General features: G+C 31.6%; 7 protein-coding genes across 7 annotated transcripts; 4 read left to right on the forward strand and 3 right to left on the reverse strand.

Moving 5' to 3' along the window:
- The first annotated feature begins 1,900 nt into the window (after positions 1-1,900).
- Positions 1,901-7,279, forward strand: LOC111280517 (linoleate 13S-lipoxygenase 3-1, chloroplastic-like). Its single transcript, XM_022867991.2, has 8 exons — positions 1,901-2,438; positions 2,653-2,933; positions 3,832-4,069; positions 4,605-4,937; positions 5,128-5,321; positions 5,418-5,719; positions 5,806-6,072; positions 6,307-7,279. The coding sequence occupies exons 1-8, from the start codon at positions 2,039-2,041 to the stop codon at positions 7,061-7,063; spliced, it is 2,772 nt and encodes a 923-aa protein (XP_022723726.2). The 5' UTR covers positions 1,901-2,038; the 3' UTR covers positions 7,064-7,279.
- A 3,026-nt stretch (positions 7,280-10,305) lies between these two features.
- Positions 10,306-12,677, forward strand: LOC111280786 (multiple organellar RNA editing factor 7, mitochondrial-like). Its single transcript, XM_022868254.2, has 4 exons — positions 10,306-10,632; positions 10,717-10,814; positions 10,911-10,976; positions 11,923-12,677. The coding sequence occupies exons 1-4, from the start codon at positions 10,370-10,372 to the stop codon at positions 12,057-12,059; spliced, it is 564 nt and encodes a 187-aa protein (XP_022723989.2). The 5' UTR covers positions 10,306-10,369; the 3' UTR covers positions 12,060-12,677.
- Positions 12,678-14,344: 1,667 nt separating this feature from the next.
- Positions 14,345-16,452, reverse strand: LOC111281304 (EPD1-interacting receptor-like cytoplasmic serine/threonine-protein kinase). Its single transcript, XM_022869027.2, has 5 exons — positions 15,858-16,452; positions 15,632-15,767; positions 15,387-15,523; positions 15,162-15,285; positions 14,345-15,076 (listed from the first exon to the last, which is right to left on the reverse strand). Exons 1-5 carry the CDS (start codon positions 16,236-16,238, stop codon positions 14,499-14,501), a joined length of 1,356 nt encoding a protein of 451 aa, XP_022724762.2. The 5' UTR covers positions 16,239-16,452; the 3' UTR covers positions 14,345-14,498.
- An 11,194-nt stretch (positions 16,453-27,646) lies between these two features.
- On the reverse strand, positions 27,647-28,226 carry LOC149510675 (uncharacterized). Its single transcript, XM_089757469.1, has one exon. The coding sequence runs from the start codon at positions 28,176-28,178 to the stop codon at positions 27,798-27,800; it is 381 nt and encodes a 126-aa protein (XP_089613595.1). The 5' UTR covers positions 28,179-28,226; the 3' UTR covers positions 27,647-27,797.
- A 1,782-nt stretch (positions 28,227-30,008) lies between these two features.
- Positions 30,009-31,382, forward strand: LOC111280734 (uncharacterized). Its single transcript, XM_022868177.2, has 4 exons — positions 30,009-30,742; positions 30,830-30,922; positions 31,024-31,091; positions 31,186-31,382. Exons 1-4 carry the CDS (start codon positions 30,029-30,031, stop codon positions 31,304-31,306), a joined length of 996 nt encoding a protein of 331 aa, XP_022723912.2. The 5' UTR covers positions 30,009-30,028; the 3' UTR covers positions 31,307-31,382.
- A 138-nt stretch (positions 31,383-31,520) lies between these two features.
- LOC111281107 (growth-regulating factor 4-like) lies at positions 31,521-36,162 on the forward strand. Its single transcript, XM_089757104.1, has 4 exons — positions 31,521-34,680; positions 34,841-35,339; positions 35,431-35,777; positions 35,863-36,162. The coding sequence occupies exons 1-4, from the start codon at positions 34,503-34,505 to the stop codon at positions 35,868-35,870; spliced, it is 1,032 nt and encodes a 343-aa protein (XP_089613230.1). The 5' UTR covers positions 31,521-34,502; the 3' UTR covers positions 35,871-36,162.
- An 11,666-nt stretch (positions 36,163-47,828) lies between these two features.
- On the reverse strand, positions 47,829-49,701 carry LOC111281264 (uncharacterized). Its single transcript, XM_022868965.2, has one exon. The coding sequence runs from the start codon at positions 48,584-48,586 to the stop codon at positions 48,113-48,115; it is 474 nt and encodes a 157-aa protein (XP_022724700.2). The 5' UTR covers positions 48,587-49,701; the 3' UTR covers positions 47,829-48,112.
- Positions 49,702-53,808: the final 4,107 nt, after the last annotated feature.

A 53,808-nucleotide genomic window follows, 5' to 3' on the forward strand; every position in this document is an offset into this window, starting at 1 on the left:
ACGATTTATAATTATTATTTTAAGTGTCAAATATGATACATTTTACTTTGATTTAAAAAACTGAATAACTTATCTATCTCTAAATTTTTCTTTTAAAAAAATAATAATAAAGAAAAATGGATTTGCCTGCCTTTATGGAAATTGGTTGGGATCTTATCCACGGAAATAATGTGAGCATTAGAGCTAATAATTATATAATTTATTAATAGAGTTTAAATTTTTAATTTTAATTATTAATATTTAAATCTTAATAATGTAAAATATAAAAAAAGTACGAGCACATGTAGTAAAAAAATAGTTGAGGGAGAAAACATAGCACTGACTAACTTATAATTTTGTCTCAATTATCTATTTCAATTGATGCAATAAAAATTTATAAATTTATAAAAAAAAATGAAAAATAAGAGTATTAAGTGTTAAAAAATAGGTTTGATACATTAAATAAATAAACAAAAACATATTTTTGGACAATATTTTTTTTTTTTGAAAATTTTAATTTACTTTTAAATCTTCCTATCTTACTATTTATCTAATTAAAAAAATATTATATGTATAAATTATTTCAAACCTATAATGATTTAAAAAATAATCGGATTTTGACAATTATTTAATGTTAATAATGTATAGGTGTCACAGACCTAAGGGGGAGTATTGAATCTCACATTAAACATAATAGGAGGGTCACTGGAGTATAAAAGGGTTTACATCATCTCCGTCTTGTGAGACAACTTTTGTAGGACAAAACCGTGAGGCCAAGGGGACTAAAGCGGACAATACCTCACAAGGGTGTGAACCGTGGCGAAAGGCTGATCTGGGATGCCGGAAGGGTGAATGCTCGGGTCCCGGAGCTGCGCGGGTTCGGAGCTTAAGTCTCGACCCGTGACAAATGGTATCAGAGCCAGCTCTAAACCGTTCGATCCACGCCAAGCACCTCGAGGGAGGTAGGCAGGGTGGTCGGCCTCCGTGACGAGGGCGTCACGAGGTTGGGTGCGGGAGAATGTCACGGACCTAAAGGGGAGTCCTGAATCTCACATCGAACATAATAAGAGGGTCACTGGGGTATAAAAGAGTTCACACCAACCGTGAGGTCAAGGAGGCCAGAACGGACAATACTTCACAAGGGTGTGAACCGTGACGGAAGGCTGATCTGGGACGCCGGAAGGAAGGGTGAATGCTCGGGTCCTGGAGCCGCGTGGGTTCGGAGCTTAAGTCTCGACCCGTGACAAGTGGTATGAGAGCTAGCCCTAAACCGTTCAATCCACGCCAAGCACCTCGAGGGAGGTAGGTAGGGTGGTCGACCTCCGTGACGAGGGCGTCACGAGGTTGGATGCGAGAGAATGTCACGGACCTAAAGAAAGTCCTGAATTCTACATCGAATATAATAAGAGAGTGACTAGGATATAAAAAGGTTCACACCAATCGTGAGGTCAAGGAGGCCAGAACGGACAATACCTCATAAGGATGTGAACCGTAATGAAAGGTTGATCTAAAATACCGAAAGGATGAATGCTCGGATCTCGAAACCGCACGAATTCGAAACTTAAATTTCGATTCGTGACATAAGAACGTTGCAAGACAAGGAGATAAGTGTCTTTTCAGCAACTCCTCCCCCACTTTCTCTTTGCTTTCCCCAAACCGCGTCGTTTACTAGGCATTGGAAGGCTGAAACTCGTTTTGACTCAGTAACCTATTTTCTTTGATTTCCTCTATTTAAAAACAATCAGCAACAAAAATAGTGTAAAAAAAAAAGCAGCAGCCAATGTTAAAGGCACAACATAAAGATCGAAAAAAACGTGTGGACGGTGAGAATTGAGAAACCATAGTTCAAATAAAAACTCTGCAAAGACTTGTTCCTTTACGTTTTGTGTATAAATAAGAGACCGCCCACAGTTGGTGACTCAACTCTTCAAAGCAAAAAGAGAAAAATCATTACTCTCTTTTCAAAACTCCCATTTCTCTTCTCTGCAAAAACAAGAACCCTGACAAAAGAAAGAGAACGTTTTAGGCAGAGGAAAAGAGAGAGGAACTTGATAGAAACATGGCACTTGCTAAAGAAATTATGGGTTGTTCTTTGATTGACAGATCATCATTTGTATCTTCATCAAAAGTGTTTCTGAATTGTACTAGTAATAATAATAGGTTCCAACAGAAGCAGAAACGCTTCCTGGTTAACCCTGTCTTGGTTCCATTGAAGCAAAGGAGGGTGCATTTGAGGAAAGTTGCCAAGCCTCCTGTAGCTGCTCTTAGTGAAGAAGTGATAAAGCCTGTACCGGATCAAAAGGAAAAAGCGGTTAAATTTAAGGTCAGAGCTGCTGTAACGGTCAGGAATAAGAACAAGGAAGACTTCAAAGAAACTTTAGTGAAGCATTTGGATGCTTTTACTGACAAGATTGGGAGGAATGTTGTTTTGGAACTCATTAGCACTGACGAAGATCCTAGTAAGTCCTGTTTCTTCTGAATTTGTCTTTAATTGTTCACAGTTTTTTGCTAAAATGATGATCATTTGTACCAATCTCTGGTTTTTCTCCATTTGGGTGACTTCTTTTTTCACCTTTCTGATGCTAAATTTTACTAAAAAAACCGTCCCTTAAAAAATAACTTTCGTTTAATTCTGGGTTTTCTTTTTTTTTCTTTTTGATCTCTATATTGCAGAAACCAAGGGTCCAAAGAAAAGCAGTGAAGCGGTGCTGAAGGATTGGTCCAAGAAAGCAAACGTTAAAGCTGAGAGGGTCCATTACACAGCTGAGTTTACTGTGGACTCAAGCTTCGGGGTGCCAGGGGCAATCACGGTGACAAACAAACACCAAAGGGAGTTTTTCCTGGAGAGCATCACCATTGAAGGATTTGCTTGTGGTCCAGTGCATTTTCCTTGCAATTCCTGGATACAATCCAAGAAAGATTATCCTGGAAAAAGGATATTCTTCTCTAATCAGGTAAAACACAATTTAGTTTTACCATTCATTAAAAAGTATATTATATTTATTGTTTCCAATTTGAATCATATCTCTGTTCATCTTTTTTCAAACGTCTATACTTTTTCCTACAATGCCAGTTAGATTTTCCTTGTTGTGTTCTTGACCATTGACATCTGTTCAATGACAAAGTTTACAGAAAGGTCAAAACCATATATTTGAGCTTTTGAATCTTTATCAAAGGACAAAGTTGAACCAGTCAGAGCTAGCTGATATTGAAATTTCATCTCATTCCTTTTCTTACTTGGATTTTCAATTATTTTTATAAGTCAAAACAAATCACTTTTTGAACAAGTACTTGCTTGCAAGCTAGATTATATTGTTAATAATTTATTAGTAAGTTAATATGACCAAGAAAATGAACTTGTAACTCTTTAATAGGTAGAAATGGAAGTTGAATATATTAAATATATGTGTAAATCTGGACCAGTAAGTGAAATAAGAAAAGAACATTTTAACTAATTTCCTTTAAAATACATGGGTCAGCTAGATTCAGACTTTGTGTCTGTATTTGTTTCGTATCAAATTCGAAAATTATTGATACATCAAATGTGAAATACAATATTTTGTTTTTGTCAAATTTACGGTAAGTTTTGTCAAAATTTTAAACTTTATTCATATTATATTATGGCATCATATCTAAAATTGTCAGGTCAACACCTAAAAGGTGTCATCGTCCGAAGCCATCTACGATAAAAATTAGTCAGATTGATGGGTTTTATGGGCATGACCGGTTTGCTAAATGAGCGAAAACAACCTCTCCGTAGCTGCATAGTAGAACATCCTATTTAACGTTATACTATGTGCAATGATTAGTTCTTAAATATGATTTCTGATATTTGTTTGCTGTTTTGAACAGCCCTACTTGCCGAGCGAGACACCAAAAGGTCTTAGAGCATTAAGAGAGAAGGAGCTGAGGGATCAGAGGGGCAATGGCAAAGGAGTCCGAAAACTCTCTGACAGGGTTTACGACTTCGATGTATACAATGACTTGGGAAATCCAGACAGGGGAATTGATTTTGCTAGGCCAACGCTTGGAGGTGAAAAAATTCCTTACCCGAGACGGTGTCGCACAGGGCGTCTTCCTACCGAAACCGGTAAATATATGTAGAAACCATTTCCATTTTCTAATGCCAACTCTAGAATCAACATAGCTTGTATGCTTTAAAAGTTGTTATAAAAAAATCAAAAAAATAAAAAAAGCACGTGGTAAACAAGGCTGCTATTTAGAAAGATCCTTTGAAATTCTTTAATTACAGTGAAAAACAAGTGGTATCATTGTGTGAAATTTCTTTATCAATTATAAATGGGAATGGAGCACCATTTTGTGATTGTCTGTTTCTGAAAATTGTTGGCGACCAGAATTAGTGGTCCAGACCCACATTCTTTTTTACTTTTTCTAAAGTTATATATATATATATATATATGTATATATTTAAGATTATTAAAAATTAAATTCTAATTACTAAAATTAAAAATTTATCACACTATCAACTAATAACTTGACAGGCAATTTTTTTGCTTTGACTTTTTAATCTCCCTTATCTTATTTTCAACTATGAAAATAAAATTAAAAATTTGGGATTTGCTGGGATTTTTTAATAAACTCTAATTCTTCTTTGTAAATGGCAGACATACAAGCAGAGAGTCGAGTTGAGAAGCCAATGCCAACGTATGTGCCTAGAGATGAACAGTTTGAGGAGTCAAAGCAGAACACTTTCTCTGCTGGGAGGCTTAGAGCAGTGCTTCACAACTTGCTGCCACAGTTAAAAGCAAGTATTTCAGCCTATAACCGTGACATAAACTCCTTTGCTGACATTGATGGGCTTTACAAAGAAGGGCTCCTCCTCAAATTAGGTTTACATGAAGAAATCATGAATAACCTTGGACTGCCAAAATTGGTCAGCAAAATACAAGACTCTAGTGAAGGACTTCTCAAATTTGAAACCCCCAAAATTGTTTCCAGTGAGTACAATTTCGTTTACCTTTCAAAAAGAGTTTTCCATATTCACATTATCTTTCTATGATAGCCAAATGCACTATAATATGAACGTTTGTCAGTATTTGATCTCTGATAATAATAGGCATTTTTTCATGGGGTCAAAAAGTTTTTTAAATTTGCTTTGCTGAAGCAACATGTGATCCACATATGCAGAGGACAAGTTTGCATGGTTGCGAGATGACGAATTTGCCCGTCAAGCATTGGCAGGTGTCAACCCTGTCAACGTCGAGAGAGTTGCAACTTTTCCACCAGTAAGCAAGCTTGATCCTGAAATCTATGGTCCACAGGAATCTGCCCTCAAAGAAGAGCATATAGTGGGCCAGCTTAATGGCATGACTGTTCGACAGGTAAATTTTATTAAATTTATCAAATCATAGTGTTCTTAACCACCATATATAATTCGAAAGATGTTAATTTTCTTGTATTTGTTTAATTGAATTCAGGCTTTGGAAGAAAACAAGCTGTTTATGGTGGATTATCATGACATTTATCTACCATTTCTTGATCGGATCAATGCACTTGATGGGCGAAAATCATATGCTACTCGTACCATATTTTTCTTGACTCCTATTGGGACTCTTAAGCCAATTGCCATTGAGCTAAGCCTCCCACACACCGCACAGCGTTCGCAATCCAAGCGTGTTGTCACACCTCCTGTTGATGCAACTACGAATTGGATATGGCAGCTTGCTAAGGCTCACGTTTGCTCCAATGATGTTGGAGTTCACCAATTGGTTAACCACTGGTAAGCAAAGCTTAAATTTTTAACATCAAATTATATTTGTTTTGTTCTCGTATGTCAAAATAACTGAATTGTTTTTATGACAATAGGTTACGTACACATGCAGGCGTGGAGCCCTTTATACTGGCGTCATATAGGCAATTGAGCGCAATGCACCCAATTTTTAAGCTTTTGGATCCACATATGAGATATACACTAGAAATTAATGCTATTGCTCGCCAAACCTTGATCAGCGCTGATGGTGTTATTGAGTCTTGCTTCACTCCTGGTCGCTACTGCATGGAGTTGAGTGCTGCAGCTTATCGGAGCCATTGGCGCTTTGACAAGGAAGGCCTACCTGCTGATCTTATCCGAAGGTAAATACCGAGTAATTTTTAATTTTATGAACATTGAAAGTAGGGAAAAGAATTTGGATCCAGAGGATAACAAAACAAATCATTCAACTCTAACAGGAGATCGATTGGAACATATGGACATATTTGTATAAAACCCTGAGTTCTTTCTTGACATGGAATTTATGTTTTGCTACATTTGGCGGAAGAAAATCTTTCAAGTGAATCTAACAGAAGAATTGTCCTTTCATTGTGCAGGGGAATTGCGGTACCTGACCCAACACAGCCACATGGTCTAAAGCTCCTAATTGAAGACTATCCTTATGCCTCGGACGGGCTACTAATATGGAATGCGATTGAGAATTGGGTTCGAACCTACGTGAACCATTACTACCCAAATTCAAGCCTAATTTGCAATGACAGAGAGCTACAAAGCTGGTACCATGAGTCCGTCCACGTAGGCCACGCTGATATCAGCCACGAGGACTGGTGGCCAACATTGAAGACCGCTGATGATCTAGTCTCCATCCTCACCACCATCATTTGGCTTGCATCCGCCCAACATGCTGCACTTAATTTCGGACAGTACCCTTATGGTGGTTACGTGCCTAGCCGTCCACCTCTAATGAGAAGATTAATACCCGAAGAAAATGACCCTGAGTATGCTAATTTCCTAGCTGACCCACAAAAATATTTCCTATCAGCATTGCCAAGTTTACTACAAGCTACAAAATTCATGGCCGTGGTGGACACCTTGTCAACGCACTCGCCTGATGAGGAGTACTTAGGGGAACGACAGCAACCATCGATATGGTCAGGTGATGCTGAGATAATTGAGGCATTTTACGGATTTTCTGCAGAGATCAGACGGATAGAAAAGGAGATAGAGAAAAGGAACGCTGATTCTAGCCTCAGGAACCGTTGTGGAGCTGGGGTGATACCATATGAGCTGCTTGCACCTAGCTCAGACCCTGGAGTAACGTGCAGGGGGGTTCCTAACAGTGTTTCAATATGATCCAAAATTATAATCATGTTGCTTAAATTTATTTATTTGTAATCAAAACTTAGGTAATAGTTTTCATTAGACCTTTGAGGCTGGCTTCCAATTGCGGTCGGCAATAGGCATAACTATTTTTAAATTAGTGGTGTATATGATATAGAGCTTTTAAGCATGCTGTTGTATCATAGTATTATTATTATTATTAAGCAATCAAAAATAAATTTATATAAATAGTGACGGATTTATAATTTTTTTCAGAATGTTCACTTATAAAATATATAAAAAATTAGTGATAAATTTATTAATTTTATCGATGTTAAAAAAAATTTTAAATTACTTTTTATTTTTTGGAGTGCCTGCGGACACTCTAATATTACATGTGGATCTGCATATAAAAAATGAAAATTGACATAAAACAATGTTAAAAATAAAAAAAAATGATGCCATTATTTTCCGTCACATTAAAGATGGTTGGTTGAAAACAATTGTAGCATAGTTATTTCCAATGATTCACAATAATTTCTCACGAAGTCAAATATAGCATTTAATTAAAACTATATTCAATAAATAAATTGGAATAATTTAAAACAATACAAATCATTAATATGGAAAAGTTTTTAATAGCACATGAGAATATAAATATCTTCTTAAGTTAAATTCTTAATTTAATTCCTTTATTATTTAATTCTTTTCACATACAAATAAAAAAAAATTATTACACTAATGTTCTTTTTGTAGTGGTAATATTGGGCATCACATTAATCAATGTGTTTGGATTGAGGGGAGGGGAAAGAAAGAAAAAAAAAATAAAGAAAAGTAAAGGAAAAAAAAATTATTTTTAGTTTGGATTAACTTTTAATTTTAAAAAATGTAAAAATTCAATAATTTTTAATTTTTTTTTGTAAATCAACCTTTTTTTACCTTAATTTAGAGAAAAAATTACGAAAGGAAAGTTTGAAAATTTTTTTTATGAAAAAATTATTATATTTATATTTTTATTAACATTAAAAATTTAATCGCATTACAATTATATTATAAATTTTTTAAAATTATTTTTAAAAAATAAATTTCACGCATCTTTTTTAATATAAAAATATTTTATTTCTTGTTTTACGAATAAATAAATAAATATACCACAAAAAGAAAAAGCAAGTTAATGACAATGGCTCTTTTGCTTATACTTCTTTCATTCATTTGTTAATTCAATGTAATAGAGATAGCATCGGTCATGCTACTTTTCTAGATTAATCATCGTATTTATGAACGTATGACTAACAAAAGGTATAATAAAAAATATAAACAAGTGTAAAAAAAATAGATAATAGATATAAGCATTGAAAATGTATTTTTATATTATATCTTATTTTATAAAAAAAATTATAATTAAAAATTTTTTATAATAAATTATTTTTTTACTTTTTATCCAAAAAAATTTATTAGGATTTTTTTATATTTTTTTATTAATTTTAATTATTCATATAAGAGGTATATATGTTATTTAAAAAAAATTATTAATATTTATTTAAGTATAACGTTTAAGAGAGAAAATCTTCTCTCATTCTCCTAATTTTCATCAGATTCCTCCCATAAATAAATTAAAAAAATAGAATAAAAGAGGTAGTATCATGAATAAAAAGAATTTCTCGAGAGGTGAAATTTGTGGACTCTTGTAATTTAGGGGTTTTAATCATATAGAAAATTGAAAAATAAGTATGGAAACATTGGCTGAATTGACTCAGCTCAACTCAAGTGCCCTTTAATGCTTTAGTCTCACTCATCGTGATAAATGATTATTATTATTATTATTTTTTTTTTAACTTCCACGATGTTGAGGAGACGACAGAAGGAATCAATGGGCGCCATGGGGACTACTTGGAATCCACTTGAACTAAAGAATCTAACCAAGAAGCACATCACATCACATCCCATCCCATCACCGTCACTATAACAAATGGAAACTCCATCTTGGGCTTCCTACTTGACGGCATGTCTAGCCACTCTGGCCCTCAGCCTCCTGTCCCTCTGTCTCCGCCACTGTCGAAAACTTAACTTGCCTCCCAGCCCAAAACCCTGGCCCATAATTAGCAACCTCAACCTCATCGTCTAAGTTCCCCACCTCTCGATCCATGCCCTCTCCCAAAAATATGGTCCCATCATGCAAACTCAAATTGGAATCATTCCCTATTGTCGTGGGCTAAGCCATTGAAAATGGCCGAAGTCATCCTTAAAACCCATGATGTTACCTTCGCTTGTCGACCCAAGATTGCCTCCGGCAAATACACTACTTTCAATTACTCTGACATTACATGGTTACCCTACGGTCCGTACTGGCGTCAAGCACGAAAAATGTGTCTGACGGAACGTTTTAGTGCAAAACGCCTAGAGTCATTCGAGTATAACTGAAGAGAAGAAATGAAGTTGTTGCTAAAAGAGTTGTTCGAAGCATCCGATACCCCAATTCTTTTGAAAGATCATGTTTCAAATTTGAGTAACGTGATCAATGGGATGGTGCTAGGGAGAAAAATACACGGCATGGCTGGTGAAAATGAGATTGTCACCCCCCACAAAAGTTCAGGGAGATGCTTGATGAGTTGTTCCTGCTTAAAGCGATGTTAGATATCGGCGGCTCGATTTCCTTGCTCAGTTTCCTGGATTTGCAAGGCTAATTATGAGAATGAAGGCCTTCAGCAACAAGTTCAACAAGTTTTTGAAGATTTTTTTTAAACGAAAAAGGATTTAAGATATGTTTGTCGGTACAATTAATGTTTGAATTAGTTGGTATAAAATTTTTGTTAGCATTTGAAAATTATAAATTTAAAAAAATTCATGCGTATAATATTTTTTTCAAACATAAAAAATAAATTATTAAGAATAAATTAAAAAAATTAAATATATATATATATGTTTGTTGGTGGAATGAGTTACCTTCTCATTTAATTTTTTTAAAAATCACTGCTAATGATATAAAATATGTTTTAAAATGAATTTAGAGATTTGTAACAATATGAGGACTATAGTAATTTTATTTTGATTGAATTTACATGATGTGTTATAATTTTATTAGACGTTAATGTTAATGTTAATGTTAAATTAGTTTTCAGACTAATGGTGATTGTCAAATGAGGTAAATTACTGACCAAATGAAATTTTAAATAATTAATTATATATTTTTATTCACAAAATGCTAAAAATGATAAAAACGATATAATTCGACCCAAATAATATTTAACCTTATTTATTTTTAAATCATGCCTTCTTTAAACAAATAAAAGAGAAAGTCATTAACAATCAAGCAAAACTAACTTCAACAGGAGCAATAAAATGTTGTCAAGAGTCGTTCGAAGGCTAAACCCTCGCAGTTGCTCAACCAATCCGTCTAGTATATTCTCAAGATACTTCTCCAGCGATTGGGGATCTACTAAGTCAGCGTTTCCTGAAAGGCCCGAGTTGACTCGGACACCAGTTGTGGTGGAGGGATGTGACTATGAACACTGGTTCGTGGTTATGGAGGCTCCCAAGGGATACCCACTTCGACATGAGATTGTCAACACCTACATTAAGACCTTAGCAATGGCGTTGGGAAGGTAAAAATCGTTGATTTTTTTTCCTTTTTGCATTTTGAAAAATGGGTTCCTTGTTTTGGTTTATATTTTGGTGTTTATGCGCAGTGAAGAGGAAGCCAAGAAGTCTATATACTCTGTTTCGACCAAGTACTACTATGCATTTGGTTGCAAAGTTTCGGAAGAGTTGGCTTTTAAAATTAAATGTAAGCATTCCCAATTCTATTTTTGTGTTTCCCTTTCCAAATATATTCCTTTTTCAAGATTATAAAATGATGCAGTATTGTGTTGGTTGCTTGCAGCTCTGCCTAATGTGAAATGGGTTTTACCAGATTCTTATTCTGGCCACGGTGATAATAGCTATGGAGGTAAAGTTTTTGCTTTGAATTGTCTTACTTTCTTTCTCAAAATGCATTATTATTCTGTGATTAAGATATTGAATTATGTGCAGTTTATCAAGATAGATTTTTGATCAGGCTTATGCTTGTTTGCTGGATAAAGGACTAATAATTTTACTTTGTTTCTTTTGAGATTGATAGAAAATACATTGGAGGATAAATGGGAATGAATTGGAGAGAATTCAATTAAGCATTAATGATGATGCATCCATAGTCATTACTTGTGAACTGCTTTCCTAGATTACTCCACCTTTAGGCATTTATCTCCCAACGGCAATGGAATTGCTCTGTTCTGTTGTTCACATTATCATTAGAACTTGTTGGTGCTGCTGTTGTTATTAAACAAGAAGTTGGAATACTTGAGATATTGAAGTGAGGTACTTCATGTGTCCTGAAGTGTCCATTTCACAATTTGGAAGTCAATCATTGATGCTTATTATGTCTTTATTTAGCAAAATGAAGCTCCTATTTGTTGTAATCCTCACTCTTCTTAGTTGTTAAGCTCTGTTGCACTGCAATCAATAACAGTTAATATGGTGGCAGGAGAAGAATTTTTCATGCACTGCACTTGATAGAGTTGAATGGCATTGAAATCATTTATCTTATGAACCTTGATAGATTGAAATGTATTATACACGAGTAATTCTTTCTACCTTTTTAATAATTGCAGCAAATCCTTTCTACAGTTGGGTAGTTTTTTTAACCAACTAGTATGTATGAGGTTTACTTGTTCTGCTATGCTAATATGCCTGCATTTCTTCCTCCATTTCATGTTAATATCACACAAAAGCAATTCTTCCTCCCTTCATAACAATTGAGTGTCAAGCAGCGATGTGGTTTTTTCTACAATTAGATGCTTTTCTTAGCCACTTATGAGTTTTCATTTTTTTGCCAACATCGTGTGGTTGTTTTCCAGGAGAGCCGTTTCTTGATGGGAAGGTTGTTGCATATGATGACAAGTATCATTCTGACTGGATTCGGATTCAAAATGATGATGAAAGTAAAGGAGCAACTCATCCAAAAGAAGCAAAAGGAAAACAAAAGAAACAGTAGTATTATTGCAGGCATGCTGCTGCTCTTCAGCTTCTTCATATTTGGGTTTTAGAGCTTACTCAATATTTTAGGAGGATTAAATGAAAAGAAGAAAATGCACCCGAGTCAGATGTTACTTGGACTGTCTCGTCAATGGATCCTTGGATATTTGTTTCACTTATCCGCTGTATAGATTAGTGCTTTTGGGTGAAATTCATGGTCAAAATGAATCTTTGCACTGCTAAACAAAGCTTTGTAGCTAGGCTTACAATTTGGGTTTGGACACTGCAACTAAAAGGACCAGAGGTTCCAATCACCAACCATTGGCCTAATACTGCTATGTTGAAAGGTAGGGAAAAGATGGCCAGGCAAGCATTGGTTTCTGTAATTAATATTCAGGATTATCCATCCAGTTGATAAATATTTAGAAATAAAAAAGACGTTCAGTTGTCTTTAATCTGAAGAAAAACCCTTTGAGGTAAGGCTGCAAGTATTTTTCTTTGCAAGATTGTAAGGAGAGAAAGAGCTTAATTTTCAGGCTACTATAATTTTTTCCTTTTAACTTCATGCCAGCTATGAATTGGACAACTATGTTTGATTAGATGATCAATGTTTTTTTGTTATTAAGCTCCCTTTCTATTTGACATTCTTTTTCTATAAGTCATTCTCAATACTTGCTCCCTATGTATCAAGATGATCCGATAATAGAATTTACTTACAAAAAATGAATGAAAAAAATAAGCCTAGCATAGAATCTGCTTGAGTCAAATACGATCTCATAAGACAATTTAAGCGGGTAAAGTTCATTTTTCTTGGGACAAGATTGATGTTAACTGGTTTCCTGAAGTTCCAGTATGCAAAGCTACAGGCTTGGTCTGCCCGCAAGGCTGTTCTATCATGCAGATTCGTAAGCCTTGGGTATAGGCAAAATTTCATATTTCCTTTTTTCTACTCATTTAATAATAAGTTTTAGGACATTGTTAGATCGAGTTCTTTCAAAAAATTACGAGTTAATCTGTCCATAAATTGACTGCTTCAATGGTCTTCATTTGTCAGCTACAGCAAATGCGAAAGTTCATCAGTTGGGAATCCAATAAGAAAATTGAGAAATAAAAGAAAATCAACTAGATATTGAGAAATAATTTTGAAATCCCTGCTGAAATTGGTTGTAAGAACGTCAGCTATACCTCGGAATTACGTCTGCTCTGTAGAAGTTTCTAAAAGAAACAGTTCTTAATTTCAAAATGTTTTGAATAATGAATCATAGTTGTCCCACGTATCTGGTATTAGGTAATGTGATTATTGAAGCCTCCAGCATTAGTTTTGCAGTATGAATGGCCTTGGAGTTTTATGAGTTGAAGCAGAGCAATGGTTTTTACTAATTCAACACCATTAACAACGAGTTCCTTGAGGGATTTTTATTTCATTTCATGTTTTGAACATTGCTGCATAGCTTTCCCACATATATGCAAGTTGTGGTATGAACATTATTAAGCATCTAATGGTTGAATATATCTAGATTTTTGCTGTTTGTCCTTTGTATTGATTTCACACTAATGGTGGGTAACAACTGGCGAGTCATGCTACTAATGCTCATTTCTTGCCTCATTTGTCTACTTGATGCCTGGAAATTCTTTTACAATTTCTTATGTTGCCTAACTTCTAAACCAGAGATGGAACGTTCAAAAATGGGAAATTCTAAAAACTTGGCTAGAATAAGAGGATGGGGTTGATGGGAGTGGTGGAATTGCAAAGTCTTGTGCGGTAGTCTAGCACGGAAAATTTTGTAGCTTAGCTTTTGAAACTCTGCATCAGACTCGTGAAAGGATTCACCAACTCTGGTTTTGCTAATAAGACTTTGAACATACCAAACGCTAGATTTTTTTAGTTAATCTGATTATGGAACCTTGACCACTTACAGTTTCACAGCAGAAGCCAATGAACATTTCACATACAATCCAGAAGAGTTGGGTATGTTTGCACTAATTGCAGTCAATTGCTTTTAAGAAGTTTAGCAAAAGTCGGAATATGTCGTGTTGAATATAATTACTTCAGAAAAAAAAAAAAAGGATAGAAACCCTGCTGAAGTTATTGTGGAAAATTATACAACGTTGTACTCCATATTTAATAAGTCGTCAAACCTCATCCTTCGCCCACAGCTTAGGCTAATCGGTGTTTCTGGTATAGGGGTTGAAAACAAACAAATTGCATGTGTTTTAGAAGAAACAAACATGTATTTCATGGGAAAAAACTTCTATTTTCATACGAAAAAACTCCTATGGTAAAATGCAATAAGTCCGACAACAAACAAAATCGAAACTTATTTTATTCCATCAATTTTCCCGACTCTCTAAAGAGACAGATAATGAAAGAAAGGGAAAAACAAACGTAAAAAAAAAATAAAAAAAGAAACCTCAATGTACAATCTGATTAAAAGTATGCTTGTTTGCCTGATTGTCTCTACTGCTTGGGAGAGTACAAACTAGATCCTAGAGTTTTATACAAATCAGTGTCCGAATACACAGCCCGAGACCTTGATGGCTTAACTCGACGTCTATGCCTTCGACCTTTTTGACGCGGCAATCGACTTTTCTCCTTCTTTTCTTCCTTTCCCCCACCATTTTTTTCAATTTTTAACTCTTTTTCCTCTCTTTCTTCAATCTTCTGAACAATAGGCTGGTTATTCCCTTGAGTTGGAACTATATATACAAAGGGTCCAACTGGGATGTCTGTCAAGGACAGGAGAGGCTCTAAGGCCTTGACGACATTGCTCATAGTTGGTCTAAATTTGGGGTGGTTGCTCAGACACTGATAAGCTAATGCAGCAGTCTTCCTAGCCCCCTCAGTTGAATACTGTCCTTCAAGTCTTGGGTCCATAATTCCATCAAGTTTATAAGGGTCCTTCAAAAGAGGCCGTGCCCATTCCACAAGGTTCTTCTCTCGACCAGGTCGGGTCTTGTCCACGGATCGCCTGCCTGTCAGGAGTTCTAGAAGTACAACACCAAAGCTGAACACATCGCTCATAGTCGTCAAATGCCCTGGAAAATCAGAAACCGTATTAATTCTTGTCAACTGTTATTAAATTATGAATGATATCAGCAAAACTGAGAATAGTTCTAGTACCAGTCGTTATGTATTCAGGAGCCGCGTAGCCTTCCGTGCCCATGACGCAAGTAGTAACATGTGTTTCTTCCCCTTCTGGACCGTCTGTTGCCAATCCAAAATCAGAGACCTTCGCTTTGTAAGCCTGACAATAAGATAAACCTTATTCCTTTCAGTTTCTCTTCTGTCTTTACTGATACATGAAAGTATTCCTTTTATAGTATTAACACACAATGATGTTTTTACCAAGTCTAATAAGATGTTTGAAGTTTTGAAATCCCGGTATATGACTGGCTTCTCTTCTTCATGGAGGAAAGCTAGGCCTTTTGCAGTTCCAATAGCAATTTTCAATCTTGTTAGCCAAGGCAATGATGGACCATATCCTGCATTGAAGGCAAGAATTACATATATTTCAGTCATGAATATCAAAACTATATGTTGATTCCAATGTTAAAAGCTGATCGCAAATTTGAAAGGAAGAGCAAACGAACTTTTAAATAGTTGATTTTCTAAGTTGCCACGTTCCATGTATTCATACACCAGAAGCCTGTGATCCTCCTCATAGCAATACCCAATTAAGTTCACCAGGTGAGGGTGCTTTAATTGGCCCAGAAAAATAACTTCAGCCTATACAAAGTCGGAATTACTGGTCATTCTGCTATTTTCAACTCAACTTCATCAGGAACAGAATTGAAATGGTAACCTGTAAATGCTTACCAGCCACTCCCTATGCCCCTGAGTGCCATCCAAATCAAGGACCTTCACAGCAACAGGTTGAGCCTTCAGGCCAGGCCTGAGATTGTCATCAATGAATCCCTTGTACACTGGTCCAAACCCACCCTCACCGAGAAAATTACTCTTGGAGAACTTGTGTGTTATCACTTCTAGCTCCTTCAGGGCAAAGATATGAAGGCTTATAAGAGAATTTGAAAGATCGCTCAGTGAAAGTGAAGAGCCAGGGTGGCTAATATCAGAAAGTGATAGCCTTTGGCTAGGACTTTGTTTGGTAGCATGAACTTTAGGCCCTGAAGATGAGTACTTGGTTTTGATGCAGTTGGGGAGGATATTTTTCCATGACAAATACTTTTTGAGGGCCATTTTTTATTGAAAGTTTTTGTGTTAGGCTTCCAATTGAAGCTCAAAGGTGGTTTAAATAAGAATGAGCGGAAGCAAGAAGTAGAAGAATATCTGATTGGATTAAGAAACTAACATAAAAACAAGTCTATGACCTGACTATAGCTCATGGATAGTGAATTAGTGATCTTCCAATCCAATTCTTTTTCGTTCTCCAGCAAGAAAAATCTTAATAACTCATGTGATAACAAAGTTGCAGTTAAATAATGAATTTTGGAAACCAGAAGTCTCTGTGTTACTGGCCAGAAAGTAATTGAATTTGGGCCACCTCAAGACTTGCACAAAAAGCTTTATCAGCAGAAAAAGTTTGGACGGTTCATATTATTAAAAAAAAAAAAAAGAAGGTCGTTGGCTCTATTTTTTTAGTCATAGTCATAATTTGAGCTTTGATGTAGTTCATCGCTAGTTTCTTGGGACTGTCTGATATGAACACTTTTTTTCGTTATGCATATTATATTTGTTAGAATATGACCTACACTTATTTTTAATGGGATTGAGGTAAATGTTATATAAATACTAAATAGACATGTATAATTATCAAAATTAATAAAAAAATATTTATTTTAATTATCCTAATAAAAAAATTCTTTTTTTTTTAATTTTTTTCTTGCCAAATCTTTGATATTCATCCAAAAATTTAGGACTGTCAAAATTTGTGAATAACGTTAATAGTTATTCCCTAGATAAAAACAAAAATCAAAGAATCTATTTAAACTTTAAAGTGTCAAATGAGAAATAGAGTTTTAGGAGTTTATAAAATAAGTATAAATAAATTGATTTTGAAAATTCAAATTATTATCTAAGTAGGTAATCTTAAATCTATTAAAATTCCTACAATATTGGTATATTTTCCCAAAGAATAAAAAAAAAATTGATGACTGTTGTCATAATATATAGATCCGTAAATCTATAACTAGATTCAGCCAATGGAATCGTCACCAATCTTTTTTATTAGGTGTGATTGATCACCTGAAGAATCTATCCTCTTAAGGAGCTCCTAAGCTTGATTAAGAGTCCTTAAAAGAATAAGTTCGGATATACTAATTAGAATAAGGTTCGAGAGTTTGGTTATATGTAGGAAATGTTATAACACCCCCACATGTCCATCCAAAGGATAGTACCATATTATTTTAAATTTATCTTTAGGTCTTAAGTCTAATGGTTTCAAATTTTTATGTTGAAATATTGAAAATAATTTATAAAATTCTTCCATCAATTTGGTAGATTCTTAAAAATATTTTCTCATCTCAAGAGTATTCAAAGGATTCCATTCATTTCTTTGAAAAGATTTCGTCGTTGAAAAAATATTTATTTATTATTTTTTTTGTTAAAAATATATCTAATTATTCCACTATTTAGGTCAAATTAGAAATATCTTTTTTTTTTATTTCTAAATTTTTCACAATTTGGGTCCATTTAGAAATATTTTGTCTTTACTTATTTTTTTGTCTTTAGAAGAAAAATAATAGGATAATTATTTTTTATTGAAATTTCATTTAAATTCTTTCACTATTTAAGACAAATTTAAAGAAATTTCTCACTTAGAGATTTCTTAGGAATTTATCATTTGAAATTTTTAAGAATCTCATAATTGGATAGTTATCAAATATTTTCAACCAAATTAGGAAAAGAATACAATTAATTTTATTGAAATTTCATCTAAATTATTCTTCAATTTGGGACAAATTTTTTAAAAATTTCTCATATAAGAATCTTATAAAAATTTACTATTTGAAATTTCTATAAATTTCATCATTGAATAATTAATATTTATTCCCAAAATTTATTTTATTTTTTACCTTTTTTATTTTTATTTTTCTAAAATTTAATCATGCAAAAATACTTAAAAAAATAAATAAAGAAAGAAAAAAAATCCAAAACAGGAGGTGACTCAACTCTAATGGCTACAGCGCTGTTCGACTACAGGAAGAAAAGTTAGAATGGCTTAAAAAGTGGCTTCGCTTGGCTCAACTTGAGACAAAGAACTGAAAAAAGTCATCGAAATCTGAGAATTTTTTATATTTTAAAAAAAAAATTTTTTTAAAACCTCAAAAATTTTTTGAAAAGTTTTCTTGACTGTTTTTTTTTTTTATTTCTGCTTCTCTCCTTAATTTTTTTTGTATGTGTTTGTGTGATTTATGTATGCATGTATTTATAAGGTTCTGAATATGAGAACTCCAATCTAGAAAGGAATCCCAATTTCTTTTAAATTCAACCTTAAACCCAATTTCAACTTTACAAACCACTTACAACAATTTCACTCAAATTCAACTACCTATTTTTTATTTTTTTATTTTTTATTAGCAAAATTAACTCAAGTAGAACTCCAGATAGATTAGGATGTCTACAGCTGTAATCAGTTACTGTACGGAAGGCCATTTTGAAATTTGCACAGTTTACTATGAGACTTTTGAAATAAAAAAAGTCACCAAAAAATAGCTAAGTTAGTAGGCTATTAAAAGGATATAATTGAGTTTTAGGTTAAGTTTTGAGTAAAGAGTTTTTGATGACTTTTTTCATTCCAAAAGTCTCACAGTTGTAAAGATTTATTTGTTAGTGGATTGGATTTAGAATAAGTTATTTTGAGTTTGATCGAAACAAATATATTTATGTGTTTTTATTCTTGTTTTAAGCTTGCTATTTTATTTGTGGATGTTACGTATGCGTGTTAATTTTTTAACAAGTGGTATCAAAACATGATACGAGCTATGGACAGAGGCAAGTCTAGAGGAGCTCGATTCAAGGAAAAATATCGAGTTCATGCTTTGATAGATTAGTTTGCGTGAAGTGTGAAGATACACAAAGAAGATTGTCATGAGACTTCTATTGCATTAGAAGCCAAGCATGTCTAGCATGAAAATAAATGATTTAATGAAATTTGAGTTAAGGTGAAGATTATTAGAAACAGTGATAAAAATTTTATAAGAGATTTTTTTAGGATTGATTAAATATTACTTGATAGACAAAAAGACTTGCAAAAAAAAAATTTTAAGATGAAAGAGATTCTTAATAGATAAGTTTGTATGCTCATAAATAGATGAAGTCTTTATAAGATTAGGTATGAAAAAAAGATGTAAGAGAGTTGTAAAGTTTTGTGGGATAGATATCTCATAAAACTACTATAGATTTACATCTTATGAGTATTTATGTTTAAATGTTTATGAGTGGACTAGAGAGACTAAAAAAGTTCATATATGTATGGTGCATGTGAATGGACTAGAAGAGACTGAGATGATCTTCATAGGTATGATGTATGGGTGCATATGGGTATGTGTTTGTTTATGTTAAAAAGGTGCACACGAGTATCTGTTTGTTTGGATTGAAAAAATTTCATAAGACTAAAAGAGATTAAGAGAGTCTATGGATATTAAGAGGATCTATGGATATTAATTATTGAGTGCTTGATATGGATTATTTGTTTGTAATTCTCTACAACTGTGGATCTTTTTTTCTCATCCATGATCGTAGGTCGGTTAGACTAAACCACATTAAATTATTATCTCTTGTGTAATTGATAAATTGTTTGATTATGTTTCTGCTAGTTTTATTGATTGAGGCTTGTTTAACCCTAGTAAGTAGTATCAAAGCTGTCGTGATCCTAACAAATGGTATTAGAGCGAGGTTCGAAAATAGGAGAGGTAGGCTCAAAAGATCGTAAAGCAAGTATTTCAAGATGTTTGAAGAATGTATGTTAGTATGCCTATGTCGAAGTTTGAAATTCTTTTATTTGACAGGAAGAGTAATTTTATGTTATGACAAAATATGATTCAAGATCTATTGGTATAAAAAAAGGTTGACCAGGCATTAAAGAGTAATAAGCTTGAAGGAATGTCTGATAATAATTGAAATAAAATTTAGAAGAAAGCTGTTAGTATTATTATATTGGCACTAGCTCTAGAGATAGATAATAGTGTGTTGACTGAAAGTACTTTAAAGAGTTTATAGGATAAACTTAAGAGTATTTACGTTTCGAAGTCATTGACTAACAAATTATGTTTGAAGATGGATCTACATTCTTTAAAGATGAAAGAAAGTACAAGTCTTCATAATTACCTGAATGAGTTTAATAGATTAGTTTCTCAATTATCGATTATTTCTATTGATAAGTTAAAAGATGAAGAGAACACTTTAATTTTATTGTCATTTTTTATCAAGTCCTATAAATGTTTAGTTTAGACTTTGTTGGTAGGTAGGTCTACTTTGAAGTTAGCTGATGTGATTGCCATGTTGTATGAGAACAAAAGGTTTATGAAAACTAGAAGGAGTACACTAGCTGTTAAGGATTTTGATCGAGGAAAGACTCAAAAGATTATTGATGAATCAAAAGGGAAATCCTAATCAAGAGAAAGATATTACAATGATATATAATGTTATTATTGTAATAAAAAAAGATATATCCAAGTATGTTGTAAGAAGCTGATAAGATATATGGCTACTTTCAAAAGGGTGAATGACAAGAAAAAATCAGATAAATGAAAGAATGATAATGTTGCTATTGTGTTCGATGATGATGAGTCATTTTAACGACTTTTGTAGATGAATCTCAAACTTTGAAAAATGATAAAGGTTAGGATTTAGATTTAGTTGCTACAATATGAGTTGTTTTGTGGAGTTGAAAGAGAATGAGAAGTATAAGGATATTGTGGTTACCAATAATGAAAATATGCAGATTCAAAACATTGAGAATGTTCTCCTTAGATCTCACAATGGTATTGTTATGATACTTTATCATGTAAGGTATGTACCAAGTTGTAGCTATACTTTAATTACTTTGGGTGAGTTAGCTTCTGGGGGGTACATATACTATGGTAGTAATGATTGGTTGAAAGTGTACAAAAATAGTAGTGTGATTCTATCAGGGAATAGGGTCAAAAATCACTTATACATATTTGATAAAAGCTCAGTTGCTAAGATTCCTATGGCGAAGGAAAAAAAGAAAGGCAAGCGTGTTAGCTTTGCAGATACTATTGAAGTGTTTAGAGATTCAAGTCAATGGAAGATTTGTTGGGGTTTGTCTTGAATTTCATAATCTCAGATAGTTAGATACCAAGAGATAACTAAATAAGTAGGCTATTAAAAGGGTGTAAATGAGTTTTAGATTAAATTTTAAGTAAGATGACTTTTTTTATTCCAAGAGTTTCACAATTATAAAGATTTATTTGTTAGTAAATTAAGTTTGGATTAGGGTATTTTGAGTTAGGTCGAAACAAATATATTTGTGTATTTTTATTCTTATTTTAAGCTTACTATTTTTTGTGTGGATGTTGCGTGTGCATGTTGATTTTCTAATAGATTTGAGATAAAAATCGAGTTATTCAAATTCGTTCTATTAGACTTGCATAAACTCGATTTCAAGTTTAATTATGTGTTTGAACTTGATTTCAGACTCAAATTGATATATATATATATATATATAAAGATAAAACAATAATTTTTTTATTATAATAATAAAATATGTTAAAATTCAAAAATTCAATTAAGTTTGTGAGTTACTCGAGTTAAGCATTAAAATACTCGAACTAGATTCATTCGATAAGTCAAGCTGTTTGAACTCAAGTTCGACTTAATAATGACCAAGTCGAATTTGAGATTTATTCAAGTCTAAATAATTTACAACTATTGATATATCATTTACTCTCTATATGTGTGTGTCTATATATATATATATATATATATATATATATGCTATAATTGAAATTGAACTACAAAATAAATAAAAACAAAAGTCAAAACTTCTAGGATTTCCCAAAGTTTTGAATACTAGTAATATGCATATCAAAATTATCAGCATCGTTATTTTAACTGATATATCAAAATTGTGGAAGACTTTTAAATCCTGCAATCCAATGGTTATTAGACATTATTAATTAAATTTATGAGGAAGCCAGCATGACAGCAGAAGCAAAGGTTGTTTCTAAAACTAGATAGATGCATACAAACATGTCTTGATCAACTACCTAATAATCTTACCTAAACACTCAGAATTTTCTGTGTAAACCGTCAACAAGCACCTTGTAATATTTGATGTAACAATACCCTCAAAATCCAACTCATGCTCAAACTAAACCAAGGCTGCAGTTTTCATTGAGCTGCTTATTAGCTGGCTATAAATATATATTGAATCGAATTCTCTGATTAATTTATAGCCCCCTCTCTCTTGCATTGCACTGCTTAGATAATGAAGCTGATCAACTTCAGTCATTTGGCTATTAACAACATAATGATAAGAATTTGGAGTTCAATTGGCGCATACATTCACCTTAAAGAGGTACGTCATATTTAACAAATTTATAATTCAAATATTATAACTTCTTTTCCTATCATCAAATGGTAGCTTCTTATGTACAGAAAATAATGATAAGTTCCAACCCCCACCCCTAAAGTCCACCTTCTTCATTGTTTTTGCTTTGCAAATTGCTGATAATTACATGTTGTACTTTCTCAGTTGGTCAGGTTATTGAGGATATTTATGGAGGATATTTTCAAAGGTCCCCACCATTTATTCGTCAATACCTCATCGATGCATGGCCACTATATTTCAATTCAATGACTTGACAATATGTAATCGAGTTGATCACCACCACCAGTTCCTCTAACGTCACTATATCTTGGGCGGGGAAAGTCTCCCTACTCGTTTTTTATGGGTTGAATGATCAATTGGCACAACTATAACGATGTATACAATTCAAGCACACCAGCCTTTTTGGTTTTTCACAAGGTGAGACGATAGCACTAAGGGGGGAATGACCATTGACTGCTTTTTGGTCTCTTTAGATATTATCTTTATCTTTTCTTCCATTGTTTTTCCTTTTTCACCAACCTTTTCTACTATGTTATTATGCTGTAATAAAAGTGCAGTTACGTAATAACGTTTTTCATACCATTTCATCAAAATTCCACATAGTTATAGTAATATATACATTTCCAAATTCTCATAAATCGGTAATCTTAAGAAATTGAATTTTCTTGTTTTTTTTTTTTTTAATTTGAGGAAGGAGAATTCGAATTCGACTCTTTAAATTGGAGAAATATGCACTTATATATTACTATGTTTGATACTCGAAAAGTGCATCTAAGATTAAATTTTAGTTGACTTGTTTAATTTATTTGAGTTAATTTGTTGCTTAATTTATAAGAAAATTTGGTTTCCTAGCAGTACCAAAGTGAAAATTCTAAATTACTAATTCCAACCTAACTTCTCATAAAGACTTTTGTTTGGTGCATTTTCGTCCCTAATTGAATCGTTGAGTCATTTTTCAAACTTAATAGGGCCAACTTGAAACTCCATAATAGATTTTGTAAGGAACATCAAAATGACTGTAATCCAAAAAGCATGGTTTCCAACCATTGCTATAATTATTGGGAGTTTGTATGTTCTTGACTCTGAATTCCCCACAAGATAATTTAGTTTAGTCAATCAAAGAAACAATTAAACCCTTAGAATGTTATAAAATTTTAATAAAGCTCTTTTGCCTTTTACACTTACCCACTAAATTAATTAGATAATCAATTGATTAATTATCATTATTTATATTTTTCGCATATATATGAGATAATATTTTCTTATTTCATAAATCTCAACATATTTTTTCAAAAGATTGCAAGTCTAAATTTTTAAATTAAAGAAGATTTGAGTTCTTAACCACTTTTTTCTTCAAACTTTTTTATGCAATACATTCAGCTGAACAACCTTGAAATATAATAGTGGTAATATAATATATTTATGGGTCAATTGATTCATACTTGAAGCATAAAGGAGAGCTAAAAATGAAAAAAAAAAAAAAAACCTTATATTTAAGTGTGGTCCAAAAAAGGTGAGCAAGTTGTTGATAGGTTGAGTCCTAGACAGAAATTACGGCTGTTGTTGAGTCAACCTAAATTTTGTGGAATTCAAAATTTCTTGCTTGACGGGGTATTAATGAAAAAACGAAAAATATATATATATAAATTATATAATTAATTATTATTAAAATTTTTAAATTAAATAAAATTGAGAAAATAATACATATTTTTAAAATATATTAAAAAATAAAAACATATGGCAATGTTTCAAATTTATTTATACAATTAAAAAAATTCTATTGTCGGTATATAAAAATAAACTTTTATATATTTAAATTCCGAAAGCTTTTTGTAAATGATGTGAATGAAAGTGGTTGAAAAGACGTCACGATTGGTGACAATGCACGCTGATGACTGAAATGAGTCGTTTGTAGGTTTGTTTTGGCTGTTTTTAAGGAACATTCGCTGGCATTATCCTGGAGGAAGTTTCCTACATTTATTTCAGTGCTGCACCAGGAAATGCGATGGGTCCTTTAGAGGTCGGCAGTGCCTAACCTTTTGAGCTCGAGGCTCATTTCTATCATTAAACATCACCACCAATGGGGCATTATCCAAAGCCATTTATTGCATTATGATTCAAACTATCCAAAAGAGCCAACAATCGTGTGATTTATTTAATGGAATATTAAAATTTTATTTTAAGAATTAAATTTAATTTTTAATAATTTTAAATATCAAAAATAAAAATATACAAAAAATTAACAAATAAAAAAAATACATCAAACATAATCGGTTTATTAATTTTTAATAAATTTCAAATTTTCAATAGATGAAAGACTCAACATAAATATATCCATAATTTTTTTTATTACTTGAAAACAAATTTTTAAATATATTATTTTACTAACATAAATTTTTATATTTTTTATTGTATCAAATAAATTTTTAATTTTTAATTTATATCCAAATAAATTTTAACATTTAACTTGTATTTAAATACGTTCTTAATATAAATTAATTTTTCAAAAGTAAACATTTATTTAAATATAAATCAAAAAAGAAAAATTTATTTTGATACAATAAATATATAAAATTTATTTAAAAAAATAATTTAAAAAATTTTTAAATATTTTAATTGGTTTTTTTTTTCAAAGAATGTATGTCTTTGTCATCTTCTCTCATATCACCCTAATATCAGCATCAATCTTACAGTCCACAAAGAACGCGCACTTAAAATTAAATCAAATTTAGGTGATCAAAGACCGATATTTAATGTACATAAAAATCTTGTCATTTTTTTTTTTTGGTTTTTTATAAATTTTTTGGAACTTTGGGATTATAGTTAATATGTATCCGACAAATCAAAATCATGTTACTCAAATATTCTCAATGAAACTAAGATTAAAAAAAAATAGTTCAATTATTTTATACAATTACTCTTAAAAAAAATATTTAATTAATTTAAAATTTAAATTTTAACACTTACAATCATTTTACCTATTTTTAATCCATGTTTCTTTTGTATTAAAAAAAAAACACATCAGCACGATTAAAATGCAAGTTTCTTGTCAATTTGGAAACGAATTTTGAAATTTTAATTAAATGAAGTGGTGACATTGAGTCATGGTATTTAGCATTTATAGTATAGATGCCTATAATTGACATTATTAGAGACAAAATGCACAAAACCCAGAATTCTCTTAGTGTTCATAGATTTTGTCATGATGAACCAAAAAGAAATGTGGTCCAATGTTTACCATAAATTTGTTTAGACTTTAACAACATTTTTCAATAGGTCAATAATCATGCTCTTGTGTTCAAAAAAACCCAACTTGAAAGTCTAAAAATTGTTTATCGACGACTATTTAATAACCACAAGAATAATTATTTCAAGATTTTCAATTGTTTTTACTTATTCGGATTGCCAAAATCTTTGAAGGACGCACTAAGCCTCAAATATCCTAAACGAGGAAAATGAAAATCATTTTGTTGATTGCTGTTTGACAATTCATATTGCATGATGATTTCGTATCAAGAAAAAAAGTATATACAAATTATAAGGCATTATTGCGAATGAGAAGCAATTTCTGCATGGAAAATCTCCAATGAAAACAATTTCTTTAAAATATATATATATTTTTTACCGATTTATCGACATTTTAATTTTAGGACTTTTCACACCTGATAAAAAAACAGATGATTGATTTTTGGTTTCTTTAAAAATATCTGAAAAGATCAAATATATTAAATAATATCATATATTAATAACGAAAATTATTCTATCTATTAAAAATGGATGTTGTGGTATAGCTAACAAGAAGAGATTAAATTTGGTTATTTGTGTATAAATATTGTATAAAATATTGATAATTTATATATTTATATTATATTTTATATAAAAATTATATTGTGTCAACGAAAAATATTAAATATATTTTTTATCTTTATTAAACCCATATAAAATTTTTTAATTAAAATTTTAAATTGTAAATATTATTTTAATTCATATTTTTTATATTATTTTCGTATCTTATCGTTGCATGTATAACAAAGGTCACCATGCTTCCGGTGATGGGCCTCCAGCTAGTAGTATGGTATGGTTGCCTCAAGAATTTGACCCTGTTTTGATTGTTTCTTTAAGCATGCTAAACCCAATAAAGAAAAAAAAATGCAATGGGCTTTCCCTGATATAAATCATAAATATTTATACAGAACAAGCTAATATGGTTCTGTTACTGCAAAAAATTGACCAACTTGGATTCAACAAAGAAACGATTGATTTCTCAGTAGTTTCCTCCATGAATGTAATTGCATGTTAGATTTTCGTAATCCCAAAACAGATTTTATTTCGTCCCTGTTAAACCAACTAAAAATCTAATTCTTCTGATGGTTATTTTTGGATTTGGGCTTGAATCTCACGACAAGAAACAACAGGAACAAGACCGAGATATGTTGTCTGGCAAAGACCGAGATATGTTGTCTGTTCTTTAAGATAATTGGTGTCGTTTTGAAGTGCATCACAGCCTTAAAAGCCACATTCAGTTTATATGCATACAGTGCTTCGATTGCCAAAGAGGAATCGAACTAGGAATGAACAACATTAACACAAACATTCGAAGCGGAATTTTGATATGATTACTTGGCCTGCCAACTGCCTCCCGATGCCTTTGTTCAGTTCCCTGTCATGCCACTGGACAAACAAATGTACAAGTGCTTGGTGCTGATAGCACATTGCTATTGTTGCTAGTGGTTAGTTAGACGTCGTTGTCATGACAGTGACGAGATATATATATATATATATATATACATATATATTATATTTTAAGAAGAAGAAGATGAATGTGACGACACTAATTCACATTTATGTCATATTAACGTGATGCACGGTTGAGAAGTGAAAGATTTTACTATAATAACAGTGAATCGGCACCCACGTTCTTTTTTAAAAATTCACCTTAACTTTTTATCTTTATCCCTTGAATTGATCCGGGAATATATTAGATGTTTAAATCTTTTTAAATTTGTAATTTTAAAAAATCTGATCATTGTACATATCATATAAGCAAATATTCAATTTAGAATTAAGAGGCATAATTTTTGTTTTGCTAATATGAAAGTAGTTTGAATAAAAGGATTTGGCTAGTTACCTTTAACTATGCCTTTTTTTTTTCTTGTCATATTAAATAAGCTTGGATTATTAGTTAGAAACTAGCAAATACAATCAAAACAATGAGTAATGATCTATCTCCAAAAGAATTCTTGAACAGATTCTCGCCATGACAGCGCAAGCATAAGCACCACCAAAATACCAGCTAGTCCCCATGACGATCCCCCAATTCTGAGCACCCAGGATGGATCTGAAGATGGAATTACCGAAGCTCTACCTCCACTTTGCGTAGATGATGACGATGAAGAAGAAGATGTAGTCCTAATGGCGACAATAAGCCCTGCTACAACCATTGGAAGAACAAATCCAAAACTCAATTTCATCTCATAACACCGCTTCTCGTTTTTCCTTCTAACGTACAACGGAGATAGAATTACTGCTGTAATCAGAGCCAATACCATGGCCACACCTCTTTGTGATGTGTTGTTTCGGCTTGCATAAGTGTATGTAGCCATTGGTAGCTAGTAGCAAAAGAAATGAACCAACTAATTATAATCCCTCTGCAATAAGATTAATGGGAGGTTGGTGTTGAATTTAATGGAGGTAGAAGATAAAACAAGTGAAGGAATCTAGTTGGAAAGCTGGTAATTCGATGACAAAAGTGATAAACAGCCCGTCCAAAAGGTGAAAAAGGTGAAAGGAATAAAAATATTTAACAAAACTTGAAGAAAAGGTGAAAAAGTATGGGGAAAGGAAAGAAAGGGATTTCAAAGACTTGGAAGTTAAGGTGTCTTAATATCTTTTCATCTAAATTTAACTGCCTTTATACATGAACATAAGCATTGCTAGCTATGTTTAAGATTCACCTTCCTTTCTTATAAAAAATTTACATTCAATTAAAAAATCTCATGATTTTATCTTATATATAAAAAGCTTCACCAAATATTGATTTAAATTTATATATATATATATATATATAAATATTATATCATCTCTTAACATAAAATTTATCTATCTTTTTATATGCTGACAAAGAATACTCTGATAATGCTCCCAAATACAGCCTACATACTATCTAAATCATTGGTTACACAAACAATTGCTGGTGCCTTTGAGCCGATATCAATATCATGAAGAAATTTTGCATTATTTCACTAAAATTTTTAATTTTTCTAGGATGATAATTATAAAGTATTCTTTTCCACTCCCTTTGAGCTTTGGTTTTAAGGAAGATAAAAATATTTATGTACCAAATAGAAAAAACGGATAAAAAATCGTTGCCCAGTTATTATTTTCTTTCAAATCATTTCCCTTTTTTCTTCCCATTGCTTCTGCTTTACAAGTTTCCCCACAATCTCTGTTTTCAAGAAAAATGTTGTTCCTTTCTAAATTAAATGATGCTTGAATTGTCGTTTTTGATGTGAAGTTCCTGATAATAATTAAAGAAAGAAGATTTATACATAGGCATAGTTGTCAAAGGGAGCAATTGATATGGATGATTGTCATCTCAATGATATGACTATATTATCTTTTACTTTGTCAACTTGTCACCTCTTTGGGTTTTTTTTTTTTGGACCAATCAGCCTGTCTTCATGGCCTAGCTTCCAGGATTCTACCTCCTTCAATTTCTTGGGCCACCTCAGCCTGCAATATTTTCCTAATTGTTTATTGCAATTTGCAACTCCTTGTAATGGGCTGGCATTGACAATTTTTTTGGCTATTGCGTGTAAAACAAAGATGAAGTTACTTGACAAAATTCTTTGGAAATTAAGTTTTCTTCCAAGGAGTTCTTAAAACATTTTGGTAATCCCATTTTAAGAAAATTTGATATCAACATTTTCCTAATTTTTTTTAAAAAAATTAAGATTGGCGTTAAGTTGGAAATTCGAAATAAAATTCTTAAATTCAAGTTTACAATTGAAAAAAAAATGTAAGTAAAATTTAAAAACATACTAAAAAACTCAACTAGATTTTTAAGTTCGTTCAATTTTAAATCGATAACCTTTAAAAAGTAACTTTCAACGGATTTAAAATTTATATATAATCTATTTCTTTATTATCAAAGGCTACTATATTCTTTGTATAAAAAAATTAAACAAAGAGATTTAAAATTCAAACTTTTTTTTATGTCGTTTTCAATGACCAAAATCATCCATATCTGAACCCATTTGCGCAGACAAGTGCACATGCAGGTGATTAGAAATGTATAAATGCATAAAATAATTTCTTAAAAAAATTACGAAATTTAATCTATTTATAACTGTTATACTATAACTTGTTTGAAATATTTGATACGATTTAGTACTACTAGTATTTAAAACGTTGAAATTTTGTTTCTGAAATCTGATTCCGAAGCAAATTATCAATGGAATCCACAAAGCTCTGGCATGTCATCTCCTTGTATCTCTCAACCGCCCTCGTCATTTTCCGCAACTTACTTCTTTACATTCTCAACTTAAACCAGTCACCTCTCCTGACCAAATTCATGGATGCAATCTTATCTTTTTATTTTCGTTTATGTGATCTGTCTCCCTGCGCCATTGATTTGGATGAGCAGACCACCATCCATTTCTGGGTCGCCAACCACCGGTGTTTTGACAAGCAATCTCTTGTCATGGTCCATGGCTATGGTGGCAATTCACTCTGGCAGTTTCTTTATCAAGTTGGTCCTCTGACTAGAAAATTCAATGTATACATCCCGGATTTGTTGTTCTTTGGAAAATCGTACTCGAAAAGCCTGGACAGATCTGATTTATTCCAGGCTAAGTGCTTATCAGATGGGTTGAAGAGGCTGGGAGTTGATAAGTTCTCTGTCTATGCGATCAGTTATGGAGGATTCGTGGCGTATCGGATGGCTGAGATGTACGCTGATGCGGTGGAGAAGGTTGTGATCGTGAGCAGTGGGATATTGTATACTGATGATCAAAGGGTAGAGCAGTTGAGGAAAATTGGAAGGCATCCCTCTGAGATTCTTGTTCCGAAGAACCCAGATGATTTAAGGTTACTCGTGAATCTGTCAATGTACAAGCAGAATTCTCTCTACTGGCTTCCTGATTTTTTACTCCGAGAGTTCATAACTGTGAGTTTATGCTTGTTCTCCATGACTCAATTAATCTAACGTTGTATGTCATATCAGAGAATGACAAATCAAGCTTAAGTCTTTCAGATGATGTATGATCATTGTCGGAAGGAAAAGATTGAGCTGGCAAAGCACTTGGTGGAGAAGAAAGCAGATACCAACCTTCCTGTTCTAACTCAGGTTGCTTGACTGAAACCATGTTTTGGGTATATCTTTGTTTCTTATTTCTAGTAAAATTACCAGTTCTGAATCTAACTTAAAGGGATTATGTTTGGATGAAGGAAACACTACTGATTTGGGGGGATCAGGACAAGATTTTCCCATTAGAACTTGCACATCAGTTGCAAGGGTAAAAAATAGTTCTGTTCATAATCTTTTTACTAACTATACTTCTAAGATTTATTTCCAATTTGAAGATTTTGGAGGCAATTTCATGGATACAGGCACTTGGGTTCAAAATCAAGGTTGGAGATAATCAAGGATACAGGGCATGCTGCAAATATGGAGTCACCTGATAAGATCAATAAGTTGGTAATATCATTTGTTTCAGGTTGCTCATCCTAGCATGATCATCAAAGAACTATGATAAGCTTGCACTTCAAACATATTGAATCAGTGATCAGTATCTTTTGCTTCTTTATCTTTTTGAGCAAATTGACAATCAGATGAAATGTTGATACTTGTAAAAAGGAAAAGTCCCCAAGCAAAGCACGTTAGTCTAATCATACAGCTTCAAGTCATTTATAACTCGCACATGAGCAGGCGAGAATGGCCTCAAATTAAAGATTGGTAAGGGCCTAAGGATTGGAATTGATGTGTTTTGGTCTTAAACATGAATTTAAATCTCAATTTGCTAACATAATTGCAGTGTTGTCCATATGAAAATTGATCGAACACTAGGACAATAACCGTCCTTTACACAGTTTTTTACTTTACGAATTCGCATAGCAGGGATTATTAGAGAACAAGAAAATCTAGAACTGATTTGAACTCTCTATATAGCTTCCACAACGAGCAAAAAGATACCGGCTGGCATTTCCACCACATCCAACACACCGTAATTGTCTTCAACTCTCATCTCCCAATTGCAATGCTTGAGCTTCATCTCTGGTATCCTCTACTAACACTTCTCCCACAAACGCATCTTCTCGCACCTTTCCTCTTTCCCTTCATTCATCTTTCCTTGTTTTGTTAAAGATTTTGCTGCCTCTCCTTCCATCACTCTTCTTTCTTTGCTCTCTCGCCTTTTAAATGCTGCGTTTGTTGAGTCCAAAAACCTCCATATGTACTCCACTCTCCATGGGAATCCTGCAGCTAAATCTCCACAGTTGCTGCAACTACAGTCCTTGTTGTTGTCCCTTACAATCACCCCTTTTGGCTCTGAACTTCTCAGTACTTTCAAGAACTCCGTTCTTTGATCAGGCCTGTTGTGATTTAGATGAAGTCTAAATTATTACGCACAAAAAATTAAGGTCTCTCCATGTGAGTTGTGAATAATTTGTGCATTCAGGTTTTGTAATGGATGGTTCTCGAGTCTATTGTAAATTGATGTTCATGGAGTTGGCAAAACCTGGAAGTCGAGAATAGAATTTGTGACTTGGTGGACAAACACAAAAAATGGGGTCTATGATTTTATTATTTACAGCAGTGGCTGGCTGCAACAACTGTGATGCGAACCAGAAAGGAGGCTCTCCAGAACGGCTAGTCAAGACCTCAAGAAGATACCCCAATATCAAGAATATGAAGATTAGACTTCTTCTCCGGCTCTTGAGCAAGAATTTGGAGTATGGAAGCGTTTGCTATGTTTGATACAAGAAATAACAGAAAGGGATAGCCACCAAAGATCAGAAAGTTTTACATTAAGTTATAATAATGTGTATCAACGAAGAACTCTTCATTAAAAGTCTGAAAATAGAGAAATCAACAATGACATCCCAGAACACTAGTTGTAATAATACCATAGGAAGTTTTATGAGTTTGTTGAGTAATTATAGCAATGATATGAAGGCAATTGTTAGAAGGATTAAAGCAATAGTTAAAATGATTTGCTGTGATTGGGATCACACTGCTTATCGCTGACTCATAATTTTCATAAGAAGACTGATTTCCCAGTCAAAACCCCAAAGGCCCAAACTTTCTCAGGTAAGCCTTTATATTTAGACCAATTATGTCTTGAGTCAGAGAAGCAGCTGCATCCAACTGTCAAGAAAAAGCTTCACAACAAAAGAGATGACACAGTGACTGATATAGAAAAAGGTGTGTTTCAAGGAAATATGTTGGGTTAACGAGTGGAAAGGCTGAGTTAGTTGAGACTGAAACATCACTCAAAAAAGGAGAGAGAGAGAAGAGGCATGTGTTTTTGGGGCAGAGAAACAGAGAGTGAACAGTCCTCTCCTCTCCCTCAGAGTGCACTTTCCTGACACACCTGCTCAATTTCAACATAAGGAAAAAGATTTTTGCTTTTAAATTGCAAGCAAACAAACCAAAACTTGTTTTTAACCAATAGACTATCACTTGTTCTTCGACATAAATAATGGGACGAGGTCAGATGGTTTTCTTGCTCGCCTCATAAGTCGATTTGATTTTAATGAAGTTCATAAAAGGTTACTAGGAATTTAATACTTCCAGGAACAAGGGAAACTAAACACCAACAAACATTAATAAATGACCGGGAAGGGAAAAATAAAATTATTAAAGAATCAAAAGAAGGTAGCAAGGGAATTAAACCAGTGTCCGAGAAATTTTTTGAAAAAAGAAAAGAAAAGCAAGCCTCAGCAGTCAGCACTCATCAGCCTCAGGTTGCGGTTTCCTCTGCGCATCAGTATCCTGACACAAAAATAACTTCTCCTTTTCTTATGCAAACTTTGCTATGTCCACCAATCATATTAATATTGGCACTTCTTCATTGTTCTACTATTTCTCTTCATAATTATGCATGGTATTTGACTCTCTGTATGTATATATACATGCATTAATATAAATGTCGTTTTATGATTGGACTGTTACAATAAATGATAAAAAATTGAAAATATAGCAGTTAAGGTAAGAAATTTCTGGACTGTTCACATGATCATTGAACCTGATCAAAATAAAGCTGAAAAAGCATGTATTATTATTCTTATGATAGAAAAGGAGATTGTAGAAAAATGATGAAAATGTAAATGAAAACAGCATCATCCATCCACTATATTATTTGAGTACTACAATGGCATCTTCACATAATGACATGGCACTCATTTCAAAGAGAAATGACGTGGAGACAGCAAAAGAGAAAGGTGTGCGCATGTAATCAGACAAGTCAGTAGTACTCACCTGGTTTCTCTACGTATATATATACTATAATAATACTGGTAGAAGTAGTATTACAGTATTTGTTCTTCTGCTTTTTCTTTACACATTTGATTCGTTTATGGATTTTTGTAAAGATGTCAGAGACAAAAGCAACAACGAAGGCAGCGGCAGCAGCAGCAGCAGCATAGCAGAAGCAACAGAGTTTGCAGTCATAATATAAGAGCAGAGTTACTCAGTGGGAAGAGAGGAAATAAAAAATTAGGTGATGGCAGCAATATAATCAGAGTCATTAGTTTGTTTTTATCCATGCATAGAAGAAGATTCAGCTACCCAATTGACTGAATAAAGCTACAAGCCCCAAAGCAACTCCTCTTTCTGAGAGCTTATTAGATTGGTTCTTGTTCTACTTCTTGTTCCTTCTGAAGATTATATATAAATATTTGAGTTTCTTTGTATTCTACTTTCAAAGATGATTAGTGCCAGAAATAGGTGTCCTTTTACTCCAACTCAGTGGCAAGAGCTTGAACACCAAGCTCTCATCTTCAAATACATGGTTTCAGGAGTTCCAATCCCGCCTGAACTCATTTTTTCTGTCAAAACAAGTTTGGATTCTTCTTTGGCTTCAGGTCTCTTCTCTCATCAACCGAGTAAGTATATGTAAAACAAGTTGGACTCTTCTATTCCTTTGCTTTTGTGCTTATTAGCTCAAATTTTCTTTTATTTTTGAGGTCTTTTCCTTTGTGTGTATTTGTGTTATTTTCCAATTATCTCGGTCAAGCGCAAATTTTGATTTCTGGGTGGTTGCAGTTGGATGGGGTTGTTTTCAGGTGGGTTTTGGCAGAAAAGCAGACCCAGAGCCAGGGAGGTGCAGAAGAACAGACGGTAAAAAATGGAGGTGCTCAAAGGAAGCATACCCTGACTCCAAGTACTGTGAGAGGCACATGCACAGAGGCAGGAATCGTTCAAGAAAGCCTGTGGAAGTTAATTCAACAGCAGCTGCTTGTACAACAACACCAACTGCAACCCCAATCCTTTCACCATCCTTCTCATCAATCTCCATTTCCACTTCCAGCAATTGTAGTCTACCCTCCAGTTCTTCTTTCTCTTTTTCGCCACTCTCTTCTTCTCCTATAGCTCCTGAAATCTACAACCATCACAATTCTAACCAAACCACCCCTCTTAACCCCTTCTTTTATTCTCATTCTTCCACTTCCACAAGACCTCCTGGTTCAGGCTTATCAGTTCAAAGTGACACTTCACCTCACCATTTCTTGGACTCTGGAACAGGAATTCCTCACCGTTACAGGTTTTGTTTATAGCTTGAAGCAGATTAAATTACCTATTTTACTTTTGCCATCTTATAATCGCCTGTGAAAGTTGTTATTCTTTATTAATAGGTTTGTTCATGGAACAAGGGAGGGTGTGGACGAGAGATCTTTCTTCCCTGAAGCTTCAGGGAGTGTAAGAGTTGTACCTGATTCTTATCAGCCTTTGACAGTGAGTTCTTACAAAAGCTATCTTCAGTCCGAGTTCCAGGGCATTCATGACATTGGTTCAAAGCAGCGGCAGCAACAACAAGAGCAGCATTGCTTTGTTTTAGGTACTGATATCAAGTCAGATAGGCCAATCAAGTTAGAAAAAGATGATGAAACTCAAAAACCAGTGCACCAATTTTTTGGGGATTGGCCACCAAGGAACACTGAATCTTGGCTTGATCTTGCATCCAATCCCGGGGTCCATTCAGGCAAATTCAATTTCACTATCATATTTTCTCCCTTTTCGTACAAATTTTTGTCCACTTCTCACACCTGATATTTTTGCTTCTGCAGATGGTTGAGGTCTCAATAATGGATCTGTAAATTATGGCCAATACAGCGCTTGTTTGATGGGTCAATTCCTTGGCTCTTGAAATTGTGGCTAGGACTGTTTTGTTCTGATAAAGGTTTGAAACAATGTAGGGCCATGGGAAGATATCTATTTGGTGTCACCTTGATAATAAACCTACTTTATCTTCTTCCCTTGAGGAAACATGTTTGAAATTTGTAGACTTGCTTGTTTGACTGGAATCCTCCTGATATGCTTCAAGATCTGAAAACTTTTATTATTTGTAAGATTTCTCCTTTTTGGTTTTTGCTTTGTAATACAACAATCCATTGCCTTGGGGCCCAAAAGGCATGTGAAATCAGAACTTTGTTTTCCATGCCAAGCTCTGCTGGCTTATTAGTTTCTTGCCACCGAGATATAAGCCAGTAAACCACCATTCAATGTCAGATGTTTATCGATCCAGAGGTTAGCAGCTGTTAAGTAAATTTTTAAGCTTGCATTAAATTGTAGGGTTGTTTTTGAAATTTTATGCTTTCCTTGTATCTCCAATTTTTTCCCTTTTCTTTTTGTTGGGATCATTCAAGTCAATTTGGGTCGAAGTTCTATATCTCTTTCCAAATTCCCAAGGTTTTTTCGGAAACAGATTAATCAACAAAATCCAGGGACATTGGACTAACATCAGCCCTAGGAAAAAGAACAAAAGCCAAATGTCCAAAAGAAGGAAAGCCAGCATTGAAAGTCGCTAAGCACCATTGGTTTTTGGTACAAAAGAGGAATAGGGTCTCCCATCTGCTACTAGCCTACAGCCCGCATAGATCTCGTTTTGAGCCTCTCAGCATTGTTTCAGGGGACTGGACTGCACTGCCAGCCATTAATTACCTCAAATTATCAACAGCCATTACAAAATAAATTATAACTAGCCAAATTAAGTTGAAAGAAAACAGAAAAAGGTTTGAATTTAAAACTATACTACTCTGCAAATCTAGTTCAATCTCAATGCATACACCTTTGAAAGGTTGGCCATATCAAAAAAAGGAAGCTCACATCTACCTCAAAAGTTTAGATGTGGAAAGGCAATTTCCCATTGTTCTGTCAAACAGTGAATGTGATTGACACCTGATGACCATGACTCCAGTGGTGTGAATGTGTGACAATAACGTTCTTATCATGGCCTGAGAAGCAACTGGCAAATTATAGAATTGAATTACTTGTTGTCTTCAACAAGGCATACTAGGCTATTCTTCTCGCAACACTCCAGCTCATCCTAGCTAACGTTAAACCCCGTTTGGTATTAAAGTAGGATGCTAAAACTAATGTCAAAGAAAGATCTTTTGGTCTTTCAGGAAAGTTCAGCTGCTTGTCTTTTTAACGAGATTGTTCTCCAAATTTGAAACTATATGAGGTTTTTGATTTGCGAAATATAGATTCTGAAAAAAAATAAAAAAAATACGATATTTGAAGTTTTTTTTTTAATTTTTAGAACATCTAATTTTCATATTTATTCGTTTGGTTAGAAAAATTTACATATATTAAATTTTAAATAATTACAATAATTTTTTTGAAATAATAATTATAATCTCTTATTTTTATGAGAGAATTATTGAAGGTATTTTTAGTAAAAAAATACCTTTAATAATTTTTTCAATTTTTTAGAATGAATTATTTAAGATGTTTTTGCTAAAAATATCTTAAATAACCCCCTCACATTTTTATGAAGGGATTATTCAAGGTATTTTTGATCAAAAAATACTTTCAATAATCTCTTCCAATTTTTTAGAAGGGATTCTCTTAAAATGGATTATTCAAGATGTTTTTAGCCAAAAACGTCTTCAATACTCTCTTCTAATTTTTTTGATCGGGATTATTCAAGGTGTTTTTTTTTTACCAAAAATGCCTTTAATATTTTTCTCTCATTTTTTGAAGGAATTATTGAAAGTTTTGTTGGTCAAAACCGTATTAGATAATCCCCTTCAATTTTTTAGAGGAAGTTATTAAAGCATTTTTGGCCAAAAATATCTTGAATAATCCAAAAAAAAAATACAACGATGAGATTATTCAAGGTATTTTTTTAGCAAAAACTCCTTCAATAATCCCCAATACAAAATTAAAGTGAATTATTCAAGGCATTTTTTCGCCAAAATCGTCTTGAATAATCTCCTAGTAAAAAAATTGAAGAGATTATTAAAGGTGTTTGTTGGGCAAAAATACCTTGAATAATCAATTTCCTTCAATTTTTTATGGGATTATTCAAGACGTTTTTACCTAGCAAACGCCTTAAATAATACCTTACGACAAATTTAATAGGATTACTTAAAGCATTTTTTTTTTTGTAAAACACCTTAAGTGATCATTTTTAAAAATCATTCTCCTTTCTTGAACTTTGAAAACCCAAACAACTAATACAATAAGCGATAAACCCAAAGCTGCACTGCAACCAACCCCTAAACGATCAACCTATTTAGTTTGCATTTTGGTTTCTTCATCTTTCTCATGTCTATCGACCATCAACAACTCAACACCATTGCATCTCTCTTTTTATAGATATGTGCATACTTCATCTGTGTGTTGTATTATTTATATTCTTCAATATAGGTTTTTTTTATTCATTCTTTACTGTATATATATATATATATATATATAATTTTTTGTTTGTTTTTTATTCATTCTATCGTCAACTTAGTAGCCCAACCTCCTTTTATTGCATGTATGATGTTTCTTTGTAATTTAGTTTAAATATTGTGGTTTACTGAATAGTATTGTGAAAATTTTGTGTATATTTTTTACTCATCATTTGTTTTGCATGAAATTTTTATTTAAGGTGGGATTCACAGTATGATTTACACCCGTAAAATATTATTAGTTTGAGGATGTTTTACTCGTATTAGTTTAGTAACTATAATATGATATTAGTTGTATTTTATTACTGTGTAAAATTTAGAGAGACAGTTTAGTATATTTTGTATAATTATATAAAAATCGCAGGTATTATGGAATTAGAAGAACATATGTCTTTTACTACTAAATATGAAAAAGACACACCTGTAGTGAAAAAAAAAAAAAGCAAGAAGACGAAATAAACAAATTTAAGGGACTAACACAAAAAATCATGTCACTTCAATCAAAGTGGGCAATCTGTATATGATAGAGTTGCCAAATTGGTTAGTCATATTGGGGCGATCGTCCGTAGTAGCTTTTTTATTATGTACCATAATTGGTGAAGAGTTTCTGATGATCTAAAAGATCATATATGGGAGTATGTTGTGGTATGTTTATTCAACTATTTCATAATATTTGTTAAATGATCATTTAATTGAAATTCAATATGTTCATATTAATTGTTTTAAATTTATTAGGAATGGTTTGACTTCCCAAATAAGTATAAAATGCTTGTGTTGCAATCGATTAAGAAAGAATTTAGAGACTTTAAAAGCATATTGACAACCCAATATATTTTACCGTTTGCTTATAATAGTGATATGTTGGCTGATTCTCTTTCATCATATGCAAATGTTATCAGTTATCAAGATTGGACCAATTTTATATAATATATTATGTTAATTGTTTATAAGATTTAATATAATATATTCGATATCTTAATATGTGATTTACCTTATTTTTTTTAAAAAAAAAAATAAAAAAACAACAAAAGAACATCCGGGTCAAACAAGTATATCACCATCAGACATAAAAAAAGAGTATGCAAATGTCAAGTATGATCTTGTGAGTATTCACACACTTATTTTATACTCATAAATGAATATTTATGAACATTTGTTTAATAGATTTTGATTTTTATATATCAAACCTTTTATTAGGAATCATCTAGCTCTAGAATCGAAGTTTCTAGATGTGATGTGTGGAAACAAAGACATATGCAAAAGGATGGATCGTTTACAGATAAAGCAACTGAAGAAATGGCTAAAAAGATTATATGTATAACTACTCATTTTATCACATATGATTGGCTTTGAGCTTCTATGTATGACTATATACTTGTATAACTTTACAATTATGCCCCATCTTATTATTATATTTTAAGATGACTTTGCTACTAAATTTAAATCCGATGAACTCCCAATCGATTATGGCGAAGATCCATTGTCTTTAGCATTAAGAGCTAAAGAAAGAAATGGTCAAGTTTATAAGGTTGATAAATTTGTGTTGCCATCAAAGTTCTTTAGTAATCAACCTAAAATCCTTTCACTGATGAATGCACAATATAAAGCAATCATTCAGCAATAACAGCAAAGGCTTGATGATCAAGAGCAATGCTTGAATATTCAATAGCAACGACTCACAGTTTTTGAGGTGATGTTGGCAACAACGTAGCCTAACATGTCTAGAGGGCAGTCGGATAGCAACATTCAGCAAAAACAAGCTTATATTTCAAGTCAGCCAGTAAATTTTTCCTCTAGTATCAACCATTTAGTATGATTTTGTTTATTCACTTAATATCTATTTGTATATTATATTTATTAATTTAGTTTTAATACTTATATTTTATTATATATTATAGCAGGATGTTGAAACTCATAGGATGACCCTTGCTGGATTTGCCATTGATACGTTATCTAATTATGCACTTAATCATTTATTCAGAGAAAACCTCATTACCGTTGAGTCTAAGGATGGATTATTTGATCATCCATCAGTTTTTTATATTGGGAGGCCTAAGATTGAGGTATTTTGTATTTTAGATGAAATATCAGCTGCTAATATTGTTGCCTATATAAGGTTAGCTTACAAATTTAAATATGCAAAGTCAATATTTATTAATCAATATTATGGTATATTACTAACTAGTATTGTTGATTGTTATCATGCAACTTTCTATATAGAGAGATCAAAGTGAGACAAATTACCTATAGATTCAGATTCTTTGACCCAAATTTGATTAGTGAGTAGAGTGGCATTGTTGTTATTCATGGTCTTTAAGCCATACTTAATTAACTCTACTTAACCAACGACAAAGCCTACCCAGATATTCATAATTTTATAAAGAGGTATTACATGTTATTATATTATATTGTGTTTCTTTATAATTACTTTTATTTTTGTATTAACAATTTTTTTGTTCAATTTAGGAAAATATCTGCAGTTGATAAGAAAGCAAAGATAAAATAGGTGTCATTACCAATAAATGTAAAATTTATTCTTTTATACTAAGTTTGTTTAGAAAAATATTCCTTAAACCCACTTTATTTTTTAGATATCTCGTCAACCAGGATATACTGAATATGAATAATATGTTCTTCGTTTTATAAGGGAGATAATTTTATATGATTTTATGACCATACTATTCAAGGTTAGTTTTAATTCCATACAATATTAATATCTTTCAATAAAAAAAGCTAAATTATGTTATCATCTATTAACATTTACTTCTGATTTTTTTATAGTGGAAAAGTAAATGAAACTTCACGAAAAACGAACTTGATAAAATCCATAAAGAGTAGTTTGATTATGTATTATCGTTTGCTATATCTTGCGATTAGAAAATGTTGATTAGGTGTAAATATATGCATTACAATATTTTTAATATTTTTAACATGTTATGTTGAATGGATAATTTTTAATTTTTGATTGAGGTATTATTTTAATATTATTAGTATATATTTGTTTTATATCAATTGGTAACTTATATGAATACACATATATTGAGTACAATTATTTAAAAAAAGTATTTTTATATGACAACGTTATCAATTATAAATTTGGATGTGTGGCATAATATTGAAGTATTACAATGTTCATAATTTAAATTCAAAAATGTAATTCGTAGTTGCCAAATATCTATTTGATTCACATAAGTACGAATTTGATATAAATAAACCCATGTTTAACAACGAAGCAGTTATTTGCATATCTACAACCTTTTATTTTTTGTTTTAATTAAATAAAAAAGGTTTCCAAAATTATACAATGGATCTATAAACAACATGTAGTGCGATCTACATGTGTCCAAGAAGAGAAAAGTCAAACGATGGGCAATATACACTACATTCATTTAATTGTTTACTTCTAAATACAGCCAGCATTGTAAAGAAAAACTCAACTTTGTGATGTTTTTTCATCATAAATGACTTTCTTCTATTTATATGTTTCATTTTTGTCTTAAAGTAAACTAAAATGACCCCCATAATATTCATAACCCAATCCTATGAAGCACCAATATTGTCAATCTGATGCACCAACCCAACAATTGCTCCATCATTGCTCTTAGCACACTTTTTATTTGACAAGGTCATCCAGCGTTGTTCGGAGCAGCAGATACAATGTTGTCTTCATCGTCTCCTCTTTCTTTATTTCTTTCGACATTGATATCAAAATCAAGAGAGAAATAAGCATCCTCATTAGCATTTAATGATTCAACTGCATCAACTATTGTTTCAGCTCGTTGACCAGTTACTCTATCATATTTGAATATTACTTTAAAATCATCAAAAAATGAGAAAATTTTGTTACATAACCTTCTAACATGTGGGTGTCACTAGCAAAGTTCAAACAAAGACGAATATAATAAAAGCCGTTGAAAAAAAAACATAAAAAAGATAAATAAGCCATAATATCATCTAAAAAAATTACCTGAACCCACTCATCAAATACTTCTTTCTCAGCTGTGATACATTTTTCTTAATCATTCCATCCAAATCTACTAAAATTTTTCATATCACAAATTGCATGATATTATCTCTTAAGTAGCTTAACTTTGGATTCGATGTAAGGGTGGCTTTAAATTATGAAGTAGGAATGACTTGATCAAGAATTCGTTCAATATAACCTAAATATCTGATGCGAAATGTCTCATTATCCACTCTCTATCTAAAATCATCAGTCAAAGAATGTAGGCATTAAACCAAATACGAATCTTCATTCTAGTCCATGAGTGGTTACCAAAGCCAAAACTATCCAATCGTTTTTTGAATGCATGTTGAACTGATTGCGATGGATTGTCACACAATAAAAATATTTCAATTCCTAATCACATGGTTAGACATTTTGAAACAATATCAATATAGTACGTCAAAAACAATCAAGGAAACGAAATAAACAAATACACATGAAAAGAAAACAATGTGTTTTCCAAATTGTAATATTCATTCGACAACATCAACCATATGGTACATAAAATAAAAACCATTTGGACAAACAAATAATAAAATACAAAACATATCTATAATGTTATTATCACCCGAATTGTAACCAATATATGAACATATCATTAACCAGATTATCTCTAAATTGAGTCCAATAATCAGATGACTCAACATGCATAATCAAATATTGATGATCAGATTCATCTGGTTGAAAAATACTTTCTTCAACAACATCCTCTTTAATAAGATCAAAAATCATCTTAGATCTAATAAAATTATGAAGAAGGTAACAAGAAAAAATGATTCTATATTATGTCTTAATTGAATAAAATAATTTCTCCCTTAAAATTGTTCATCTAACTTTCAATATACAAAAACATCTCTCAATACAATTTTTTTGCTTGAAAGTGTTTTATGTTAAACTATTTCTATGTGGTCGTCAGTTGGAGTTCTGTCCTCCAATCACTAAGATGGTATCATTAACATTTATAAAATACGAAAAAAAAAATTTTATTTGTATATCCAACATCACACAAATAGTAATTACCTGTTAAAACGATCAATAACATTACTAATATATAAATAAGCAACATCGTTATTAACATTACAAAAACATAATACAAATAATACCTTGTGAAATCCTCAACCCATTCCTACATGTAATGACATCCTTTAACACTGTCATATGCTACAGAACCTTCTCATCTTGATAAAACATATATGAATTGCATATCTGAAGTGCAAACACCAAGGATATTGGAAGCAATTTCATTTTTTCTTATCCTATATCTAAGTCGATCATCTGCATCAACATTGACGTTAATGTATGTCCAATCTAAGGCATTCAAACAACCCTTGAACTATTTTCATCTTATATCCATCGAATTTTTTTATATGGGTTCAAGTTTTTTAAATAACATATGCAATCTTAATACAAAATTCAACACAAAATGAAATTATCTATTAATTATCTCTTCGGATTTGACCATTTAATGCTTGATAATCTTATTTTTTGTATGATGAGTAATAATGTGAAGGAAGCTAATTTTACAAAAACTCTCTTGTCCATTCTAATATGATCTACACATTGTATATCACTCTCAAAGATCATTGCATTTAACTTTTTAATACGTAATTTATCATAAAATATTCTATCATAAGATAATCTACGTCATTTTCTTACGTTAATATTTAATAAAGTTACAGCAACAAAATATAACAAATGTAACAAAATCTCTATCTGGTTCAATTGTATCATAAGCAATATAACCAATCACATCTTCTTTAGTGAAAAACCAACCATAACTATTTAGAAGAAAGAATTTCGTTATAGTTGAAAACATAAGGGAAAGCAAATCTTAATATATGATGGATAGAATCCCCCCACCTCATCAAATAAAATATAAATCACAAATAAAACATTGAAAGATTGGAAAAAGCTAAAATAATTTAACCACAAAACATATAATATAAATCGAAAACATCTTTAATCCAGAGCTAAGCGACATATAAAAAAGGAAAAAATAAGTTCATTAGAAGGCAACATGGATTACACACTATCAATCAAAAAGTATACAAACCGTTTTGTGTAAAAACCAACGATGAACTGAACAAGACGAAGATTAAATGACGAATGAAAAAGTTGAAATTTTTTCAAAAAGAAAAGTAAATGCTATGAGCTAAGATCTATTGAAATATAAATTTCAATTGTATTTGTAATTGAAACATGAAGAAGACATTTGATAGTTATATTCTCTTTTGCTTCATGATTAGAAGTTAGAACGTTCATATTGTCAGAACACGATCATCAAAAGAAAAACAAAATTTTAATATGAGAATATTAAAGGCAGTTGCAGGAAGAAACACTTCAATTGATAACCAATTAAGACATTTTTTCAAACAAATGCCTTAATCATTTATTTATAACATATCTTAAAAAAGATCATGTCATAACACTATGATCTATAAAACATGAAAAAAATAATTTTTAAATAATGATCATTTAAGGATTTTTTGGGCAAAAACATTTTGAAGAATCTCTTATAAAAAATTAAAAGAGATTATTTAAGGTATTTTTAGTTAAAAATACCTTAAATAATCCTTACTAAAAATTTAAAAAGATTATTGAAAGTGTTTTTAATTAGAAACATCTTAAATAACCCAATTCAATTTTATGAGTAAATTATTCAAGAGATTTTATGAAAAAAAACACCTTAAATAATCTTCAATACAAAATTTAAAAAAAATTATTCCAAACTTTTTTTACTATAAATGCCTTAAATAATCACCTTATAAAAATTGAAAAAAATTATTAAAGATATTTTTTATCAAACACGCATTCAATAAACTCATTAAATTATATGAAAGGATTATTCAAGATGTTATATGAACAAAAACGCTTTGAATATTTCCCAAAATCCAAAATTTTTTTTGAATTATTCAAAATGTTTTTGTTTTAAAGTACCTTAAATAATCACTTTATAAAAATTAAAGTGAATTATTAAAACTGATTTTTACCAAAAACACTTTAAAATACCTCTATTAATTTTTTTTAGATTATTTGAATCGTTTTTACAATATTATTCCAAACGTTTTTAAGCAAAAACATCTCGAATAATTCATAAAAAATGATAAAATTATTGAAAATATTTTTGATTAAAAATGCATTTAATAATCACTTACAAAAAATTTAATAAAAACTATTGAAAGCATTTTTAACAAAAAATACTTTCAATGATCCCCTTACAAAAAATTTTTGAAAATTATTCAAGATATTTTTAATTAAAAATACTTTGAATAACCCTATTCATTTTTTTGTTAAAAAATTAATAAAAACATTTTTAAGCCAAACATCATATATAAACCAATTTTTTTACCAACATAAACCTACAATTACCTTACATTCATTTTTAAACATGTTTTTCAAAATAATGACTGTTTCACAATTTTTATGTTAAATTAAATTTAAAAATAACGCTACTTTTTCCCTGTAAATCCCAGAACACCCTAAAGAGATGAGGTTTTTATTTTAAAACTTTGGGTCCAGTTAAAGAATATGTCAAATTTCCTTAAAATCAAATTATCCTGAATCAAATATTAAAATCAAATATCCAACAATAAGATTCTAAAAGACAATGCGTAAATTTTCCCAAACCAAACACCCCTTAAAAGAAATTATATAATACTAAAAAAATAAGATTTTTATGGGGGCAATTGCCCCTTATTTTCTCCTTGTAATTTGTAATCCGTCTCTATCAAGGGTTAGCCAAAGAATTAAATGACAAAATTGATAGCCACCGTAAGCCTTGACGCAAAGCTAAATGCAGACTTTAAAATGACAAAATTCCTCCTTTTGAGTTAAAAATTTCAATTTCAAGTCATTGGCCACCTTGACGGCATAACCACTCTATTGACTAGTTTGAAGGCTAACCAAATTACCAACGAAACAAAGTTAGTACTTACTATTTGTTCTCTACAATTATCCATGATTTGAGACATCCACCAAGAGAGCCAATGCAACAGAACAAACCTACATTTCCATCAATTTCAACAACAATGTTGCTCAGAAGTTCTTCCAAAACTTTAAATTTTCATATAACAACATCAGATCAAAGGAAATGAAAAGTTTAGTTTCAACTTTCAATATCATCAAATCTAACATTAGAAATAATCACCAATAAATTGAACTACACCCACATTCTACCCAACCATTCTGTCTATGAATGAGTTCCATCATGTAGCATCATTCCAATGAGAAGAACTGCCTAAACTTACATCCCTCAGCCCGGTGATTATTTGTAGCTATACATGAAAGCAGTCTTAAGAAACCACAACATGAATGGCTATAGCAGTTTTGCAGTTTTGCCTATTTGACTCAGACAACTAAATTAACTGCCAAGTGAACCCAAATGCAACAACTATATTTCCATGTATGTAGCAGATTTCTTCATGGGATATTCAATATATTTACCATGGCAAGTAGCAAAAAACGCAGAAAGAATTTTCAATGTAAGCTTATAAGATTTCTTCGTGGGATATTCAATATATTTCCCATGGCAAGTAGCAAAAAATGCAGAAAGCATTTCCAATGTAAGCTTATAAAGAATTAATGAATACATTTCAACTTCTTCAATAATTGGTAACTTCACAATCTTCAGAAAATTCCAACACCAAAAGTATCTTCAGCTCATCACCTATTCCCCCATCCCAAACCAAAGAAGGAAAAAACATAGCATTTCATATGGTAAGCACCTAAGAATGCTATTACAAAACACATTTTTCCACTGCATATTCATATCAATGACAGAATTCAATCTTGTTAACATTTAGGAATGCCAGTAACATCAACTTATATGGCACATATTCAGAAGTTTGATTCACAGAAAGTAGTACGTATCACATCCTCTAAATCAGTAATAACTATTAAGCAGTCTAATTTTCGAAGGCCTTTGGAGAAAAAAGAAAGAAGTTCAATCTCAATTCTCAAAGCTGTTCCACATGAGGAAAATAGAATAAATTACAACTTACCGGTTATAACCTCAAGACATCATAGTTCTTATCTTGAAGCTTTTGTTGAACCAAGCTTCAGAATCTCTTGTGCTGTTGGGCCTATTATATCTTCTATCAAATACTTATATCCCATTGCAAATGCAACCAAACCAATAAATCTTGCATCAAACTACTACATATTTCTTGGCAAAAAAGTCAATGAAACAAGAAGCATTCTTCTTTGGATTATAGGAAAAAAAGCAAGGTAAAAATTAACAATTAAAAGACGATAGAAAAATGTTTACCGAATCATTATATACCTTCCATGATTGCTAAAATTGTTACAGTGTCAAACAAGTTAGTAGAAAGAGATAAAGAACCGTAGAGGCAAAAGTTAAAATGCTTTTCTTCTATGTTGAATTACAAGCCGTGTAGACAGAACTAAAGAACCCAGAGAAAGAATCAATAGACAAAACAGCAACAAGAAGATTGAAAAAAAAAAATGCCAATCAACAAGTACCCATTTACAGAGGATCTAACCAAGGACCCATATCCGCAATATATATATAATCCTTTTCTGAGCTCATAAAAGGAAATTTTCTCAATCCAATAAAAGAACTCCCTGAAAAGAATCGAATTGCAAAAGTAACCGAAAAACTTGGCGAAATTTTCATGAAGAAGAAGAGTATGTCTCGTATGAGCCTTTGACTTTCAACAACTGCCTTCTCTTGAAAACCAAGACCCCAACAATACCAATCTGTAAGATGATAACAACGCCGATGAACAAAAGCCCAAGCTTTTTCCCTGTATTGAGCTTGTGACTATGTGAATGTGGTGGAGGAGGAGGTGGTGGCCGCTGCGTATGGTGATTGGTTTGATTGTTGTGACGCTTTGGTGGCGGCGGTGGACGAAAAGGAGGTGGTGGTGGAGAGCGAACCGAAGGCGGAGGAGGAGGCGGCGACGGTGAAGATGGTGGTGGTGGTGGTGGTGGAGGAGGAGGAGGAGGGGGAGGGGGAGGAACTAGTGATGGAGGTGGCGGAGGTGGTGGACTTGTATTAGATGATTGTGACTCAACAAAATCAGCAAAGACTGTAAACAAAAGGCCGAAACCCAAAAGCACCAATCGTGATAATGGCGGTTCCATACTAACAAAAGCTAAGCAAATCCAAAGCCTTTTTGGGGGTTAAAATTAAGGATTAGGCAGCATTCTTGCTTTTGGATTAGGCAGCATTCTTGCTTTTGGATATGACCCAAAAGTCTTGCCTTTTGCTTCTTCAGCTTTCAAAGTCTAAGAACTTTGGACGAGGCTTTCAAAATTAGGGTGGATTTTTGCATCTGGATGTTCGAAAATTCTTCTTGTTTTGAGAAATCAAGCAAATGGGTATCTTCCAAAATTTTTGACTTGATTCTATTCTGCTTCGCCAATACAAAATCTAGGGTTTTTCAAAGATTTGGTACCGAAGATTCAGGGTTTGGCCTGAGAAAGTTACCTGTTGTGAATCTGGGTACTTGTGATTCCATCCCCCTATTTTGAAGGATCAATCTAATGAATCAAAAAAAAAAAAAAATCTTTCCGTGAAGATTCAAAAAAACAGAGAGGGAAGACATTTTTGGAGCTTATGCGATGAACCTGAGGGTTTTTCAAAGATATTCTCGATTTCTTGAAAAATAACAAAAAAAAAAAAAGACAACTCATAAGAGGAATGGGTCAAAGAGGTTGTAGAGAAAACGGATTAATGAAAGATTTAAAAGACTACTTTCACATTATCGAATATGCCACAGCAAGAGAGAGAGACAGAGACAGAGATAGAGATAGAGACAGAGACAGAGACAGAGACATCGCTTGCTTCAACGGTTGGTAGCTAATTTCGGGTATACTGATTTGCATAGGGAGAGAATCTTAAGAGCTGTCTTTACTCTTTAGAAGAGAGAGAGAAGGAAGGGCATAACACAGAAATGAAAAGATTTGGTTGATTTGTTGCCTTGCGGCCATGATAAAATTTTTTTCCATTTCTTTTCTTCTTTGTTTCTTTCCTCTCATGGAGCAAGCATTGTGTGGATCCATGTCCTTGGGTTAATCAAGGGATTTTGGACTTCAGGTCCATAAACAGTGCATTATCCTTGAATTTTACCCTACAAAATCAGCCCAAGTTTTTTTGTCACATACCCATTGCCCCTGCCAAATATATTTCTCTATTTGTTATGGAAAATATGCTAGGAGGAGGTGAGATTTCCCCTGCTTCAGATATTTCCATATAAATAAATTTCAATGGAAAAAATTTTGTGATGAAGGACCCACTTTTATAAAAGTTTAGAACACAATAATGCGATTGACATAATATTTGTTTGAATATAACTATCAAAATCCAATTTCAAAATGTACAAAAAAAGAGGAAGATGTCCTAAGTACTTACGTTGCATGTGTTTCTTTTTTGGTTTGTTTTGGAGGAAAACTGACTTTGATGATTTAGACGAAGTCATTGTGTTGGAAGATATTTAACTAATGCTAATCTTCTTGAAGGAAGTACAGGAGTAAAATATGATTGTCTCGAATCCAAAACTTATCTTTTTTTATTCAGATAATAATTTTAAAATGTAGTATTTAATATTTTTAAAATTCCAAATTTTTTTTTTTTTTTTACTTTTAAATTGAGATTTATTTTATAAAAGTTTTGTTTGTTTCACAAAAAATGATTTTCAAAAATTATTTTCACATTTTCAATTTTCTTTTTACGAAAAATTTATTGGTCAAGAGAAAATGATTTCCTAATTAATGAAAAATGAAGTTATTTTTTTAAAATTATATTACGAATTTGAAAATGAAAAGACATTTTCCCCAAAAAATTTGTTTATGAATAAAACTATTTATTAAAACATAATTTTACTTATAAAATATTATATTAATAAACAATACACTATTAATATAAGATATTAATAAATAATATAATAATAAAATATTATTACTTTAATTAATGAAGATTATAATAATATATCAATAAATAAAATTATTAAAAAATAACATACTATTACTAAATATATTAATATATTAATATATTAATAAATAATATAAAGAATAATAAATAATTTTATTTTAAGTTTTTTTATTAACATAATATTTTAATATTAAATATTATTATTAAGATATAATTATTTTAATATTAATAATTTTAATAATAAATAATTTTAATATATTTAATAATAAATAATTTTTAATATTTTAATAGTTATATTAATATTATTTGAAAAAAATTTTCCATAAAACAATCAAATAAAGGAAAACATTTTTCATTAACTTATTCAAGCAACAAAAAATCTTTTTCAATTCAAAAAATATAAATATTTTTTAAAAATTATTTTTTAGAAGTTATTTTCTTGAGATAAACGAAAAAAATAAGATTTTCTTGAAATACAAATCAATGATAATTATTTAAACAAGGGTTGGACTTGGGTTTGTGTGATAGCTTGAAATGCGTAAAGAATGGGGGCTGTAGGACAAAGTGTCAACTAAAAATTATCTACGCAGCCCATTAGATGAAACATAAGCCCAAAATAAGTTAAACGTACAAATAACGCCGCTTAGCCATTATCTTACGAAAATAGCAGTACTAGTATCTGATTTTTTAATTTTTTATTTATATAAAATATAAAAATTATTATATCATAATTTATATTAACACGTGAAATATTATCTTAATTTATATCAACATATCAAATACAAAATTATTTTTTCTTTTTAGTTTTTATCAAAATCATATATAATTTTTACTAAAATTTTAAATTTAAATTGTGTTTTTTCTATTATTTTTGTTTCATGTTTAAATTGTTAGATTAATGTATGTGTGTGTGTATATATATATATATATATTAATATTACTATTACTATTATAGAAAGCTTATTTTAAATGTAGATTATTTTTATTTCATCTAAGAGTGTAAATAAATAAAGCTTTTGATAAATTGTATGTTAACATATTTAGTTTATATTCTTCTATTAAACTTAATAAATAATTTTAAATAATATTTTTACTTTTATTTATTAAACAAACTAAATAAAAATAAATGTCTCTTTAGTTCATTTATATTCGTGAATAAATTTGTTTAAAGTTAGTTTAAAACTTATTTATTTAGGATTCATTGTATTTTTAATTTTATAGTATATGATTATTTATTTAAATTTATTTTGTTATGATTTATTTATTATTTATAAACATATTTCTTTATTATTTATAAACATGTTCATCTATATATATCTATAAATATGTTTGTTTAATATTCATAAATAAATTTATTTAATTTAAATAAACCGAACATGAAGATCTTATAATTTAAATAAATTAAACTCAAATATGTTGAATAATTTTTATACCGAATACAAATTAAATATCAACAACTTTAAAAATAAACAAATAAATTATAAATATATATTTATTTATATTTGATTTATTTACATGTCTAATTCCAACTCTAGCTATTTTGCTTTGAATCGAGACGGATCTATCAGTTATAATTTTGAAATGCAAATTTTTACACTAAAAAGCAAATAATATTATAGCAGTATATTCTAATGTAAATTGATGGATGATTTTGCAAATGAATACTGTTGCATATATCATCTCTTATTAGAAGTTTTAAAAATAAAACATACTTAGTGTCTGAATGAAGGTGATGAGCAAAATACCAAATTAGGAAATCTCTTTGTTAAAATACTAAAAAATCTTTTTACTTTTCTACATTTTTTATATAAATCTCTATATTTTAATTGTATTTAATTAACCCTTAAATATTATTTTTATTTAATTAGACACACTTTTGTCCAATGAATTTTAATGACTTTTATGCAAATTAAAAGTTTAATTAAACAACAATAATACTCTAAAAATTTATATTAATTAATAAAAAATTAGAATTTATTTGAGAAATTTGAAAAGATATTGTAATTATTTTTAGTTTTTTAGTCTTTTGTATATTACTAATCGTACATTAGAAGTATAAACTTAAAATACATATACGTTGATTTGTCAATTTCTTTTCTTTTTTTTTCCTCAAATATCTGAGCTAGATTCACCGATTTTTTGGCTTTGCGAGCAGGCAGGAGGGCAAGGTTACCCCTAGAAAAAGAGCAAAATTCACATGGGAGAGAGATGGAGAGGAGCAGAGCAGCCCTTTGGTACATAGTGCAGTGCAGCTAGGGCAAGCAGCATGTTTGGCCGGATCCACTGTCATCACCCACCGCAGTCTATATACAGTGTCCGAAATTTTGTCAGCAAAAAAGACTGTCCTTTACCGCTTACCCCCATAGGCAAAGGGGTTGCTCTTGTCTCGTCAATGAACCCTTTTCGTAAAAGCCTCCTTCGAAATAAACAACCCCCCCCCCCAGTAAAGACCTCGAAAGTGATGCCTTTATGTCTATGACAAACCAGTCAGTGCAAAACCAGGTTTATTCATTGATTCATATATTTTCAATATTTTGTAATCGGCATGTGTGTGAGAGTGAGAGACAGCTTGCGGAGGTGCTGGAATTGCAGAGACAGCGAAGGTTTAGAGAAGAAAATAAATGGAGGGATGGGTAATAAGTCAGAGATGATGGAAATATTAGTATGATTAAGGACTTACTGCCTTGGAAATTGATGCCATTGTTTCGATTACAGGCCTGCATTCAGAAACTGGCTAGAGGCACGCGAGGTGTCCATAAGAAGGAAATGTTGTCCTTGAACAATTTAATTACGAATTTGTTGCCTTTGGGATTTTGGATGCCCTTTATCATCAGTAAATGATTTGATTTGTTGCAATATATATTGTTCATTTTGGAAAGTCTCCTAATTTTTTCTTGAAAGAAAGATGTTACTACTATTACATTTTTTTTCCTTTGACCGATTCCAAAATCTGATTCAAGGCGTCTGAGTCGGAAATTTTGGTTTCCAACTTGCTCCCAAATGTCAAATTTAGCATGATTGAGGGAACATTCAATCTTATCCAATTCTTTTCTTGATCATGAATGTCAACAGGACCATGCAACTGATAATCTAAAGAAAAAGAGTTCACAGTTCAACTTTTATTGACAAGTAATACTATCAGTACAAAACTATAGCCATGACCTATCTAAATCAGAAGGAAAAGGACAACACATAGCTGGTAAAAGCCTTGCTACTTTCAACATATCATAACAGAACCCAAAACCATGCAAAATGAAAGTACCCTACATGGCTATACCTAGAATCCTATCCCTACCCTCTATTCCCTCCATGAACCTAGTAGATAACAGTAGTACTTTGTATCATGCACTAATGGCTGGTTCTAGCTCTACAATTTTTTTAGATTTACATAGATGTAACAGACTGTAGATTGTATCTGGGGTAGAGTTTGGTG

This window comes from Durio zibethinus, chromosome 28 (genome assembly GCF_047325235.1).
Source record: "Durio zibethinus cultivar Kanyao isolate XHJ-2024 chromosome 28, ASM4732523v1, whole genome shotgun sequence".
NCBI lineage: Eukaryota > Viridiplantae > Streptophyta > Magnoliopsida > Malvales > Malvaceae > Durio > Durio zibethinus.

Excerpts from the sequence above, each read along its gene's own strand:
- LOC111281304 (XM_022869027.2), bottom strand. The coding sequence starts at position 16,238 with ATGGCCCTCAAAAAGTATTTGTCATGGAAAAATATCCTCCCCAACTGC. Across the intron at positions 15,286-15,386 it reads CAAACATCTTATTAGACTTG|GCTTACAAAGCGAAGGTCTC; the intron begins GTAAAAACATCA and ends TCTTATTGTCAG. Across the intron at positions 15,077-15,161 it reads TCCTGAATACATAACGACTG|GGCATTTGACGACTATGAGC; the intron begins GTACTAGAACTA and ends CTGATTTTCCAG.
- LOC111280517 (XM_022867991.2), top strand. The coding sequence starts at position 2,039 with ATGGCACTTGCTAAAGAAATTATGGGTTGTTCTTTGATTGACAGATCA. Across the intron at positions 2,439-2,652 it reads TAGCACTGACGAAGATCCTA|AAACCAAGGGTCCAAAGAAA; the intron begins GTAAGTCCTGTT and ends TCTATATTGCAG. Across the intron at positions 2,934-3,831 it reads GGATATTCTTCTCTAATCAG|CCCTACTTGCCGAGCGAGAC; the intron begins GTAAAACACAAT and ends TGTTTTGAACAG.
- LOC111281264 (XM_022868965.2), bottom strand. The coding sequence starts at position 48,586 with ATGGAACCGCCATTATCACGATTGGTGCTTTTGGGTTTCGGCCTTTTG.
- LOC111280734 (XM_022868177.2), top strand. The coding sequence starts at position 30,029 with ATGGAATCCACAAAGCTCTGGCATGTCATCTCCTTGTATCTCTCAACC. Across the intron at positions 30,923-31,023 it reads ACCTTCCTGTTCTAACTCAG|GAAACACTACTGATTTGGGG; the intron begins GTTGCTTGACTG and ends GTTTGGATGAAG. Across the intron at positions 31,092-31,185 it reads CTTGCACATCAGTTGCAAGG|GCACTTGGGTTCAAAATCAA; the intron begins GTAAAAAATAGT and ends TCATGGATACAG.
- LOC111280786 (XM_022868254.2), top strand. The coding sequence starts at position 10,370 with ATGTTGTCAAGAGTCGTTCGAAGGCTAAACCCTCGCAGTTGCTCAACC. Across the intron at positions 10,815-10,910 it reads GTTGGCTTTTAAAATTAAAT|CTCTGCCTAATGTGAAATGG; the intron begins GTAAGCATTCCC and ends GGTTGCTTGCAG. Across the intron at positions 10,977-11,922 it reads CGGTGATAATAGCTATGGAG|GAGAGCCGTTTCTTGATGGG; the intron begins GTAAAGTTTTTG and ends GTTGTTTTCCAG.
- LOC111281107 (XM_089757104.1), top strand. The coding sequence starts at position 34,503 with ATGATTAGTGCCAGAAATAGGTGTCCTTTTACTCCAACTCAGTGGCAA. Across the intron at positions 34,681-34,840 it reads TCTCTTCTCTCATCAACCGA|TTGGATGGGGTTGTTTTCAG; the intron begins GTAAGTATATGT and ends GGGTGGTTGCAG. Across the intron at positions 35,340-35,430 it reads GGAATTCCTCACCGTTACAG|GTTTGTTCATGGAACAAGGG; the intron begins GTTTTGTTTATA and ends CTTTATTAATAG.
- LOC149510675 (XM_089757469.1), bottom strand. The coding sequence starts at position 28,178 with ATGGCTACATACACTTATGCAAGCCGAAACAACACATCACAAAGAGGT.